This window comes from Aulonocara sp. 'chitande type north' Nkhata Bay, linkage group LG7 (assembly GCF_057382095.1).
Source record: "Aulonocara sp. 'chitande type north' Nkhata Bay isolate Kocher_YH1m ecotype deep benthic linkage group LG7, A_spYH_male_GT1.1, whole genome shotgun sequence".
In the NCBI taxonomy this organism is placed as follows: Eukaryota; Metazoa; Chordata; class Actinopteri; order Cichliformes; family Cichlidae; genus Aulonocara; species Aulonocara sp. 'chitande type north' Nkhata Bay.
The window spans coordinates 53146359-53211885 of NC_141350.1; the positions used below are offsets into that span (position 1 = coordinate 53146359).

Consider the following 65527-nt stretch of genomic DNA (forward strand, 5'->3'; position numbering starts at 1 on the left):
GATTATTTTTCAGTTTTGGGTAACCTTACTCTTTTAACCTCTGGCAGTTCACCACTTAATTTTTCCAACCTATTCACACTATTCATTGGACTTGAACAACTTGAATTGTTTTGAAAATTGCAATTATTAAGACTTTTATTAAGTTTATTAAATATTTTTTTAAGTGCAGCTTATGATGATATGAGTGTCTGCACTGCCATCTGCTGGCTGTGTTGGCTCAATTCACTGACACTGTAGGAGCGAAAACTTCAGACCTACCTGTTGATAATGATGCAGTAATATGTTGTGTGGTATACAGAAAGAGGAGAGGTTTTCTGTAGGTCGTTTCTAAGGATGAAAAATAAATATCAGTGAGATATTAAGTCATGAATCTATTGATTTGTGTCATGATGGGACAGTTCTGACTTTAACTGTTTCCTGACCAAAAGTCTCCTTTTGGTAAAACATTTAGTAACAGACACATGAAAAACCATCAAATTAAATAATTGCTCCATAGCAATAGAGAAAAAACTTTAAGTGGAACTGAAATACCCTAATGTACTGTACATTTATATCACCAAACACTTTGATGTAAATAATTGTAACTAATAATAACTTTGTTTGCAAATTCTGTGCTTAAGTGTCATTTCAAATTATCAAAATAATTTGCTAAACATGTTTGTGGTTTTCAAAGTAACAAAATATAACTTTTTGCTACTTGGATTTTGTGTGATTGTAGTTCAGTTGTATTAATACAGTATGCCAATGAAAAAAATAATTGTAAAATTAGACATGAGGAAAGAATGATACTGAACAAGGCAAATCGTTTTAAAGGTGAAATATAAAGGTAAAATTAAAAGTAGTCAAAAATAGTGCATTGAGCCGTGGAATCCTGAGGGTTAACCCGATAAAGTGTGAAAATTAGGCTTAAATTTTTTGTGAAACATTTGTTCATGACAGTGCAGATTTCTGTGATTTTGTGTTGATTTATATTGTGGCGAGCTCAGAGATGGAGGAGACGGAGGTATCGTTTAGTCTTGCTCCCCGTGAGCTAGCCAGGGAGCACAGCCGTTTATTAACAGTTGGAGAAGAACACACTGCCGCTAGCTAGCTGCTCAGCGCGGCAACAACAACAACACACAGGGCGCCCTCTGACCCCGGAAGGACACACCGTCGCAGCGAGAGGGCGTCACCCGTCACCATACACAAAACATAACTGTACAAACAGCCCTGACCCGCTACATAGCCCCAACCTAAGGGGTCAGTCGTCCCCGACGACCCCATGACCCCACACAAAGTCCTGCAAATGTCCAGGTGCCTTCTTTTGGCGCACCGGCTGGTCACAACCGGCGGCGGAAAAGTCACTCGGGTCAGAACATGGGGTGCCACCATCATCCTCTGCCCCGCCGTCTGCCGGAGCGAGCGGTCGGTACGGTGAGAGCCTGTCCCGGTGCAACACCACCATGCGCCCCGGGCCCTGCATGCGGATACGGTACACCACGTCTGTTAGCCACTCCACGACCTCCGCCGGCCCTTGCCAGTGACTGCAGAGTTTGGGGGACATTCCCCTCTTGCGAACCGGGCAGTACACCCAAACCTTGTCGGCAGGCATGAAAACCCCCCCTCGGCACTTGGTGTCGTAGGCTCTTTTCTGTCGTACTCCGGCGTTGGCCTGGGCCTGGCAGGTGTAGTCATGAACCACCTGCAGCCGCTCCCTCAGCCTCCTGTAGTAGTCCACCATCAATCTCCGGCTCGGGGGGGGGGGGGACCCGAACACCAGATCCACAGGCGTCCGGAGCTCCCGTCCAAACATCAGAGCGGCAGGTGTGCACTGGCTGGACTCCTGCACCGCAGTCCGATACAACCAAAGGACCAGGGGCAGATGTCGGTCCCAATCCTGCTGGTGGTGGCTGGTGAGAATGGCGAGCTGGGTGGCCAGCATGCGGTTGAAGCGCTCAACCAAGCCATCGCTTTGTGGGTGGAGCGGTGTGGTTCTCGTCTTCTCCACCCCCAGTCGCCGGCAGATCTCCCCGAAGACCTTCGATTCGAAGTCACGCCCCTGGTCACAGTGGAGCTCGGCTGGGACCCCAAAACGGGTGAACATCTCCTCCACCAGCTTCTCGGCCGTTGTCGTTGCGCTCTGGTCCGGCACCACGTAGGCCTCTGGCCACTTTGTGGAATAGTCCATAGCTATCAACACATACCGGTTCCCTGACTCTGTGACGGGGAAAGGCCCTAGGACGTCCACTCCCACTCTTTCCATTGGGGCCCCCACCAGGTACTGCTGAAGGGGAGCAGTGGAGCGTTGAGTTGGGCCCTTCTGTGCCGTGCAGGTGTCACAGCAGTGCACATGAAGTTCCACATCCCGTCGACAGCCAGACCAGTAGAACCGTCCCCTGAGGCGGCGGAGAGTTTTGGCGTTCCCATAGTGTCCTGCCCCCACCGAGCCGTGGACCAGCTCAAGCACCTGCGACCGCAGCGACCGAGGCACCAACAGCTGCAGGAGATCTCTGCCCTGACCGGGGGCCCGCCATCTCCGGTACAGGAGGCCGTCGTGGGTCTCCAGATTGTTGTGCTGGGAGTAGTAGGCCTTCACCTCGGGCTCCTGTCCCGACACCCCCGTTGCGCCGCCTCCAGCCAGGCCCCCACCTGAACCAGCGTAGCGTCGGCCTCCTGCTCCCGCTTCAGCTGCTGCGTTGTCAACGGGAGCCACCCCCCTCTGCCGGCTGTGGCCTGAGCAGTAGCCACCCCCAGCACCTCCTGGGCCCGCTCCTCTTGTTGCAGGCAGTAGCGGCACTCGACGGCTTCGCAGGGCCGTCTGGAGAGGGCATCAGCGTTGCCATGCTGTCGACCTGGCCGATGCTGGATCTCGAAGTCATAGCCCTGAAGGACCTCCAGCCATTTCGCGGGGTTGAGCCACAGCCCAGCTCGTCGGATGGCACTCAAGACCTCGCTCAGGTGAGACAGTGCACTGTCGAAGTTGCCACTGTGCACCAACAGGTCATCCAGGTACACAACGCAGCGGCTACGAGGGATATCCACGAGCACCCTCTCCATCAGCCTCTCAAACGTCGCTGGCGCATTGCAGAGCCCAAATGGCATGACCCTGAACTGCCACAGCCCCTGTCCAATGGTGAATGCAGTCTTAGGCCTTGCGTCGGGGGCTAGCTCCACCTGCCAGTAACCGCTGCGTAGGTCGAGGGAGCTGAACCAACTGGAGCCGGTAACGTAATCTAGGGCCTCGTCGATCCGCGGCAGCGGGTACGAGTCCTTCTTGGTGACTGCATTGAGACAGCGAAAGTCCACGCAGAACCTCGGGCTGCCATCCTTCTTCCCCACCAGAACCACGGGTGCCGCCCATGGGCTATTGGACGGCTCGATCACCCCAGCCACAGCCATCTCACGGATCTTCTCCTCCGCTACCTGCCGTTTTGAGAGGGGCAGCCGGTGTGGACGCAGACTGATGGGCTGAGCAGAGCCAGTGTTGATGGTGTGCTGGACCAGACTCGTCTGCCTACAGTCCTTGTCACTGGCGGCAAAGATGTCCACATTCTCGTCCAGGAGGCACCTCAACCGCTGGCGCTGGTCGACGTTGAGGCCTACGCAACTGCGCTGCCAAAGGTCATCGACAGCCTCGATGGTCTCGGTCGAAGGAGGTTTGTCGGGCTGAGAGGCTGAGGCTGAGGTGAGTGGAGATCTGGTGACTGGGGGTGGAGATGACCCAGAGCCACCGGCATCCGAAATCTGCTGACCAGCAGCTGCCTGATGCCTGTCTCGTCTGGTCCCCGCTCCCTGCTTTTGGCCGCGCTGGAGGGCAAAAGTCTCTGCGCCAAGAGTGACAGCTAGCTTCGCAGTGTCGACGCAGGCCCCCCAGCGGCTCAGCAGATCCAGGCCAGTTATGCACTGGTCTTGAATGTCGGCGAGCCAGAAATCGTGCACCAGCTCTAGATCCTTCACTCGGATCCGCAACGGTTTCTTCCCCCGCATAACAGTTTTCTCCCCCGTCACTGTCATCAGCTGGGTGTCCGTGGGCAACCAACCCTTCACCAGTGGCCCAGATGTTTCAGGGAGCACGCCAGGTCGTAGCAGGGAAATGGTAGACCCCGTGTCCACCAGGGCCTGGCACGGCTGGTCCTCAACACAGCAGCTCAGGTAGAGTCCTTTGAGGTGCCCAACTCGGCCCACCACCGTGCATCGTCCTTGGAGGGGGGGGCAGGAAGCTGGAGCGGTGGTCCCCTCGCTACACCGCTCCCTCCTCGTTTCCCTGAGGCTGCGTAGTTCTGGTCTTCGGGGCTGGTGCTGGGCAGTCACGCGCCACGTGGCCAGGCTCATCGCACCGGTAGCAGCGGTCGGTCGACGAGGACGCCTCCGGGGCACCGAGGGTTGCAGCTGGGAAATCTCGGCGACCTCCCCCTCCCCGTCGCAGTCTGCAGCTCTGATTTGGGGGTAGTTTGGGGGGGGCACCTGCTGGTTAGGTCGCGAGGTGAGCACCGGCTCGGCCCTTTCAGCCTCAAGGAGCGCCTCACGGAGGCATGGCCAGGCGGACGTGTTGGCGTAGTCGCTCTGGGAAAAGTCCTCGCAGAAAAGCATGCAGGCTAAGCTCCTCACGGGCTGCTGCTGGAAACTCCGGGTAGCCACGACGAGCATACAGCAACACGTCTGCTGCAAAGGTGCCCAGGCTCTCCCCCGGTCGACGGCTCCGGTTGGTCAGCTGCTCTCTGCTCTGATCAGTGGAGTGCCGCTGCCCGAATCGCCTCTCGAGTGCCGCGGTGAGGGCCTGGAGCTCATGCTGCTCTGCCGGGGCTAGGTCGAGGAGTATCTCCAGTGCATCTCCCTCTAATGCTAGCGCTAGGTGTGTAGCAGTCTCCTCTTCGCTCCAGCCACTATGTCTGGCGGCCAGCCGCACTTGTGAGAGGTAGGGCTCTAGCGGGGTTAGCCCGTTGTATTTCGGCACCTTAACTGGCGTGGTAGGCATAACTGCTCGCGGCTGGGGGCTCGGCGTGCGGGTCGACAGAGGTAGCCCATGAAGCATTGCCCTAGCATCTGTCGCGACGGGCCGCCGCCGCGGTGCGTTCGCGCCGCGTTCGCGCCGCGCTCGTGCCGCGCTCGCGCCATTGGGACCCGTCGGGGGACTTACATGGCCGCTCACATCCTCTCTCTTCAATCGCCAGTTTCCCAAGCGGGAAATGTTCTCCTCGATAGCTTGCTCCAGCCTCTGAATGTCTCTCTCCATTACAGCGAGGGTGAGCTATCCCACTTCTGACACCAATGTGGCGAGCTCAGAGATGGAGGAGACGGAGGTATCGTTTGGTATTGCTCCCCATGAGCTAGCCAGGGAGCACAGCCATTTATTAACAGTTGGAGAAGAACACACTGCCGCTAGCTAGCTGCTCAGCGCGGCAACAACAACAACACACAAGACATCACATATTTGCATAAGTGCTCCGACGTTTTCGGAGATCTGACACCCACTATCTCGAAGCTAACGGGAAGTCGAGACCTACTACAGCCGGGAGGAACACCGCTTTCCCGGCACATCGTGCCTCGACCTCCCAGTCGGCTTCGAGCTGAAAGAAACTGATGAGGGTTAACTGGTATTTGATATAAGTCAGGATTTAAAACCAAACTGGAAGTGGGAGGAGAGAGACATTTATTTTTGTTTTGTTTTGGTGTTTGTTGACTTCGTTTACACATTTTTATATATATATTTTTTTGTATAAAATCTCTGCTTTTCATCAGTCTAAATAATGCATATTATGCATGTGTTTCTCTTGTATTAAACATCTGCTGAAATTCTGGCCTGTTACATAAGGGAAACATAACTGTGTTACTTGTCTATCCCTTTCTTTATTGAGTGAAACAAACCACGAGATCATGACAGATACTGGTAATAATGTAAAACATAAATGTGATGCCCCACTACACATGCAGCTATCACCTGTTTGTTGCTTTTATTCTTAAGATGAATTATTCTTGAATGAAGACATTGATTTGACACAAGTAAAAATATGGTTGATGGTGTGTCAAGAGATTTATTCTAAATGACACTTCTTCAGCTGAGAGTCTAAGAGTGAAGACACACACAGGCGCTGCAGTTTTAACTTGCAAGGGGGTTTCACAGAGCACTCACATCAGAGAGTGGGGCCCTGTGATCAGCGCCCTGTTCTTGCACTTGTCTTTTATTTATACAGAAGGAAAATGAAAACATTTGTTCAGTGGAATGTTGATACGTGAGCATGTGCGTATGTGATTGTGCGTGTGTGCGTGTGTGTGTGTGCGAAGTCAGAACTGCTTGTTCAACTTCCTACTATCGCTGTGGGAAAATTCAGATACAAATATCAGAACACGTTTCATAAAGAACAATCAGTTCTGAGCAATGAAAAGGACAATCAGTTCTAAGCAAGGAAAAGATCATCATGCAGCATTCTATCACAAATAAACTTATTTCATTAAAAGCTTATACTGGCTACTCAGTACAACTTTCCCTTAACATTCCCTCCTGTTGTCAGTATAACTTTTAAGTGAGATATCAGTATGTAACATCTTGTTGTACATTTTCTGTCACATCATCATTAACCACACAAAGTCTTCACATTCCAACAGGTCGGGGTCATCATCATCATCATTTGTCACGGGTATGCATGCAGCTACAGTGAAAACGATTATGCGCTTAATCATGAGTTTTAGACATGGCAGGATACATGTTCCAAAAACACAAAATAAAAGTACTCCAACTCCGATGAGTAAGATAAGATAAGATAGAACTGTATTAATCCTATTAACTGTAAAATTCAGTTTCCAAATAGCACAGCACCGACAGAAGTTACAGAATGTGAGCATAATACTATATATACACATATATAAATACAGAGACATATATAAATAAGAGTATACAAAAGGGATAAATAGAATAAATAAGAATACAAGGGAATTGCAAGTATTTCAAGTATTTCAAGTAGAGCTGGGCGATATAAGATTTTTTCATATCACGATATGCTTTTTTCATTTCAGGCGATAACGATATATATCACGATATAAGCCAAATAACTATATATGTAAGATTTAAATGTGCTGTTGCTCACAAGTAAAATGTGAAATAATCAGCAGCTTGTTTTGATTTAAATATTTATTTCCCATAATAAGTTCAACAGGGCAGATGTACTTAAAATGAGGCTTCAGTTTAGGCAAAAATAAAGCCAAATATTACAAACTACACAAAAGGTAGCCGCTAAAGCATTTAAGTTTCAAAATAGAACAAACAAAGCAGACTACTAAATTGTCAGTTCCACTTAGAAACAAAATATTAATTCTAAAAATAAATCTTTATAATAAATCTAAAGTTTATTTTACAGAAGAAGAGACAAAATTGACTAACTTATATAATATTGCTTTGGAAGCGCCATCTGAGAGAAATGTTTATGTCCAGGGAGTTGGTAACGAGGATCCATTACCTTAATTAGCTGCTTGAATCCTTCATTTTCGACCGTGTTTATTGGTAGCATGTCTTTAGCAAGACAGTAAGCTATGGCATTCGTTATGTTGCAATGTCTCTTAGCTTTTTTGTCATATGGTAAGACGCTGGAGAAAGCCGACTCAATAGACTGTTGCTGCTTCGCAGGGATTCCCCTGGTTGTTTTCGATGACGAATTAGCGCTTTCAGTCAGAGATTGAGCGTGCTCTAGTGGGTGGCACTGCTTCAGGTGATAAAAAAGGTTTGTTGTATTTCCAGACTTTGTGGGAACATGCTTTCGGCACAATTTACAGTGCGCATTACTGTTTTTTGTCAAACTTCAAATAGCCAAAATACCTTCACACTACGGAACTTCTCTGGCCTTTCCTTTTGATAATCTCTCCGGCATTGGAACCGTCATCTGTGTTCTCTTCGGTAACCTGGTCACCCAAGCTCTCGGTTGATTTTTCTCTAGTCGGCACACTCATTTCCTCCATTACCCGGCCGCACGGCGGCTGGCTGCTTCCCAAACAAATACACATGTGCGGCTTGGCACTTGAGCTGTACGTAACAAGTTAGGTGACGTGACGCTGCGGCTGTGATTGGTTCGGCTCTGTGCTACTTAATTTGTATTGGCTTTTCATATTTTTTATAAGAGAGGAAGAGAGAGAGAGATGAGGTCTATCGCAATAGTTTAATTTTTCTATCGAGAAAAAGTTATTTTGCAATACATATCGTTATCATTCTATCGCCCAGCTCTAATTTCAAGCTTTGAAGTCTATTGCACCGTTGGTTATTAACAAAAAGTATTGTACAGTGAAAAGGCAGTAGTAGTCTTTTTAGCACCTGTAGCCAGGAGCCAGTGTAAAGCCAAGAAAACCAGTCACTTGTATCACTTACATAGTCCTGATTTTGGGCCTGCTGGATCCGTCTCAAGGCGTTCAGGGCGCCAGTCATGTTTGATGAGTGTACATTGTCTGGTATGTAAGTGCAGCAGGCATTGTTGAAGAGGACGCAAAGTCCCCTTTTCTCTGCTAGTATCATGTCCAAAGCTACTCGATGTTGCATCACTGCGATCTGTAATGCATTGATTTCCTGATTCTGCTGATCATTGATCTTACACGAAGCGTTCAAGAAGAGTCCAAAGCGGTAGTCCGGAGTTTCGATCCTCGGCATGTTTTTTCTGGTTCCCACCCAGGGGAACAATGTGTGGAGTACTTTCTGTCCGGTAGTCCACAGTTTGAATTCCTTGGGTACGTTGCTTCCCCATATCGGGTCATGTGGTTGAAGTTTAGGGAACGTTGACCTTCTTTTTCGGTGTGCTGTAGAAGTGGTATTTACTGCGGTCATCCTGAAAGTGTGGTCTGACAGGAATATAGGAGCACATGTTCCTGTCCAGCCTGGGGGCAGTATGAAATATGCCCGTTGTCCACATAGCCAGGCCATTCCTTGCACCCAGTACGTGCCGTTAGAAGGTCCACTCATATTCACAGGGGCGCCCTCTCCGTGGCCTGCAGTTTAGACACAGTTTGTCGTGTTTCCAACGGGTGTGTTACCTTTCTCTTGTTGATAACACATGGAGTGGTTCTTCCCTGGGAGTTGGTCCAGAAACACTGGGAAGTGGATGGATGTATTCCAGTTTGTCACGTTGAAATCGATCCAGAAGAGTCGATCACATGTTCCATTACTAAGTCCAACAGCGTGTGGGATTGTGTCGTTGGTGATGATTCGGCTGTGTTGGAATCCAATGCCAGCGAAGCTGGCTGCACACTTTGCTTGAGTGTTGTTCATATATTCACCATATAGTGTGGGGTGTGTTGATGTGCTGGGCATATGAGAACAGACATAACAGTCTGTATTTGCTGATTCTGCCTTGGTCCTATCGTGGATATAACGGTACCAGCCATTGTTCATCCAAGGGTGTATGTGGTCTTGCGTCATGTCTCTCAGGTGGGAGTTGTCGTGCGTCCATCTTTTCTGTCTGCCTCGTGATTCGGCTGTTGTTGGTGTCAGCTGGGGTCCTGTAAGGGTGAGCGTCGTAGTCAAGGTAACTAAGAGGGTCCACCTTCCCATGGTTGCACACAGGTCTGTCACACCATGTCACTTGGCCGCCCTAGAGTTGATCAGCGGCTGGCAGAGGTGGGACCAAGTCATTGTTTTGCAAGTCTCAAGTAAGTCTCAAGTCTTTATCCTCAAGTCTCAAGTCAAGTCTCAAGTAATGTCAGGCAAGTCAGAGTCGAGTCTCAAGTCACTGGTGTAAAAGTCCAAGTAAAGTCACAAGTCTGAAACTTTGAATTTCAAGTCCTTTCGAGTCTTTAAAAAAAACCCCGAAAAAAGCATGTTGCAGTTATATGCCAAATGTAAATATTAGACCATGTAATTTTTAAATCTGTGTTTTTCTCAACACATGACAAAATAGTGAACTTAGAAAATATACACAAATTGTGAAATTGCACCTCTTTAAAATGCAGCTCAATTAAACCTAGCTCCAAGAATAATTTTCACCGACAGTTCTGAGATAAGCTGCATGTTATTCTTGGATGCGCTTGTAGGACCGGCTTTAAAATCGCATGACAAAAATATCATACACATTAAAAAAAACTGCATCACCAACGTAGCCTGGACAACATTTGCTAGTTAGATGAAGTCAGCTATCTCATTGTAGCATATTTATATGCATATTTATAATCATACGGTTCTTGGAGTGAGTGCATACACTCATGAAGTTTAGTAACTTCAGGTCACTGCAACAAGCCCAGGTACAGTTTACCGACGGATGGGTGCAGGACCTTGAAATGCACCGTGTAGAACGAAAGACCATCGTACCTATCATAAGTTTACCAGTCTCACAAATCGTCGTCATAAATACACATTTGTTAACCGTTTATTAATAGGACCTTTGAGCTCAACGGTAATTAATTAGTAGTGGAAATAATTTCTGGTAGCATCACAGAAATGTAGCAGTGACAACAATACTGTATGCTGTAATCGTACTGGGCAATTAGTGATACAAAAAACCTGTTTTATCCTGTGAATAAAAGTATATGTTTTTGTCAATGTACCATAATAACAGAAGCGAAACGCAATATTGTGTCAGGACAATTCACTATTTATGCACAATAAATAAAGGAGCATAGCGCGACAATTTCTGTTCAGCGCCAGACTTGCTTGTAACCTATATCACCAATTATGTTATGAAAATGACGCATTAACTACAACAGCAGACTGACCTTTGTGTAAATGCTTGGAGCAGACTAACCTGTGAGCTGGAGTGTTCTGGGACGTTATATTTGATCTTTGAATGGCTGCAATCCAGGCCATCTGTCGCCTCTTTGTCACTTCGGAAACATGGCTCGAACAATTTCTCTTCAACGACGTAATCCGATAACAAACCCGTCGGCTTCTCGTGGCTGTCATGCGACCGGCTATTGCAGTTAATAATACAACAGCTTCTTGACATTTTTGTGTTTCGTTTTATCGCTGTGTGACTGATTTCAATTGAAAGCCTGCGTGCGCTAGTACCTCTTGCCACGAGTTCCCAGAATCCTTTGCGATTCTACCCGTGAATGACGTCACATTTTCAATCTCTATATAATATGCATGTTAAATTTTATATTTGGGGTAAAATATCAAGTCTTTTCAAGTAAACCGGTTCAAGTCCAATTCAAGTCCCAAGTCATTGGTGTAAAAGTCCAAGTCAAGTCACAAGTCTTAGAACATTTTTTCAAGTCAAGTCTAAAGTCATAAAATTAATGACTCGAGTCTGACTCGAGTCCAAGTCATGTGACTCGAGTCCACACCTCTGGCGGCTGGAGGTTGAAGTGCGAGCAATTCCCTACGGGCGCCCAATCAGCACTTCCCCCTCACCACTGAAGCAACCAAGTGAGGGTGAGACTTTCCTTTACTAGCTGATTTCTGTGAAGAAAGTGGAATCCTCGGGGACCTCAACTTTTTTGCAGTGGCTCTGATGTATCCAGGAGGGTCTCTCCGCTATTTTGCAGGCAGTTGGAGTGGTCAGAAGCACTTGGTATGGACCCTCCCACCGTGGCGAGCTCCAATTTTTCCTTTATTGTTAGTTAAGAAAAGTTAAGTGAGGGTGAAAAAAGAAAAGAAAAAGGATGAAGAAAGCAGGAGAGAAAGAAAAAAATGGAGAGGTGGTAGGAGAGAAAGGGAGAAGAGATGAAAATAAAGGGATATAAAGGAGGAAAGAGACAGAGGAGAGAAAACCCCAACAATCCCCTCTGAGCATGCACTAGGCGACTGTGGTTAGGAAAAACTTCCTTTTAAAAGGAAGAAACCTATTGCAGAACCAGGCTCAGTGAGGGTCATCTGCCATGACTAGTTGGGGGGTAGGGGGGGAAAAAGAAAAGAAAAGAAAAAGGATGAAGAGGAGAGGGGAGAAAGAAAAAACGGGGAGTGATGGAGAGTTAGGGGAGAAAGGGAGAGAAGGGAGGTAGAAAAGAGGTGGATGAAGAGGAGGCTATGCCTTCGTGTAATCAAGTGAGGAAGCAGAAGGGCCCCTCCTCCTCCTGAAAAAGCAGAAGCATTTTTCCTTCTTTTTCAGGCACTGTTCCTGGAGCTCAGTTCTTCTATTGTCATTGCATTTTCCTCCTCAAGTTTCTTGCATTTTTCCTCTAGTTCTTGTAATTTTGCTTGTTCTTCTTCACTCTTTTCTTTCAGATCTTTAGATTTTGCCTCCTGTATTAGCATGAATATCTGTATTCCGGTGTTATACTTTGTCGATTTCTGCTCTGGATTTCCTCATGCGTAAAGTGCAGGTCATTGCGTGTTTTCTCCAGTTCTTGCTCTTGCACCTGCATTTCATTGTCTTTGCGCATCAAGTTGTTATTAAGTTCTGTTTTTCCTGAGAATTTCATTTTTTTTGCACTTTAAGTTGTTATTAAGTGTCTCGAGCTCTGTGTTCTTTTTCAGCATTTCATTGTTTTTGTATTTTAGGTTCTGATTAAGTTTCTTAAGCTCAGTGTTTTTCCTAAGCATTTTATTGTTTTTGCACTTTAAATTCTTATTAATTTCCTCGAGTTCTGTGTTTTCCCTGAGCATTTTCTTGTTTTTGTATTTTACGTTGTTATTATTTCCTCGAGTTCTGTGTTTTCCTTGAGCATTTTCTTGTTAATATATTTTAAGTTGTTATGAAGTTCCTCAAACTCTGTGCTCTTTCTCAGAATTTCATTGTTTTTGTATTTTAAGTTCTTATTAATTTCCTCGAGTTCTGTGTTTTTCCTGAGCATTTTCTTGTTTTTGTATTATAAGATGTTATTAAGTTCCTCAAGCACTGTGCTCTTTTTTAGGATTTCACTGTATTTGTAGTTTAAGTTCTTATTCTGTCCCTCGAGCTCTGTGTTCTTTCTCAGGATTTCATCATTTTTGTATTTTAAGATGTTATTAAGTTCCTCAAGCTCTGAGTTCTTGCTTAGCATTTCATTGAAAATGTACTGCATGCCTGAGCATTGTTTTATCAGTTTTTCCCTTTCTCCTTCTAGTTCCATGATTTTCTCCTTCATTTCATTATAACATGCGTGTAGTTGTAGATTTTTCCTTTCTAAGTCTTGGAGAATAAGTTGTGTCTTTTTGTGCATTTTTTCCTGTTGCTGTTTCTCTTGAAGAAACTCTTTGTTTTTCTCCAGGGCTTCATCAAGTTTTACTTGAAGCTGCAGATTCTTGTTCTCAGTGTCTCTGAGATTCCCATAGAGCTCCTGATTAATAGCTTTCTCTCACCCTCTCTCTCTCTCGCACTTTTTTGCGCTTCACTCCGCATGCGAGCCTTGTGCTTTGCGCTGGGAGGAGGGGGGAGGGGCGGTAGTTAGTAGTTACACTCGCAGTAGCGGGAGGAAGAGAGAGAGAGGAAGAGAGCCAGGGACAACAACGTCACATTAGAAAGGTATAGTAATCATCCACAACTATTTTTAGTTGCGGATGATAAAGGATTCAGAAAGTTTATTCATGCAGGCCCATATGACAGAGAATGTGCATCTTCTTTTTGTTTTCATATTTTTATTTATATTTAATTGTGTTGTGGTTTGCAGTGTTTTGTGTTGTTTCACTTTAAATTTGTTTAAAAGGAAAAAGCTGAAAATGTAAATAGTTAAAAGTTGAAATGTAAATAGTTGGTTTTTGTATTATATGATTTATTTATGACTTTTTATGTGGAGTGAATAAATAAAAATATATTTACGGTGGCCCCTAGAGACAGACAAAGCACGTACAAACTCCAAAACATGTAAAAACTCCAAAACACGTACAAAACACAACAGAAGTGTTCCAGGATGCTCGGCGCAGTGTTGAGCTTTTGTTACCCAGTGGCTACACAAGCCAGGCAGTACCAACGACCAGATTTGATGTGTGGTAGTAACAGGTAAATGAACATTTTTTTAAAAATTATTTCAGCATCAGAATCAGAAACTTTATTGTCATTGTCACGAGAACAACGAAATTAAGAATGGTCCCCGATCATTGCATCATCCCTAGCAACATCAAAATACAAACAAAACAACAAAATTCAATAAATAAAATAGATAGAATACTTAAAATACTAATAAGATGTAACAGTAAAACATTCACATACATTCCCACACACATGCTTCAGACCGTGCATAGATTAACACAAGAGTGGCGTGATGGACATTTTTTTGTAGTATTCAGATGTGTTATTGCAGTTGGATAACAACTGTGTTTGAGTCTATTAGTCCTTGCTCTGATTGCCCTGTACCGTCTGCCTGAGGGCAACAGTTCGAACAGGGAGTGGCCAGGATGTGAGGTGTCTTTTATGATGTTTTGGGCCTTTTTAGAGGCAGACATATATACACTTTTATTTATTTGAATATATATAGAATAGAATAGAATAGAATAGAATAGCCTTTATTGTCATTGTACAGAGTACAACGAAATTGGAGTGCCACTCCCTTGGTGCAAGATAAACAATAAATATAAATGTAAAATATAAAAAGTACAATAAAATAATCGCAAGTACTCAAACAATAGTAAGTAAGATATATACAGGATAGCAGCATTAATATAATGACAGTATGAATAGCAGCATAATATAATGGCAGTGACGGTATGGTATAGTTAAGCAGGTTCAATTGTTTTTGTGCTTATTTACTACGGTGATAGCTCTGGGAAAGAAGCTATCCCTGAATCTGTTTGTCCTGGTTTTATGTGACCTGTACCGTCGGCCTGACGGTAATAGTTCAAACAGTTGGTTGCTGGGGTGAGAGTGGTCCTTGATGATATTGCCAGCTCTGCTGAGGTACCGAGAGTTTGCAGTGACCTCCAGGCTGGGCAGAGAGCAGCCAGTGAGCTTCTGGGCTGTGTTGATGACCCTCTGCAGTTCTTTCCTGTCCGCAGCTGAGCACCCTGCATACCATGTTGTTATGCTGTACGTTAGGATGCTCTCTATGGTGGCTCTGTAAAATGTCACCAGCAGCCTCTCCTCCAGGTTGTTCCTCCTGAGCACTCTCAGAAAGTGGAGACGCTGCTGGGCCTTTTTTACCACCGCCGTGGTATTTGCAGTCCAGGAGAGGTCATCAGAGATCTGCACGCCCAGAAACCTCATGGAGCGTACCCTCTCCACACAGTTCCCGTGAATGTAAAGTGGGGCCGGGTCTGCTCTGCCCTTCCTGAAGTCCAAGATAAGTTCTTTAGTTTTCGTGGTGTTCAGTTGGAGGTTGTTAACTGAACACCACTCAGTCAGTCTGTTGACCTCATCTCTGTAGTCCGACTCATCCCCCCTTGAGATGAGTCCAACCACTGTGGTGTCATCCGCGAACTTTATGATGGTGTTTGAGAGATGGGTAGGGGAGCAGTCGGATGTGTAGAGCGTAAACAGGAGGGGACTCAAAACACATCCTTGTGGAGACCCGGTGCTGAGTGTGATGGTGCTGGACCGGTGGGGGCCGAGTCTGACAGACTGTGGTCTATTTGTCAGGAAGTCCTTGATCCAGAGGCAGATGGGGGTGGAGAGTCCCAGGTGAGACAGTTTCTGGACCAGGATCTCCGGGATGATATGATTGAATGCTGAGCTGAAGTCCAGAAAGAGCATTCTCACATAGCTTCCTCGGTGCTCCAGGTAACTCAGCGCAATATGGAGCGCTATGGTGATGGCGTCCTCGGTGGATCGATTTGTCCTGTAGGCAAATTGGTGGGGGTCCAGAGTGGGAGGCAGACCGGCCCTGATGTGCTGACAGACCAGTCTCTCAAAGCACTTCATCACTACAGGCGTAAGTGCAACAGGCCTGTAGTCATTTGGGCTGACCACAGCTGTCTTCTTGGCGATGGGGATGATGGTGGAGGTTTTGAGGCAGGGCGGGACGTTTGGGTGTTTGATGACAAGGAAAGGTTGAAGATTTTAGTGAAGACTCCGGTCAGTTCGTCAGCACATGCTCTGAGAATATGAGTGCTTGTGTATAAATACACAAACAATACAAATATGCTTTCAACTGTGTAATTTAAGTGATCTAGGTAGCTCTGTTTTGGAAGTTCAGTTCATGCTAGAAATGTGTTTTGGAGTTTGTAAGTGCTTTGTCTCTAGGGGCCACCGTATATATTTATATATAAACATTTATAAATAAAACCACCGTTTTTTTTTTTTTACATTAGTAATTCCTTTTGTGCATAATTTTATATTGTTGTTAATAGTAAATTAATTAAAGCAACAAAACAACCTGAAGAGCCATTTGGGAGCCGAAAGAGCCAGCTCTTTTTAGTGAGCCGAGCCGAAAGAGGCGGTTCTCTAAAAAGAGCCGGAAATCCCATCACTAATTAAGACTCGACTGTACACCGTGTTCGTGTTTTCCTCCGAAACAGTAAGTTCCGTTGGAGCAGGCTTTCAACGCTCAGGCTTTCTCTGTCTCTCGCTAGCAAAGTTGACCCAGACAACAAAGTAAAGCTAGTTTTCAGCTACGAGCCCGACACGAACCCGACGTATTAGCCAGAGGTCCCTTTACTACGGTTCGGAGCCACGGACCTTCAGTAATAGTAATAAATCATATTCATGTAGTTGTAAACATCATGATAATATATTAAATAATCCAAAGTATTCAGAATACGTTACTCTCATTGAGTAACGTAACGGAATACGTTACAAAATACATTTTGGGGCATGTATTCTGTGGAATACATTTTAAAAGTAACCTTCCCAACACTGGTTGAGAACACGCTCTTTACATAGCTTTGGTTCCTCCTTTCAAGGACTTGAAGTGCCTCCCCAAAGAGTGACAGAGAGAGAGAGTGGATAAATGTTTACAGAGTGTTTTGTTAACATGAATGTTCAAGATGTTCAATAAACATATTAAGTGCCTAAATTTTCCCTTTTTTCTCGATTGTTTGCTCATGCAAAATGAAATGCGATTAATATAGAATAAAAATGGATGATATCTAATCGTGATTAATCAAAATTAATCCACAGTAACCCTGTGATGAATCTGATTATATTTTTTTAATTGTTTGACAGCACTAGTATATATAATATATTAGTATATACTTACCTGTTAATATAGGTTTTTTAAACAGTTGTACTTCACAGGAGATAACCTATGCTAAAAGACTGAAGAAAACTATTCAAATTCTCTTTGAATTTAAGCATACATTCTTTGTGTTTATTCTGCATTTACTTCATTATATTGCATAAATTTCAGTTACATGCTTAAATATAAAGTTGAAAAAATGTAATTACAACCGGGCTACTGATCAAGTAATTGCGATTAATCACAATTAATTACAGAAAATTGTGCAATTAATTATCTATTGACAGTACTAATATGCATTTGTTTTTTATATAATGTTTAATAGGATATTGTAACCCAGGACAATATGATTTGGTGTGAATTGTATTTTATGCAATTGGGAATTGTATTCACATGAGTGTGAGTAGTTGTAATTTCATTACTGTGGTTCTTTTTTTCCATTGTCAAATTTGCTCATGGCAGCCAAATAATTTAACGTGGGCAACTAATCGTCACTGTTGTTACTAGTCACCCCAGAAAGCAAACAAAAATTTAATATACGTTAAATCAGAGTTATACTGTTATGGAGTTATGTAAGGATGACACGAGAACTTATCACATTTTCCTCCAACTTTAATCTGAGCTTCACTCAACTGGTTTCACAAGGTGCCAAAACATCTCCTAGAACCCAGAAACATTACTCCTCCCACTTTTCTTCTTGCTGGGTGTATGTGGAGTCCCCTGATGGTCTGCCACGCTGTCAACTTAATTTTCATTGAATTCTGACCACTTTTGCACCCTCAGTTAATATTAAAACAATGTGAAAGTAACTACTAAAGACCAAGAGGACATAAGTGGAAATTCAACCGATGTTAAACAAAACAAATTACTTAAAATACTTCAGATTAATGTATTTTACTTATCTAATATTACAATTAATGATGTAATGGTGTTGATTAAAACATTTTAACAGTTCTATTAAAGACTAGGCTCTAACATATAAGCAGCAAAAGACAACATCAGGCTATTTAATTTATGAAATCAAGATTAGTTTACAATCATTTTGGTAAATTCACTCCTGCACTGAATGATGTACTTCTCTGGTCTGGATCATCCTAACTGTGAGCTACTTATAGTTAAAGGAGAACTCACAGACTGTTACTGCTTCAATTTGCCGAGTTGCCTCATCTACAAAAGAAACCAAAACCAAAAAGTGACTGAAGGACATGAAAAAGTTAAGGAAAGGGCATAATTTGGTCAGATTTTAAATTTTCCACCTAAGACATGTCTCTCTGTTTCACTAACTCATCCTAGCTAATATAATCCGCCTGAAGTATCAGTTACGTTAGCAATCTAACTTCAGTTAATGACATTTTTGATGTGTCTAATAATGACCATGGTGACAGTCATACATCTACAATATATGTCAATGTATTGCATGTTCAGCAATATGTACAGATGGGGTGTACCACTGTGCGAGGGGTGCAATGGAACAGTCTAACTGATAATAGCTTTTATTTACCGGTTAACTAGAACGCCACAACTTTTCAACTAAATCACACTGTTATACACATACACTGTCAGATTTCATCAGTATTTTAACATTGATCCAACATTTATATAGCACTGAGATTTCAATCTTGACTATAATGATAATGTGGATGAAAACTCTGCATCAGTTTAATGTCATCTTACTATCTGGGGCATTTTATCTACCTCACATCTATACCAATTTAGAATCACCAGATCTCCCCTGTGCTTTGAACCTCAGTGTGTATTTAGTGCAACAGAGAGCTTGGATAACCTCCAGCTCTATTGCAAATTGCAAAATCATGCCACCTTTCCTAAGCAGTGGTTCCACTGCACATTCAGACTGCCAGTTTCCACCGTGTCCACCTTGCTTTACCCGTCCAAATGGATGAACTCATAACCACTGCTACATTATCAAGTGGAGTTATACCGTACACATTTAGTACGGTACCGTACTAAAGATATCACTAAAAGACCTTTAATCTCTTCACTGTTTACCCTCTTTAACTTGGAAAGTCATATATTGTATTTCTGACAATAAATTGTACTGTTAAAAAATTCAACTGTGAACATGTGAGCCATTATATAGATACAGTGGGGCAAAAAAGTATTTAGTCAGCCACCGATTGTGCAAGTTCCCCCACCTAAAATGATGACAGAGGTCAGTAATTTGCACCAGAGGTACACTTCAACTGTGAGAGACAGAATGTGAAAAAAAAATCCATGAATCCACATGGTAGGATTTGTAAAGAATTTATTCGTAAATTAGGGTGGAAAATAAGTATTTGGTCACCTCAAACAAGGAAAATCTCTGGCTCTCACAGACCTGTAACGTCTTCTGTAAGAAGCTTTTCTGTCCCCCACTCGTTACCTGTATGAATGGCACCTGTTTGAACTCATCATCTGTATAAAAGACACCTGTCCACAGCCTCAAACAGTCAGACTCCAAACTCCGCCATGGCCAAGACCAAAGAGCTTTCGAAGGACACCAGGAAAAGTATTGTAGACCTGCACCAGACTGGGAAGAGTGAATCTACAATAGGCAAGCAGCTTGGTGTGAAAAAATCAACTGTGGGAGCAATCATCAGAAAATGGAAGACATACAAGACCACTGATAATCTCCCTCGATCTGGGGCTCCACGCAAGATCTCATCCCGTGGGGTCAAAATGATCATGAGAACGGTGAGCAAAGATCCCAGAACCACACGGGGGGACCTGGTGAATGACCTGCAGAGAGCTGGGACCAAAGTAACAAAGGTCACCATCAGTAACACACTACAACGGCAGGGAATCAAATCCCGCAGTGCCAGACGTGTTCCGCTGCTGAAGCCAGTGCATGTCCAGGCCCGTCTGAAGTTTGCCAGAGAGCACATGGATGATACAGCAGAGGATTGGGAGAATGTCATGTGGTCAGATGAAACCAAAGTAGAACTTTTTGGTATAAACTCAACTTGTCGTGTTTGGAGGAAGAAGAATACTGAGTTGCATCCCAAGAACACCATACCTACTGTGAAGCATGGGGGTGGAAACATCATGCTATGGGGCTGTTTTTCTGCCAAGGGGACAGGACGACTGATCCGTGTTAAGGACAGAATGAATGGGGCCATGTATCGTGAGATTTCGAGCCAAAACCTCCTTCCATCAGTGAGAACTTTGAAGATGAAACGAGGCTGGGTCTTCCAACATGACAATGATCCAAAACACATCGCCCGGTCAACAAAGGATTGGCTCCGTAAGAAGCATTTGAAAGTCCTGGAGTGGCCTAGCCAGTCTCCAGACCTCAACCCCATAGAAAATCTGTGGCGGGAGTTGAAAGTCCGTGTTGCTCGGCGACAGCCCCAAAACATCACTGCTCTCGAGAAGATCTGCATGGAGGAATGGGCCAAAATACCAGCTACTGTGTGTGCAAACCTGGTAAAGACCTATAGTAAACGTTTGACCTCTGTTATTGCCAACAAAGGTTATGTTAGTATTGAGTTGTATTTTTGTTATTGACCAAATACTTATTTTCCACCCTGATTTACGAATAAATTCTTTACAAATCCTACCATGTGGATTCATGGATTTTTTTTTTTCACATTCTGTCTCTCACAGTTGAAGTGTACCTCTGGTGCAAATTACTGACCTCTGTCATCATTTTAGGTGGGGGAACTTGCACAATCGGTGGCTGACTAAATACTTTTTTGCCCCACTGTATAAGTGTGCAGATGTCTATACATGCATCTTTTACAGTGAAAGAGTGAGCCTGTGGTTTCTGTTTGAATATTTCACCCATGACCAGTGTGTTTGCTTAAACTCCAGTTTAAACACCATCATACCCTACCAGTGAAAAAGCAAACATTACCAACTTGTAAACACAGTTAAGTCATTTAATTTGTGGGTAATATAAAGTCGACATTAAAAAAAAAAAAACAATTAAAAAACAAAAAAACATGCTGATCAAAATATTCCATTAATCTTTTTATCACAGTTTTGTTTTCATAAGACTACACATTACATTTTATTCACTGCTTACACAAAGTGCAAATTAGACAGCCTTGCTACTGCCTCTAGTGCCAAGTTTAAAGTCCTTGCTTAGGATATTAAATTAGGATTAATGACCGATTGATCCTAATCTTCCAAATCATGTCAAGCAGAGCTCTTGGACGTCGCTGAAACTTCACGATCATCGCTACGGACAGTGTCAGATTATAGCTGAGGACTGGATTATCACTGCTAATCCAATTACACATGGTGTGCTGTAATCGGCTGTGAAACTACTGTAAGTAAGGATGACCATTTGGAGACTGAATAAAAAATTGTGAACATGCACTCGTACCAAATAAATAAATAGGAAAGCTGTGGCTGTACCTAGAAATTATTTCCAAGTTTAAACGCCTACTGGCATAATAATTGATGTGTGGTTTGTAACGCCCAAATCTCTGTCGATACTTGACTATCTCTAGTGACATCGGACCATTTAGTGGTCAAGCAACCGGAAATAGAAAAACTCACAACCGATGACGATTTGACTCCACCTCATGATACCATTTAGCAACAGATGAGCAGCGCTTCATGTTCATTTTGTCGGGCCAGAGTGAAGCACAGCTGCTGCCGTGGTTTCCTGTACTTCACTGTGTAAATGTTTGTCGGGGTTGCGGTCCGTCCCTCCGTCCCTTGCACCGTAGCTGGCTGAAACCGTTAGCGGCTTCCTCATCCAGAAACACCCCGCGTGAGTCAGTGCTGCTGCTAGTTTCTGCGGCGGTTTCGCTATGGATGTGCTGTGGATGATACCGCTGCTGCTGCTCATGATTATTCCGCTCCTGATGTGCACCAGCAGCACGTTTGTTTTTTATTTCAAAAAGTTCTTTTACGTGGCCTGGATGATGGTCTTGGCCCTCATCGGTATACCTCTGTGCATACTAAAGAGCGGAGGCAGAGACATTGAAAACATGAGGTGAGTTTTGCAGAAATGTCGCTCGCGGCGCCGTCTGACAGCTAGCCCTCGCTAGCTCGTTAGCTGGCTAGCAACCGTGGTTGTTTATATTGAAGCATTTGGGTTTTTACTCTCAGCAAAAACAATAATGGCCTCATTGTTGCGAGGAGTTAAGTTGGCGTTACAGCAATGTGGCGCAGGAGGTGTTTCCTGCCAAACTGTGTGAAATTTGAAATAAATAAATAAGCAGAAAATGAAGAAATCCCTAATGCAGTTTTCTTTATCATTCGTATGCTACTATTAGCTCGCTTGGCACATTGGCAGTAGCGGCGTGTGGACATTAGCTAAAAATCAGGGCGCTAATGTGACGTTGCGTTCATGCTGGGTTAATGTTTGGTAAATCTTAACGCCAGAAAAGCAATAATATCTTTAGATGACGGATATTTTCAATGTATTTTCTGCAGGCACTTTCTTAGAATCCCAACCCATACAAGTATCCACTAACTTGTGCCCTCTGAACGTGTAATCCAGCACTGTATCCGCTCAATTTGTCCTGTCTCTTTAAATCTGTGTGTGTGTGTGTGTGTGTGTGTGTGTGTGTATAAAGGAGTGACTCATTTATTGAATCCATAGTTACTAGTAGTGCTGATTTAACTTTATATTTCTGTCTTATTCCACCTCATTTCATTTCTGTATTTTATGTATATAAGTTTAGATTAGTTATTTATAGTTGGTTTACACAGCGTTGTGTATGTATGTGTAATGTGTATATATAGACACGTGTGTGTGTGTGTGTGTGTGTGTGTGTGTGTGTGTGTGTGTGTGTGTGTGTGTGAGATTTACATTGCTGTGCTTGAGAGCCACCATCTACCGGAACCAAATTCCTTGTATGTGTGTGCACATATATTTGGCCAATAAACACGATTCTGATTATCTGCCTCAGTTTACATCTGTGTTGGGGGCAGAATGTTAAACATTTTACACCTGACACCAAAATCAGTCACCAAAACTGATCCTTACTGTAGGAATGTAACGCATCTTCAGTGTTGGTGTTCACGTTGTAGGGGGTGTTGTTGTGTGGTTGGTTAAATCTAGTCAGTGGTGATGGCTTGCTGCACACAAATGACTGCATTTCAGTAATTACCCTGAAGAGACAGATGCCAGATGGCACTTTCCCCTGATTGGAGCTGGGTTACTGAATAGTTATGAGACCCATCCTCAATGCAACCTCACTTGGCCCTGAACTGCTGACAGCAGCAATGTCGGTTACAACAGTAGACCTTACTGCCTCAGTGCTCCAGGAATAACAATGTCACAGTCATGTTAGCTGTGCCAGTGGTGTCATGTTGCACCAGTGTACCGTTCTATCAGTGCAGAGGTTATCTGGACCGGTTGTCTGTGACAAAGTGACCGAACTGAGGTCAGACCTTAGATGAATGAATAGACTTTTTGGATGGATATTTTACACGGCAGACAGGACTGGAAGAGAGAGCATTGTAATTCAGAGGGTTCTGTCACCTAAATTTACTGTTACACCAAAGCCTGAAGACTTGCTTTCCAGTCACTTTACCTCTGAATTAAACCTGTAGGCCACAGCAGGTATCCCTGAGTTCGCTCACTCAATAACATCTGTAAAGCATCAAGTTACAGCTTGTTGTGCTTTCATTTCTTGAAACACATCCATTAATTTACGTTTAATTGAAACTGTTTTATCCGTCACTTATGTGAATGGCTACTTCTGGGTATGGGTTAGTTATTAGGTAGGATCTCATGACAACAGATAAAGGACGGGTTTAGTTTTCTCACTCACAATTGCATGAGCTCATGTTCTGTGCTGTGTAATGGTGTCGAACATCAGTGGGAGATTAGTGGCCCTGTCTTTTTCGTAAAGGAGTAATATTGCCACTCAACTTACTGTATTGAAAACAACCAGTTTTTTTTTGTTTGTTTTTTTTGCCATAGTATTTCTGATGGAAGTAATTGTTAGCTCTGTCACCCTGAGACTGTGATTAGATGCCTGTCCTTTGGACAACCTACTGACCTTAAACTTGTGAGTAAACTCAATAAGATTGGCAGTTTTACATTTTGGCAAAACAGGTCAGGCTGACCTTTGGAGTGGCCACATTGCATATGATTTGTCCTCTTGTTCAAATTTGATTACACTCTCAGGGTTGCAGATAATGAAGTGAACCAAAGTAAATGCTTAGTGGACTGATCATAAAATATAATTCAACAGCGGTCACTCATTACCCTTGAACATAGTTGCTGCAACACTATATCGTTGCATAACCTGTGGCTTTTACTTCAGACCGAATGTGTTATCACTGCACCACTATGTTGTAAGATAACCAAAAGACTACTCTAGTTTAAAGGTTAACAACATTTTTCCTGTAGATTACCAGTCAAGCGCAAGTGGAAACAAAGTCTACTACAGTCATCAGAAGATAGTGCTGAGAAATAGCGTACCACCACTTACTACTTTATATTTTGCTTATAAGGAGCCGGACTGTGTTGCATTTTTATTTAGAAGTGGTTGAGTAATGGTTCTGCCTGAAGGTTGCTTAAAACATAAAAAAGGGCACCTGTTATGTCCACACATTATAACTTATCAAAGAACCAATTTTAAATTGTTCAAATGGTGAAGAACGATTGTCTAAGAGAGTTTAGGCTATGTTGAAGAATAAAGCTGGTCATACCAAATATTAACTTTGCAGCTTGTTAGAATTGCGCAAACTCAGTTTGTTTTTTTTTTACTCTTTATGTTGTAGTTGCATGTATGCTTGCACATTTCAGTAAATACAGTACTTATGTCCTATATTTCCTACCAAAATCTAAAGACATGAATTGTGGTTCAAGACTTTTTTTTTTTTTTTTTTTTTTTTTTTTTGCTGTATTTTAGTAAGAAACTAGGTCCAGTGTATATTTGAAAAAAGAATAATCTGGTAGTTCTTTTTTTTATTTTTTTTTATTTAATTTTTAAAGTGTAGAGTAGAATCACTATAAAATTCTTAAAAGACTGCATGTGAGGCCTTTGTCAGCAGAAAAGGGTGTGAAATTTATAAAAAAAAAAAAAATACAGTTAAAAGTATAAAAAATTTTGCCCTTCATATTTTCCAAAGCCCTCTAGCAAACCGAACTGGAGTCTTTGCTGGACCAATTCTAGGTCCTGAGCCTTATGTTTGACACTCCTGCTTTCGAGTTGGCAGTATTGAGTTGGGATGTGCCTAAATCCTTAAAGCTGCTCCTTCATGGCACATTATTAGCATTAGTGGTGTAGTTTTAATGAGTATGTGTGGCATCAGATGCACGTTATGGCTGAAACTTGCTCAAAGATGGTTTTAAGTAGTTAGGTAGATGTTTTAGTCCATCGACACATTTTGTGTACAGTCATGAAACTGAGCTTAAATGAAAGCAGAGTTGAAGGTGAGTTTGGTTCCTGTAATAGCTGGTTTAGCAAGAAAACTACCCCATGTTACAAGAAGGATAGTTTGTTGTTTTTGTGACAGCAAACAGAGGGAATATGATTCAGGGATGAGCAAGGTCTCTTTTGTAAGTATTATGTATAGTATTATGTATAGCCTCTTCCTGAGGCCGGATTGGTAGTGCCTCTGCTCTTTTTCGGAGAAATTTCATTCAGATTATTGACAGAAGCCAGTTTTAGTGTGTCACACAGCTAGTTTGCTATCCAAAATTAGTGGTACAGTTTAGCATGGAGAATGTTATGGGAGTATGATTGTTCAGCTGCAAATGTAAAGTAGCATTTGCATGATGTGTGAACTCTGCCTGAGCACATCATGGTTGTTAAGAATCACACTGAAAGTTTTCCAAGCCAAGGGGCACCTTGGATTTGTCTTAACAGAGGTCAGAGCTGTTATCATGTTTGTGTCTATAAAGGTTAAGCTTTACAAGTCCCAATAGATCTCATCTGGTGGATCAGACAGTTTCAGGCTTTTAATAGTTGCAAGGGGGAAAGAAAAGCTTTAAAAAAATGGTTTTGTTAGATCATCAAATCACATTTATAAACAAGCACATGCTGACTAACAACCAGCTACAGTAATCACGTCATTATTGAACTTGAGTAATCATGCACAGTGCAGCCCAAAAAAAACCTTGTTTCTGTTGAATTTTTTTTCTTCTTCTTCCCTTTTTTCCTTGTCCATTGCCTCATTGCATCAGCGAACCTCAGGTCACGAATGCCCTGACAGTAGGGCTGCACGATTTTGCATAAAATGAGAATCACGATTTTTTTTTTTGGCTTAGAATTGAGGTCACGATTCTCTCACTATTTTCTTTTCCAATCCATCCATCTTCATCCGCTTTATCCGGGGCCGGGTCGCGGGGGCAGCAGCCTAAGCAAAGAGGCCCAGACCTCCCTCTCCCCAGCCACCTCCTCCAGCTTATCCGCGGGAATACCAAGGCGTTCCCAGGCCAGCCGAGAGATATAATCTCTCCAGCGTGTCCTGGGTCTGCCCCGGGGCCTCCTCCCGGTGGGACATGCCTGGAACACCTCACCCAGGAGGCGCCCAGGGGGCATCCTTGTCAGATGCCCGAACCACCTCAGCTGGCTCCTTTCGATGTGGAGCAGCAGCTGCTCTACTCTGAGCCCCTCCCGGATGGCCGAACTTCTCACCCTATCTCTAAGGGAGAGGCCAGCCACCCTTCGGAGGAAGCTCATTTCTGCCGCTTGTATCCGCGATCTCGTTCTTTCGGTCACTACCCACCGCTCGTGGCCATAGGTGAGGGTAGGGACGTAGATTGACCGGTAAATTGAGAGCTTCGCTTCTTTTCCAATATAAATATTTATTGCACTTATTAACTGCACATTAACTTCGCAACAGTTGAAACTGAACATAAAAACAATAAATAATCATAAAAACAACAAATGTCTCACGTTTTGTTGTTGCCGCAAAATGTTGTACTGCTTGAAATTCCGTCTCCACCGTTGCTCGACGCTGCGAGTATAGAGCAGGTAGTGCAACAATAGAAAAATAGTTGCGGGACGGCACTGTGTAGCGTTGGTCTAGGGTGTTGATCATTTTCCTAAATCCCTGGTTTTGCACAGTGTTGATGGGAGCCATATCTTTGGTCAGGTGATAAGTAATAGCCTCCAAAATTTCTTTGTGCCTGCGGGAGTTCGACGGGTATAGGGAAGCGCTGTATAAGGTTCCCGTTATTGATGTTTGGGTGGTTGACCGGGACGGATTTTCTCCTGTCACTTTTTCGTCATCTCTGACGTGCTCTCCGTTGTTTTTTTCCCTGCTAATTTTAGCATCACACAGCACAGCTTCTGTATCACGTGGTATAAGGCTCCGCCCTTGTCATTTGTTGAACAGGAAGAGTGAGCGCTTGTTTTCATGCAGATTACGTCCCGGATAAAAATGCGGTACAGTCGTCGTTTTTTTTTTTTTTTGTTTTTTTTAAAATCGTTGTCATTTGGAAATGAGATCGCACAGAAGTATGAATCGAGATCGCGATTTTCTAACGATTAATCGTGCAGCCCTACCTGACAGTTTCTAGTAAAATTTCCTTGTAACATGTTTTTTTTCTTTTAACCCTAACTGCAAACAGATTACTTTTTTGTGATACTTGGAGAGCGCTCCCATGGAAGCCTATAGTTTTGTGAGTTATTGTAAGGTCAAAAGACGGCTGCTTTTGTTGTTGTCAGCAGACTAGCTCTGATAAACGAACTCTTCACTACCTGCCTATCAGAGTAAGACAGATAGTGACTATCTTGCAACGAGATAAAAAAATTAAATGTTCAGATAAATAAAAATGTGCATCTACTTTGACTAATCACAGCCTGTGTGTTCTTTTATGTAATGTTTGTCTTGAGGCAGGTGGATGAACATTGCTTTGTCAATGGTTACTGGAGCGTTATACTTGGTGAAAGTAATTATTTCCCCAACCAGGAAAAAAAACAATGCATAAAGGGGTGTTGAACATGATTAATTTAGCCTATGTGTTTAAAGATAGTTGTGATTATATTGCCTGACACATTCCGCTTTTGTTTCTACCTTTCACAGGGCTTTGGTTAGTAATATGCAATACACTGGCATCATAAGTAACCAGTACATACTCACTGTATTTAACCTTTTTCTCTCTTTTAGGATCATCCGTTTCATGGTTCGACACGTCAAGTATTTGCTGGGTCTTCGATTTGAAGTGAGCGGTTGGGAGCATCTGCAGACCGAGGGTCCCTATGTCGTCATCTCGAACCACCAGAGCTCCCTGGATGTTTTGGGTGAGTCTTTTAGTGCTTCTCTGAAGACGGACGTTTTTGATATTGATTTAAATGCTTTCAAATACAGTCATACAATCAATTTCTTTTGGCATTTTAGCAAAAAATATAATTGGTGAAGCAGATAGAAAGGGCATGTGGATAAAGAGAAGGGTGTGCAGTAAAGGTCCAGCTGGCTGGGAATTGCTGGGATCCTGCTTGGGGCATTTGCACCCATGCAGGATGTCTTTACTGCTCTGTCACCAGGTAGGCCTGTTTGATGACACACTTAAAGGTTATTTGAAACACATTCAACTCTCTACTTATAAATGGTCATAAACATCAGATTGAAACGTGTTGAAAGTTTAGCAGTGACAGCGTGTCTCATCTGTTTCTCACTATACACCGACTTTTAATCTGAGAGGAAGAATGAAGCAAGGCAGTCATGCGGACGGCAGATTTGTCTCAGCTGTAGTTTTTGTGCTTTTAAGCCCTACAGACTCAAGAAAACAAACCAAGAGTAGGAAAAAGAGAGAATCCTCACCAGGGAAGAGTTGTTTTACAGTGAGTCCAGTTCATCCTGAGCAACTTGATACCAGATATGATGCATGCGGTCCTGAACATTTTAGTTGGAGGAGCAGCATTCCTCTGCAGTAGATGCATGAGTCCCAGATGGAAGAATTGTACCGTTAAGTAGGGCTGGGCGATATATCGAGTTTTTTAAAAATATCGATATATTTTCATACGAGATATAAGATGTGACAATATCGTTTATATCGATATAGTCTATGTTACGTTATAATTATACTTGTGGAGCCGCAGGTTTGCCTCTCTTTCGTCCACTTTTGTCTCTACGCAACGTTACTCGGCCTCGCCTCTCCTGCACTGAACACAACTCCCCCTCCCCCATAGCTTCACCTGCAGGCAATGACAAGATGAAAGCGGAAAATCTCCGTTAGCGAGTTACCGTGCGTGGGGCTGGATGGCGTCAACGTGTTAGCGAGCTAACCGCGCTAACGAGCTAACCGCGCTAACGACATGCAGCCCAGAGGGGCTGCACGGCCTAAAATCCTTTCCTTTTCTCAAAAATCGACAGTGCGCCTTATGTATGAATTCTGGTTGTGCTTACTGACCGCGAACCGATTTTATGTGGTACACAGCGCTCAGCAATCTGTCAAAAAATGTTTTAATATGACTTTGCTAAGCTATGGAGCTGCACCGCTTGATGGATTGTCAGAGGATTACGGCTACCGGGGAGGAGCCTCGCGGAGTGATACGTACTGTGTGTGTATAAGGACCACAAATGGCACCTGTTCAGAGAGGTGGTGCAGCTGTGAAATCTGTCTCTTTGTTATTATGCTCAGCGTCTATTAGTTTACATTTTGACTGCACAATTGTGAGCTTTTTGTTATGCACAAAAACAACATTGTTTTCTTTTATTTATGGACCATGATTATTTAATATATGCTGATAATTTATTTTTGAGTAATATCTACGCTGTATGTAAATAAAAGTGCCCGTGTGACATCTGGGACACAGTGTGACTAAGAACTCTCTTTTTGTTCTTAACTTATGGCTTTAAAAAGAAAAATCGAGATATATATCTTATATCGCCATCCAGCTAAAAAATATCGAGATATGAATTTTGGGTCATATCGCCCAGCCCTACCGTTAAGCTCCAACCATGGGAATTTTTGAATCCCACCTTAATATACGGTACATGTGACAAATCTCTACCTCATGACCTAAAGTAGGAAAGGAAAAGCTGATATTGAGCCTCGTCGACTGATGGCTAATTTAATGTCTGCTCCAATCACACAGGCCGAGAGACCAATCAGGGACCCAATAGGGCTAAAAATGTATTTACCTACTGGCTTTAGGAAGGCGCTTTTGTGTCTTGGTGAAATTGAACACAAAGAGGTTTAGGATTACTGTGATTGCGCTGGTCACTAGCAGATTACTCTCGTCACCTGTACATTTTGTAAGATGGATGATGCCAACTTGTCTGCAAACAGTTGCCAACTATTCACCAAGCAGTTAAGAAAATTTGAATTGTAAACACAAACTGAAAATAGGAAAATGTTGTGCTTTTGGAAATGTGTTCAGTGGCCCAACTTTACTTTGGAGGCATTTTGCAGCTCCAGTTTATTGCTCTTCTTCAAGTTTTACTACCAGTCTGTGGTTAGTTCCCCGGTATCTACAGACAAGTTGGCTTCTTCATGCAAACCGCTGGCAAAACCACAAAATATGCATATTAAATAATACAAGAACGAATCTTGAATATCAGAAGAGTTCATGTCACCTGTATTCTGGTCAGCATGTAGTGATAGCTAAACTCAAGCCTGTGTGAAAGCACAAAAGCAACCAGCTAACTGGTACAGATGTTTGCAGTTGGCTCAGTTCCTGCACATGTAGTACCAGATGCAACTTGTTTTTGTGTCAAACTTTATCCTTGGTCTCTCCTTTTGAAAGTCATATACTACTATCTAGAGCAGGGCGATATGGCCAAAAATATTTATCACGATATATATTTGAAAATTTGCGATAACGATATAACCGACGATATAATTGATGCGAGACAAAATACAACTCCACAACATTACTAGCGCAAAAAGACAACCTTCCATTTATTTTCACTTCAACAAGAAGCTGGTTTTTATCTACATTAAAGCTTTATAAAAATGTAACCGTGCAAATGCAAATTCCTTGCTGAAAGTTTAACCAAAAGGCATTTCCAGTAGAAATGGGCTGACATATCCTGAGCATAACCATGTATAATATCCACTGAAGTTAAAAAGAGGTGCTTTGCAACATTAAACTGCAGTGTGCAGTACGTATTTTTCGGACCATAAGGTGCACGGGATTATAAGGCACATTAAGCGAAACAAAGCAGTCAGATAAATCAAACTTTATTAAACTCATTCTTCTTGCTTCCTCCACTTCTGTACCATTGATTCATTAATGTTGAATTCTCTGGCAACAGCTGCTCTATTCCCATGTTGTTGCAGTATATTAATGACTAACCTCGTATTGTGGATGGATTATCTCAGTTGTTCTCCTGACTGAAGTTTGGTCCGTTTACAGCATCCTGCCATGCGATTGCATTTGTCTCCAACTATCAGGAACTTTAACGTTAACTTTTATAAGTGGAAAAGTGTTAGTGTTCGTCCTCCAGCTTCACTGTTTATGTTATGCTAACATAGCTGTGTCGCTAGCGATCACGTAGCACATCATTATATACCAGCTAGCCCAACTTCAGTAACCCTACAAACGTCACTGCTGTTTAGTTTCCTGTCTTCATTTATGTTGGAAGTGATAGCAGAGCTGTACGTTTGAATTTTTTCAGAAATCTCTCAGTCAGAACATGCTATATCATGCTTACGTAACTAGCGAAACTAGCGAGCTAACTTCCGCTAGCTTCCTGCTAACTTCTAACTCCGTTAAATGTAATCAATTTTGTTTTCATGGATGCCTGGAAGTTAAACTTCATAGTTACACCTGGTAAAGCAGCAATGCTGATCGTTTTATTAAAGATGAAATAATTTAGATAGTTTTTAACTCTCAGTGATGCTGTAGTGTTCGTTTCACCTGAATCTTACTGAGTTTAGGACCCAGATTACTCCCAGATTTAAGAGCATCTTAGTCCGACAAATACGACAATAACAACGGCCGCTTGCATGTTCTGCAAAAAAAATGTGCTTTGTCGTGTATCTGACGGACAAACACCAAACCAGTTCCACATCACTGAAGTTGCACCATTTTTACAAACCAATTCTGGTTCATCTGTTTCACTCAACAATCGGCCATGTGCGTATGAAAACAAAGGCACTGCGCATGCGCGTTTTACTCCCATTCTATCGCGATATTTCATTTTCCTATCGTTGCCTAACATTATACCGGTATTACCGGGAACGGTATAATATGGCCCAGCCCTACTACTATCATTATTCTATGTCACAATGGTTATACATAACAATTCCTTTTTTTCTGGATCTAAGTAGCTACTATTTCTGAGCCGTACTCCAATTTTAACGCTTGTTCCTTTGTATGCAAACAGGAACTGGGGAATATGTAAATAATGACAGCTACATTGTGGGTTATGCCATGCGAAAACACTTTGTGATCAGACTGCAAGATTGTCTGCGGCAGCCGTGATGGAGCCAGACTGTGATCTGGTCTCATCCTGTCACAGTTTAGTTCTTCTCAGCCAGCAAACAGTGGAGCAAGACTTTAGCTGTGCCACCATCTACAGCTTTATAGCTCAGTTCATTAAGGGAAAGTCTGCACAGGCTACTCACAACTTATTGGAACCGAATGTTAAGGCCTTCCAGGTGTATCTCACTTTACACTCCCACCTACTTAAGCAACGGTCACCTTTTCTGGTTTGTCAGACAGGCAGTAGGCATGTTAAAACTAGGCCAATTGTTAGATTACTGCATTCCAGCTTTGTGTTGGTACACAGTGCTTGTCAGAACAGAACAGTTTTCACAACCTCTGTTGATACAGGATCACATGCTGTTTGCTTCTCAGCAAGCTGAATAATACAAAACCTGGTGAAGAAACAAAGCACGGGCACAGAAAGAACCTGTTACATTGGTATGGGTTTTTAAACATTCTTTACATACTGATCACTTACTGTATGAATGAAATGTAGGCCTCGCAGAACCCTGTCTGAGCTACACACTGGTCGGAAACAAAAGCATGTTGTAGAAAGGCTTCGATTCCTCTTTTATTTATTTTCTTCAGCTTGTATTGTTGATAGTTGAGATGTCTTTTAACAGTATCTCATTCTTCCCTGTTCTAAACCTGAGTGTTGAGGGACTGTTTCTCTCCATCAGTGTGTGGGGGAGAGGGTTTTTCAGCACCGGTGAGTGATGAGGGCAGGCTCAAGGCCAGGGTAGTGATAGCAGGAGGAGAGCTAGGCGTCTAATTAGCACTGACAAAACTCAGCATGCGGTTTGTTTGGCGTCCAAGTTGCCATGCCGACTGCTTCACCCCAGCCATTAGGAGATGCTGATCCTAGAGCAGATGTTATATTAGTTTCTTCACCTTTCTGAGCTGCTTTTTCAGCTTGGTTTAAATGCATCTGCTCACCTGCTGTTTTCAGAGTAACATCTTATAAAGAGATAAGACAAAGAGGCCAAAGCATGGATGTTTTCATCTGGTCACTGATCCTTCTCTGAATGAGCTCCAGTCAAAAGGCAGAAACATGTGATTTCAGTTTGGGTGTTATCCCCTTCTAAGAAAGCGCCACTTCAGACATGTAGCGGTGCTACAAATATCCCATTCTGACCACTTATCAGGGTTCATATCCAGCTCTTCGTGGAGGTGGACTCTCTGCTTTGAGAGGGCGTATTTTTAAAGTCTCTATGGTATAAGTGCATTGCATTTGGGGTATTATTTAATGACTGAAAGGAAGACAATTTATTATAGTACAAGTTCTTATTGACTCTCTGTAACTTGTCATATTAGCAAACTTTGAAGCTACAAAGCAGTTGCTCGTAGAAAGCTGTGCGCTTAACTGCAATGTCTTTAACTTTTATTTTAATTTATTATTTTTATATTTTAGTTTTAAAAGTAGTTTTTGTGAAAACTGTCACCACAAGGTGTCACCGTTTCACTAGGTTGTAGTATAGCATTACATTTTTATTTTTTTATGGACATTTGAAATATGTTTAATTTTGAGAAACTGCAGTCTCTGTGCTCTTCTAGCTGCCAAAATAAGTCGGGTGCGTGTGATAGAATCATGAACTCTTTACAAGTATTGAGCTAACATCTGGTATATCTCATTTTGGACACAGCAGATTGGACTTACTGCACCATCTTGCGGTTCAAAGTGGTATTACATGGAAGTACAGCCAAGCCCTGTTTGTACTACAGTTGTCTCTCATACACTGCACAAAGACATCTTGGAAATGGAAATGATGAGCTGTTGTTTCTTTGCCAAAACCAAAAAACCCCACTATGTACATACAGTAGCTGTGATGGTTCTAAAAGTTTCATGATCCTGACGGTTAAGTCTCGTTTTGTCTCTCAGGCTTGATGGAGATCCTACCAGACCGCTGCACCACAATTGCTAAGAAGGAGCTGATCTATGCCGGTACAGTGGGCCTCATTTGCTGGCTGGGCGGGATCGTCTTCATCAACCGCAAGAAGACGAGCGATGCCAAAAGCGTGATGGCTGATGCCGCCAAAACCATGTTGGACGACCAGGTAACCTGCCTCCAGTTAACACAAGAAACATCTTCATCTCAAGGTTCTGTTGTAGTCTTTGTTAGAGAATGTGAGCTGGTTAAATCAACCTTGTCTTATGACTTTCACAGATTCGTCTGTGGGTATTTCCAGAGGGAACCCGTAACCAAAATGGCGACCTGCTGCCCTTCAAAAAGGGTGCTTTCCATCTGGCAGTGCAGGCACAAGTAGGTTTATTTATTTGCTTTAAAGATCTTAAATCTTACCTTGTACGTAGAGTGAAGGAGCGTTAGAGCTCTTCTAGCTTTTTGCTTCATCCATACATGTAAACATCCTGTTTATTCTCTTTACTCTGTCAGGCTGTGATGATTCTGTTGGTATTTCAGGAAGCTTCTGCCAGCTTAGGGTTCCCAATAGTGAGGGGGCCGATTCCAGACATGTGGGGGAGCTAGCAGACTTATGTGGGGCAAGACTAAATTATGAAATCATAATTTAGTAGAGAGCACAGCTTGCAGCCAGGTCATTTTCTATGATATTTTTTCGGCATTGTGTTTGACACAATGCTAGTGCGCTCTCACAAAGTGATTGGTGGGACAGCAGCAGACATGACCTCCAGTTCAGAATGGCTGCAGCTCAGCTGTGCAAATTTATGAGCTTTATCTCTGCGTGCATGCAGGTGGGAGGTCTCTGTTCTCCAGTTAATTCATATTTTCATAGCAACACTCGGGGTCAGAAAGGTGGGATAAATTACACATACGCAAAAAGAAAAACACTCTCGAATGAGACCTAGCCATGAAGCTACAACGGTGTGTGCATGTGTGAACCCAGATTTTGTAACTTGCAGCTGAAGATCGATATCAGTCGGGTTCAGATATGCACCAGAGTCTGCAAAAATAAAGCCCTGCTGCTCCTCGTTAGAAAACACATTAATATTTTGGTAAGAGGTTCTTACGCTTTAGAGCGCTTGCTAACGCATTCTCCAAACAGTGTTTAGTGGATGTTAACAAAAGCACTTTGTTTGCATTTGAAGTGCCGGAGTAACTCCATTTGAAATGTGTTGAATACAGTCTGTTTCATCTTTCCCTGATGGCTTTTTTCTTCTTCTTTTTTACACACTTGAGACTGTTTCTCTCTCTGCATTTGCTTCTGCTGAGTTAGGCCAGCCTTTTCATTCGTACCCGGCCGGCCAGATTGAGTGGAAACAGGACAGCCCCCAGGGGGAGCCGCGTTTGGCTCAGTCAGCCCCGCTGAAGGGCCACTCGGGGCCTTGAGACAGAGCAACTCGGCCTCTATTAGCGGGAGTGGAGGAGATGGAGAATGCTTGTGTCATGCTGAGTTTGTGTGTGTTTGAAGAAATGTGCTGCTGGTTTAATCAGGCATTTCGGCCTTTTTTTGATTGGTTTAGAAAGCATTTCCTTTTAGGGCTTCTTTTCTGTCTCTTTTCTTATTTTTGCCTTCGTTTTTTTTTTTTGGTTTTTTTTTTTTCTTCCAGGTACCCATCATACCTGTCGTTTTCTCCTCCTACAGCAACTTCTACCTACGGAAAGAAAAGCAGTTCAAATCAGGTAACTGTCCTCAACTTTTTAATTTGTGTTGGGTCAAATGACAATAACATTAAAACAACAGCTTGATGTTCCCCGAGACTCCTGACTCTAAAGTTTTTTGGGGTTTTTTTGCCCCTGCAGGAATCATCAGATTGAAGATCCTTCCAAAGATTGAGACAAAGGGGATGACTTCAGACGATGTGGCATCCCTGTCTGACAAATCCTTTGACCTGATGCGCGCTGCCTTCCTGGACATCTCTGACTCCATAACCCGGAGCAACGGGCCCGTAAGGCACTGAACATTGATCTTCCACCCGCCCTCTGTTTTTTCAGCCCCATGTCTGAGATCCACCCCTCCCCAAGGCCCCCCCACTCTCCGCCCCAGGTTGTCCCACCGCCTTCAGGAAACAATGTGACACAAGTCTTTTTGTGACGAAAGCTCTTCATGTCTAGTTGACGCCTGGTCCGGTCCACCTCTGGCCTGAGCACACAGCACAGTCAGTCCTGACCCTCACTGTCGCAGCAGCAGCTGCTCTGCACTTTGTGAGCGGAGTGACGGACGGCGAGCCGAACAGTCTGGGTGTGTGTTGTTCATGCATGCCTTTTGGATGGCTCTGTCCACCTTTCATCCTTGCTTTGGAAATCTCAGCTTTCTTATTGTCTTACTTTATTGCTGTTTTCTACTTTTCTTTGGTTTTTTATCTTCACCTGCTTTTGTTCGTTTTGCCTTCTGTTCAGCAGATAAACTTTGCGGGGTGGTTTTTTTTTTCCTGATCATAAATGTCAGTGGATATTTATGTTTTCCTCTCATGCTGCCTTGGTTTTAGTTCTCTTCGGATGCTTAAACAGACATACACAAAATCAAAGTACCCCATCTCATTTCTTCGCTTTTAGTTCTTTTCTGTTTCTCCCCTTTATGCATTCCAGTCTTTTGCCCAAAGACAAAAATGAGTGCGGGTCTCCACAAAGTGCGGAGCGTGTGGAAGGAAAGGACACCCACGACTTTCTATAGCTCTGTCGCTCTAGATTGAACTCTGTATCCACATTGGCTCATCAACCCAATGACCAATAGCTCCATGACACGCTTCATGATGTCAGAAGGCAAGGAATGCAAGATACCGTGTATAACAACAGCACCCATCTGTACTGGATTTATGGACTTCAGTGAACTGATCAGTTCTCAGTGTCGTATGTTGGTGTATCCCTGTACATTCTTCCAGTTTGTCTCTCTCTCCAAAAATGAATTGAAGCAACCGGTCTGCAGCAAGTGTCCTCCAGCAGTGCTCTAAACTCAAACTCTAATTTCACACTCTTGCTTTGTTGTTGTTGTTTTGTTTTTTCAGGATCACCTTTATGCTCCTACTCATATACAAAGTGTCAAAAGAAGTGAATTCTTTAAGTGCAATGTCCAACTGTTTCAACGTTACTACTGTTCCAAAGTGCGAGCTACCTGCTGTGCCATGACAAAGATGTTTTGGGAGGTTTCCAATGTGCGTGGGGTGGTTTATTTTTGTTTGTTTGTTTGGGTTGTTGTTGTTTGTTGTTTGTTTTTGTTTTTTTGTTTTTGTTTTTTAATTACTATCTCCTTACGGTCTACTTAACTGGTGACCCCTGAAATTATTTAAGGCAGTTCTTGCCATAAACAGGGGGAGGAAACCTATGAGATGATTTAGATCTCTAGTATTTGTTCATTTATTAGGATTAAATCAAGGAATCCCAAAGTACTAACAAACTCAAGGATCTAATGACTGAAGATGTGTTATGTTGATTGGGTGTGATGGGAAGCCTGTTTTTTAAATCCTATGAGAATAAGTTATTATATTTAGTTATGATGTTCTGATTATTTAACCTCACTGGAAACTATTAGATTATTTAAACAGGAAAAAGTGCAAAAATTTGGCCTGAATTTTGATTGTTGGCATCATTGGGTGAGTTTTGGTTAAAATGGATTTGTTGTATGATTTGTACTGAAAATGTCTTCGGACCACTGACTGAACCGCTTTCGTTTACACCCAGGTCTTAGTTTCACTTCGCTCAGAGTGCAGCCACAAAAATTATTAATTCTGCCCATCAAACACAATCTGAGAATGTACCACAGCATTCAGGACAGTTGTTTGTTACTAATTGCAATTTTTGAAAAAAATGACTTTTGCTTTCTTTATTAAAACTGTGACGTTGCTTTGCATGTACTTGGCATCAAATGTAGGTGACTTATTGGGTTGAGCACAAGGCATTAGGCTTAGTCTAACCTTGTTGTGCGCACTGACCTCCTGAGGAGCTCATGTGAATGGATTTATGGATACTTTGGTAGTATGCCCTGCTACGTGCGTTGCTGTTCGTAGTTGAGTGCACTTAGTGAGCCCTGCTTTGGTGACATGTGAGAGTCTGATTTCAGACAAGTTCCTAATCCAGTTTGGATCATAAGCCCTTACTATTAATCAATACTAATAACTCACCAACCTGTTCTCTATTATTATTCCTATTATTTTATGATTATTATAATTTTTTGTTATTTTTCTTTTTTCTATTTTTTTTTTTTTTTTGGATGGGGGGGGCTGTCTAAGACCAGTTTATACCTTTGCAGCAGGTGTTTCGAATGTTCAAAAAGCACTCTACCAAATCGGTTTCTTTCCAAAAACAATCTATACCATATACATTTATTTAGTGGAGTGTGCTATCCATTTATTCCCTGTTCATTGTGTGTGTGTGTGTGTGTTGGGGGTGTTTTGTACAACAGATTGTGATTTGTTAGCTTTGGCTAACAGGCTCTGCAACAGTCCTGCCTGTTTAATTCCCCCCCCCCCCCCCCCCTTTTTTTTTTTTTTTTAAATTTATATATATATATAAAATCTTTTGTCTCCTCCCCCCCCCCCCCCCCCCCCCCCCCCCCAATAGGGCCGTTGTTTACAAACTAATATGTAAGATATTGGAAAATATTCAAAGTATTCTTAAAGCACTTTTCATGCCGAGTTCTCGTGGGCAAAAAAAGTTTGTTTTCACCAAAGCTATTAATGTGTAATTTAGATGGATATGAGAAACAGAGCTGACATCCTGCAGAGCCGTGTGTGTGTGTGCGTGCGCGCGTGTGGCCCTTTATTGTATGTGTGTACATATGCACACATGGTATAGATGCCCATTATAAGTATCTGGTTAATATTTAATGTAGTGTTCTTGATTTCACATATTCTGGGTAAATGTGAATGCCTTGCATAACATTAAGTAAATAAATTCTTTTTGTTTTTTCTTAATTGGTCGTGTACTGAAATGCCTGTCTTGCCCTCCTCTGGGACTCATTTTAAAATCAACAGTGGAAAAGGTACTTACTGTATGAGACTCGGCAGTAATGGCTTTAATCTGAGGCACGACAGAACTTAGTTTGTTCCAGCTGTTTCTAGAAGTTCTCAAAGTTCACCGCACACCATCAGACCAGATCCACACATAAGCTTCGTACAGTTGCAGCAAACTACACTCAGACTTAAAGTTGGGGCATAACGACCTGGAGGTACTTTGTTTCTATTTTCACTTTCTGCTACTTCATATTAATATTCCACATTAACTCTGTGACATTTGACTGCGTGTTTGCAGACATGTTGCACTGTGAAGCACAAAAAGTGTTCTGAGACCTAAAACCTTTTAATTTCATGGAGCAAAAAGGGGGGAAAAGACATTGCATTGATGTACTTTTAGGGAATTATGAATTTTCTAGAATGATTTCTGATTCTAAAGCAATGATCCCATTTATCTACAGAAAACAATCATTGTACAAAACTGTATCTATGTAAAGCATCATTTCTCATAATGTGGACTGTAGATATATATATTTTTTCCAAATCCCATTTTTCCTGGTGTGCTTTTACTGGAAGTATCTGAATACTTTTACCACTGATTGCAGTATTTCCTGTACACACATGAGGTCAGCAGGTTTGTAATTGCACTCTTCCATCAGCATTGTAGACAAGCTCACATATCTGCACACATTAATCAGTAAGTCGTGTTTTTGATTAGGAAGTTTTATTACAAAATGTTACAAAACTAGTTATAAATGTCTATTGGAGCACTGAGACAGACCTACAAGTAATCATAATTTAAATACATAAATACAGATGCCCCAGGTCACTTTGGGACAAAGCTGCACTGGTGAAAAACAAACTAAGTAGCAAGTTTGACCTCTGACTCTAACAGGGGAGTTTAATTGAGACGTTCCTGGGGTGGTGTAATAGTGAAACTGCCCCCTACCACAGGTACTGTTAGAAAATCAACAACGTGACAGTGATTCAATGAGAAAAGTAAATGAATCTGTCAGGAATAGTAAAAATCTCAAATGATTTCCGAGGCGATTACATCACGGCATAACGAGGACCGAGGCACTTTCTGACATCTGCAATCTCTTTGCTGCAAATGCCAGCAGTCTTGGCACGTCCAGTCTGGCAGGTTTGCGTGGACGGTAACTTTACTGGAACAATGGTGGCCCTGTTCAGAGGCTAATTCTCCTGACATGAACCTGCAGGGAAGAAGATGAAAAGACTTACCACAAGTATGTTTATAACTGTGGATTTTGAAATATGATTGAAAACACTGGGCGCTATCCGACAGGATTTCCATTAAAAGAACGATACTTTTAAAAAAAATAGAACTGTATTCCTGGCTCGGGAGACCTTTTCAAAGAATAGAAAAGAGGTTGGTTTCAAATGCTTTTATTTAAGTGTTTGGATTCCCGAAGTAGCTATTATTAAAATGCAATCAATCTAAATTTGGTTAAGTTTGTTTATATAATTAAACATTTACACTAATGTTGATGAATATATTCTGGTTAAAAACAAGTTAAATTTGATAGAAGACTTGGTTGTCTTCATCTTGTATGCCATTTATTCTTCATCTACTTTAAAATACCAGCATGACGGTGCAGGTTGTTAAGCCGAATGGGATGTGGGCTCGTGTGGCTGCACAGTAGCAAGAAAGTGTTTTTTAGTGAGCACAGCAGAGACTGGAGTGTTTAAATAAAAAGCGGCATGTCTGCTGCACGGCTAACGCTGTTTCAGCAGCTCTTCAACAGAACACCATTCTCCAAAAATCCCTTATTGTCTTTTACATCCCGTCTCCCTCCCAACAGCCCAAACCAGCTGTGGCAGACAGCTGCTCCTTGCTGCTCCTGGTTCTGTTGGAGGTTTCTTCCTGTTAAAAGCGAGGTTTTCCTTCCCACTTTTTCCATGTGCTTGCTCATGGGAGGTTTTCTCTGTATCATTGATACGTTTTTACCTTTTAGTGACTGTTGTTGTGATTCAGTGATATATATACTAAAACTGAATTTAACCCCTGGTTACTCCTTTAGAGCCACTGTTTGTATTTTTTTATGATAGTTGGATAGACTGCAGTTCCGTATAACCAATACACAACTTGTGATTAATTATAACATTTCTGCAACGTAGTTTGTCTAACATAGCTGTCCATGAGCTTCAGCTGTGCCTAATTAGGTTAAACTTTAAGAGCAAATGTGTCATTTTTAGCTTGTACAGTTTACTGTATTACATCATAATCAAAGCTTATTACATTAGAGGCACAAGATTGTATTATATTGATGGATTGGATTGTGAATTTTATTACATTTGAGATTTTGTGTGGCCTCTTGTCTTTAATTTGACTTTTTTTGTTACAGATCCTACTTTCCCAGGAAACCAAGTTCCCATGGAGTTCAACAAAATACTGGCTTTTAACTTATGAACAATAAAAAGGGTCAGTCTGTGTAGTCACTCACATGTGCCAAGGCGTTCCTCCAGAAAGCCGATCTGCTCGCTGAGGGAGTCGATGCGATCTAGCTGCTGGAAAGAGTGGGATAGCAAGGTGGTTTTCTCCGACATGCCCTCATCCAATGACAGTGGGAAGAAGCTGCTGAAGGGCGTCAGCACCAACTGCAGCTTCTTAACAGAGAGATGAGAGGAAGTTAGGAAAAAGAGAAAAATGTTCCACATGAGGACCATTACACATCGTTATTTTATATATTCATCCATTTGCTCTTTATAATTGTTTAACATGAGAAGGATTTTAGTAAACTCGTGCAAGTTTTAAAAAGCCACTGTGCAGGCCTGGCATATCTAAAAATCTTTGGTTGGGGGATTAAAGAGCAGCTAAGACGTCAGATCACACACAAGGCTCAGAGGTTTTCCTGGTGAGCCAGACTGGGAGGTATCAGAGTAGGTGGCTTTTATATGGTTGAACATGTGTTCTTGAGTTTTCCTGTGTACCTTTTCCAGGAGCTCAACTCGGTTCCTCAGGCTCTGTACCTCCTCTGTCACATTCTCCACCAAGCCAAACTTTCCATCTATAGAAAACCACACAAATGCAGACATACACATCAGAGTGTGGTGACTTCAGTCTGAATCTGTAGAAACAAACTGATGAGGAGCAGAACAGAGAGAGGGGTAAGGGCATGGATGTGATGATGCGTGAGAATGATGCAGAGTATATATTGCATTGGATTCCTTGGAGCATCTAGGAAGCCCCCTTCAGTCCCTCCTCGAATGATTCATGACCACTGCAATGTCTCCAAAGTATAAACCAGGAAGAAGACGGCAGGGCTGCTGAGAGAGAGGGGGAATGCAGGGCACAGAGGGGGGAATGGCCCAAAAAGCCAGTAGATAAGCTCAAAGACAGATCATGAGAAACATACAGGCAAATATTCATTCCTCCTGTGATTTGACTGTGAGGAAAAGCCTGGTTGTCTCCACTCGAAGGGGAATGTGTCTGCTGCAGGCCTTCGATCTGTGCCAGATGTGGCCCATTACTGAGACAAGAATAAGTTGAGAAACAGGGTGATGAAGAGGTGGAGGTTCAGGAGAAGAAAGGGGAGGGGGAGCTGGCGATGGCCCCCAGCAGACGGGGTTGATGTGGCTGGAATGAGAACACAAGTGTTGGCCAAGAACAGGGTGAAAAGAATGCAGGCGAGAGGGGGGGTAAAGACTGCAGCATAGAAATGTAGTCCAACACCCCTGGCATAATATCACTCTGATATGTGCATATGAACACAAATAACAGAAAACTGTCTCAGGAAAGACATCTTACAAAAACATTGCAATAATTATTTTTGCCTCTGACACAGAACACATTGCTTTCTTAAAGTACAAAAATTTGTCATATTGGCTTTTTATTTCCCTTTCCTCTGAGTGTTTTTCTGTCCTTTTCGCAGACTCAGCAATGCTTCCACTGATCTATCACCCCGAGTCACGGAGACGAGCACTTTCCTTTGAACAGAGAAAACTCGCTCAGTGTGAAACTCGATAAACAGAAGGGAGTCTGGAGCAGAGCCTGAGAAATTTGGCAATCTCACACACTTTACAGAGAAATATTTCTTTTTCTGCAAGTACAGGAGACACTCTCTCCTTTTGGATTTTAACAATGTGGTGACTCACAAAAAAAATCCCCCAAGTTTGAAAGCTCAGGATGAGGTACGTCTTCTTTAAACTTTCATGTTACATAAATTTCTGAGAGAGCAGATAATGTTGACACAGAATTGGAGTTAAAAGGAACATCCTCGGGTCAACGACCACATTTCTAGACATGGAGAGGGAGGGGGGGGTTTGTATTTTTCTGTTGTTGCTAAGATACAGTAAGCACACACAGGGAAAAATGACTTTTTCTTGGTAGGAGATAACATTTAAACTTTTTTTAAGAGAGCTAATGGAGTGTGTGGGATAAAAATATGTCTGTATTAGCACGGGAGCTCTATTAGAGGCAGATGTTTGCTTTGCTCACAGGACTCATAGGAGTCATTATCAAAGCCCAATCGGTCCCAGTCTCGCCGCACGGGGCCAGACCGCAAGACATCTGTCTGGAGTCGGCACCAGTCGCAGTGCATTATTACTCACGGTACGAGTTGAGAGTGGCATAGCGCGTACCAAAAGTAATAATGGACCGCGAAGCTGGCCATGTTCCTCTCTTCTGTCCAGACACTTTGCTGCTGCGTAACACAAAATTAGACACACTCCTATCCTGGTCATTTACCTGCATCAGTGTGATGACTCACACCCACTGTTGCCTGGCTGCTCTGTGATGAGGAGGTAGGAGTGGCAGGAGGAGGAGATGGAGGAGGAAGGCTTTGACAGGAACGGCCGTCTCCAGCAAGGGCGAAGCCCTCTCTGCATGCACATCGATAGCTGCCAGCTGTGTTCACGCACTGCTGGGCGCACCGCTGCCGCTCACTGCACTCATCCACATCTGACAGGCAAGAAAGACCACTGTGAATATACACGCAGACACCCGAGAGTGGCTTTGCAGGTAAATGGTATGAGCACATGTACCTGTTTGGCACTGGTGTCCCGTCCAGCCTAATGGACAAGCACACTGGTTGGGTCTTAAACAGGTACCGCCATTCAAACAGGGTTGTCCGCACACAGCTGTGAAAGACATTTATGAAGCGATCATTTGGTTAAGAGATCACTCTTGTATATGGATCCATGGTATCACAGTTAGCAAGGGTTGGTTTATGCTAGCCTGGCTTTCTAACATTTTAATTGTTGTCAAATTTAATGTAGTTTGTTTTAATCTGTACAAGTGACCTGTCTAAGTTCTAGGAAATATGCAGTTTCACTTTCTCACTGAGATGAAACAGATGTTCTTGCTGAGACAGAGACAAAAAGATCGACATCAAAATAATAAATCAAAGCAAATTAATACAAACAATAAAAAATACACCACCTCAGAACTTCAGAAAAAAAACAGTTAACTCATTCACTGCCATTGACGTCTATAGACGTCAATTACGTTTTTCAATGGGAGGGGCCAGAATACAACCTCGGGCAGCTTGTCAGTGAATTTTATTTTTTCATATATTTGTAAATAAATTGTTTTGATAAAACATAACCTTTCTCAGTGTTATTTCTGTTTTATAGAAGTGAAAAACTATTTTATATGTTAGAGGTGTCACAAAGCAAGAAATATTAGTGTCAAAGGCACTTTTCTGCTTGAAATGTATTTTTCACAAAAAGCTCGTTTTCTCCCTTTTTTTTGGTCAAAACAGGCATTTTTGGTGGAACCCACCTCTCTTCTACAGCTGATTACTAAAGAATGGAAAATGGTAGAAACAAGCTTTTTTTTTTTTGGATGAAAGAAGAGAGTCTGTTCTTCATTTTGGTAGGTTCAGCGTTTATATGATCATAACACACAGTTTTCTGTGGCTCTTCAAAAATGAGTAAAATTCTCAAAAACCCTGGCAGTGGGGAGTTACCTGATTTGAAAATGGCTGGCAGTGAATGAGTTAATATTGTACAAAAAAAATGTAGCTGCATTCCATCTGCAGAGAGCTTGCTAGCAAGCTATCTGCTCCACTCTGCATTTGTGTTGGTAACTGCAACTTTTTAACATACAGAATGACTTCCCATATGATTTGCTATTATTTAAATTCAATAAAATGCTCTAAAAGGCAAAAACAGCATAAACACAGAGCATAAACACAGAGCTTAAATGCAGAGATGAAGCCTAGCAGGCAGCCATGACAGTTGTCACTAAAAGTTGCCACACCCCAAATAATGCAAACTTTAAGCCTTACCAACCTTACACTTCTAATAGAGTAAGAAATCAGTTACAAATAGTGTAGCGGGATGTAAATACGCTTATTTCTGCTCTAAATGTGAACATTTAAATTTGGGTATCTATGTGGAGTTTTAAAAGCAAGCCTAAAGTGGACATTTGAGGAACTGCAGTTTTGTCACTTGTATTTTTTATAAGACTGGAGCTTGGACAGGGCCTTTGACTTCCTGGAATTTCTGCTGATCCAGTTTTTTTTTTTAAACTGGGCTAATATAGCTCTTTCCTCATTATTCTAATTATTATGCTACATTAAGCTAGCTGTAGCCTACAGCTTCATATTACATTTAAACATATAAAGGTGGGATCGAGCTCTTTATCTAACTCTCAGCAAGAAAACAAATTGGCATTTTTCTAAACTCTCTATTAAGAGTTGATGCTACACAGGGAAAGAAAATGAGGTAAACAACCCTGAAACTCATCACATCCCACTGAAATACCTTGGTTGCAGTTGTGAGAGTAAAATCTCCTCCAGCCCGGGCAGCAATCTGGGTAGAAATGCAAAGGAGAAGCTGCTCTGTTCACCTGTCGGTATGCCACCAAGTACGTAGTCCTGCGGAGACGAAGTACAGACACCCACAGCGTTTAGGCATTTCTAATTATTCATGCTGTCATCACTCTCATCTGTAAGTGTGTGTGTCTGTGCGTGTGGGGTTCAGCCTGTGAGGCCTTTTCCAGGATCTGTCACACAGCAGGAATGCTGATGAGAGGATGGTAATTTGGTGGAATACTGAACCACGGACCACTGACTTCCAAGAGTGTGTCAGAGATGAGAGAGGGGCTGGAGATCGTATCGAAAATCAGAGCTTTTGCTGCAGCCTGCTGAGAGCTTGGTATGTTTAGCTTGCAGGGGGTGATGAACCGAAAGCTAAAGGAACCCGTTTGGGATGTGCTTTCTTAAAACAAAACAAGGAACTATTTTCTAGGGCTGTAATCGTCTACATAATGAGCACACAAGTTACAAATACTTTAAAGTGAAGCTCCATTTTGGTGGCAAGAGGAGTTAAAGAGAAAAAAATGGGGAGAATGTAGGGGTGGGTTGGGGGGGGGGGGGGTCAGAGCTAGAAAAAGGGAGAGAGAGAAGTATGGAGGGAGATAGAGTCCAAAATAAACACGACCAGTCTCTGTGGGCAAGCAGTTCATTTCCCGATATTTAGATTCTACCCAAATATGTGCCACCATGACCCAGTTCTGTGAAAAATGCACATGTATGTGTATATGTGTGTTTGTGTGAAGTCAAGATCCATTTATGATTGTATTCCTAACCCTTTCCCTTCCTAAACATGTCAAGCACTGTTTACTCCTTAATAAACTAAACATCTTCAGATAAAGGCTGACTCTCGATGTAAACTGACCGTGCAGTTCGGCTGGTTTTTCTCCCCCAAAAAGCTGTAGATGTCTGATTTAGTTGTTGTGTCTTTGTGCTGATTCAGTGTATGGAGGGCTGAGAGAGTTTGTCTCACTTGTATGTGCTGCAGAGGCGATGCCCCTGACACAGGGTGAGGTAGGGCTTGTGCACTGGCTGGACGAACGACTCTGTCGTAGTGACAACACTGTGACGGAGGTCTCTGCCGCACACCCTTCTCCTGTGAAAGGCAGACGTGAGATTTGATGTTAAAAACTGACCAGAAGTGCACATTTGTAGGCGCTCCAGCTGCACCGGAAGCTGAGCTGGTTTTTAAATGGAGACATTTTTACAGCTTTTAAGTCATTCCAGACCCAAGTTCAAACAGTTTGAGATATTTAAGCCCTAAGTGGTCCCCAATTCACATGAAAAATTCCAGATTGGAGTCTAATTGCTCCTGAATGACCTATGTAATCACTCCTGAATGTATCCGAGTTAAGAGCTGATCTTCGACCTCCAAGTTGCCACTTGACCTTTCATTCACCTTTCAGTTAATTTTGGCCTATGTACAAATCAACTGAAAAGGACAAAATGAGCCTGCCCATACTGATGTGCATCTAAGAGTTGGAACAGAGACTGAGGTCATTTGACCAACCTGTATACATTCACATTGGCTGAGAATGTCACAGTATGAATGACAGCTAAAGGGGAGATCTGCAGCTGAAATCAGGACAGAGCTACTGACTAAATGACAGGCCATTACAAACACATGAAGAGTATTAAGTGAGCTATTACCCGTGGTGAGCGAAGAACTGGGGAGTGGCCATCACATGAAGGATGAAGAGGGAGGAGGAAAGGAGCAGTATTTGGTACATCGTCTTCCTCTTTCCCACGTTCCCTCGCTGGGTCTCTTGGACTCTTCTCCGTGCCAGTCGGAGGGAAGAGGAGAGGAGGATGAAGAAGGGGTGACGGGGGGAAGGGTGTGGATTGAATCCAAAGTCTCCTCACGCTGAATATCTATGTGTTTCCTTCAAGGAGGACCACTCCAGCTACCTATAAGGAGAGGGCATGGGGAGAGGATGTGTTAAAGCAATAAAACGGAACAAAAAATTATGCGAACAAGGGGATAAATAAAGAAACTTAAATGGAATACAGTTCATTCTTTTGCAGCCACAGAGCAAATCCTACTTCCTTTGAAGCCATGGACCACTAGAGGGAAGGACTCTGGTGTCAGTGTCAGCTGTGTCATGTCTGCATTAGCAGATTTCTACAGGCGACCACACCAGAGCCTCTGCACTCCTTTTCAAAAAAGGATTAGCACCCATTAAATCTGTGTAGAAAATGTTAATGGGTCTGGAGAAGCTCTGTCACTTATGATTAGTGGGGTCGCTGAGGACAGGTAAAGGGGAAGCCTGAGAAACAGCAGATTACTGAACCCGGAAGTCATTAAGTAGCAAATAAAAAAAACTAGCTGAAACTGGAAAGTGGTCACATTTGTACGGCAGGGAGCAGCTTGAGCTGAGCAGTATGGGTCTGGGCAAAAGAGACACGCGATTGTGTCAAATAAAAATGGGAGACTTTACATCTGGAAACATCTCAATTAAAAAATGGATCGTTTATAGCTCTTTTCAGTTTTTACTTTCAACTTTTAACATCCCTGATTTGTATTTTATATCACAAATAAAGTTGTTGCTGTTGGGTTTTTTCTCAGTGAATGCTTCTAAAAGTTATTCAACAGGGTGCAATGAGAAAACAGCAATAAAGACCTAACATGTATCTAAAGAGTTCATTTGCTCCCACTGTACATTTGGATTTCTGCGCTAACCCTAAATGTCCAGTTGACATTCCCAACGACACAGAAAAGCCTTCTGGAAAGATATTGGAGATCTCGCTGCTAGGCAGATGTTTGAATGCATCCAATAAGAACATAGAGGGGCATCGATGACCTGCACCTGCCCTGCCTCTGAGGTCACAGGGTAAAAGACAAAAAAGCCAGAGCACTCTCATTTCACAGATATGTTCATCCACCCTCACACCATTAAAAAGAAAGACTGAGCCACCCATTCCCAAGTAGGACTGTCAGAGTGCATGACAGTCAGCTTGGACCCGCTCCTGCCCTAATGTAAGCCTACAGGCATGTTTTAACACAGCCGATACTAAACCCCTGGGAAATCTCTCAGAGCACATTAAATCCATCCAGGCGGTATCACCAGTTTTCAGGACCGAAGCCTGCTGGAGAGTCCTCAGTTATCCTGGAGGTGACACTAAGCCACGGATGACAGTTTGCATGTCTCTCTGATCTCTGGCTGGCTTTGTGCCTGAAGACGTGACATGCACTTCTAAAGCCCTGCATTCATTCACAAATCACTTCAGAGAGCAGGACGCTGTGCAGCAGGTAGCCACTTTCAAGATGATATGTGTTAACGATTCAGCATCATTACACTGGCAGGGGAAGATCGCCACAGGGGGAAACACTTGTCCAAAAAGTTAATGTCGGTTAGGACATTGGAGTTTTATCAGCTTTATTTTAAAGTCTTTTGGGTGTCAGGAAGTACATCAGGAACACCAGAGACTTAATCCGTGTTTGTATATGCACATGCAAATGTTTCAAAGCATAATCAATCCTGGCCTACTGACACATTAAAAAGCAATCGGACCATTTTTAGATTCACCGCGAGAGGGCGCTGTTTTACAGGCACTGTATATAAAGTCTAAGAGACCCTCTCTCCTCCGCGCTATTCTCACGCACACAGAGTCACGTTAAACGCATGGTTTCACGAGAGAATCGGAAATAAATACAAAGAAAAACCAAAGAGTCCTACATCAAAGAACAAGCGGGCATGCCGGACACACCATTAAACACGAGCCAAACTCCGGGGCGCCCGCATGGATACATAAGAATAATGACAAACCGTGCAATAAACTATCAGCTCCTCTAAGATGACTCCCGCAAAACAATTAAAAAAATTAAAAAGCACACACACTTGTACACTGCTGGTAGTAGAGAAACAGCCGGAGGTCTGATAAAAGTTAGTTTCCTTATATTCCGCCAAGTGAGGGGAGAGTCCAGTGATAAAACTCCGCCAGTACTCAGGTTTGTCCTAGAGCTCGGACTGTCAGAGAGCATGGGGGGCGATGGTAGGACCTCCTCCCACTCCTCCAGCTGGGTGTCCCGCAGCTCACTCTTGCCTTCACTGGGGGTGGGGGGTGGGGGGGTTCACTCGTGTGTGACATCAGTAGGTAGACTACTCAGCTTTTTCATTCATAAACTATCGACTGCCGACTGGTTGGTAAAGAGACCCGAGAGAGGCACGCTGCCCCTCCCTTCAAGCAATTTACCCATCACAAGGAGGCAGATTTTGGGTGCTGGGATCACTCCTCCTGCTCTGTCTCACACACACATACGTCCACTGCTTTTGTGAAACGATACATTTGTTGGAATAAATATTTTTTCTTTGTTTTGCACAAAGCAAGAATCACGCTGTTTCCTATTCCGCAAACAGCTCATTGCAGGGACAAAATAATCCAATCCTTTAATTAACTGCTAAAGCTGAAAAAATAAAATAGTCCAAGGAAATCTATATCAACAATACTTATAAATCATGTAACCTATTATTGAGACTTTAAACATTACAACCCTGTTATGTGAAAACAAATGGCTACCACCCCCCTACCCAACCAATGGAAATGAGCTCAGAAAGTCACCACACTGATGAAAAACAGCGTATTTTTTCATCCAGGTCATAAAGTGTTGGACCTGGTCTATCTACCAGATTACTCTTTTAATGTATGTAAGTTGTACAGGCCCGTGATTCGGTATTTGCATGTACTCTGGTGATTTTAAACGAAAAAACCCCACCAATTTGAAGTTTTACTCTATACGATAGTTAAGCACACACGGTGCAATAACACATATAATTATGTGATCCTACAGATCCGCAAAATACACTACTCTCTTGTGATTTGCGGCACTTTTAACCCTGTATAGATTTTTATCAACAACATGGATAATTTTGCTAAGCAACTCTTCTCAGTACAGCTAGCCAATGCTGAATTTGAATTAGGTTGTTTTATCTAGCTAGCCTTACGAATTTCCCTTCTTTGAAGCGCACCTGTGAGTGAGCTGAAAAGTAACGAGCCCACTGTTTGTAGTATGTGAAAACTATCATTAACTTTGAAACACGGGTTAATGCAGTGTCCTACCTGCAGGAATGTGACCTTTGAAATAGGCACAAATCTTACCCTTGCAGTATGAGGTCGTCAGGTGCGTGTGCGCGCGCAGGCTGAGCGGCGGCCATGAGCACGCGCCGCTGGACCGGCGGGTAACGAGACATTTCCATGGTGCCAGTTTCTTTTAAGAGCTTCTAGCGTTGGTGCATCGAATTAAAAAACCCTCGCTCTTCATTCGAGGTGCTCCCTCTGAGTCGACTGGCGGCAAATGAAATGTCTTTGGGCGTATTTCACTTGCTTTTTATGCAAAGCTTCCTGTGGAACGCAGGAATTGGATGGACAATCCCAAACCGGAATTCCTGTGAGTGTTTGCCGCTGATAAAACCCCCTCTCATGCACAAACACTCTCCATCCTGCTCAAACCGCTTGGCGAATCTGATTTTGAAGCATTTTTTTCTCCCCCACCACCACGTCCATTGTGACATTTTTAGTTTTTTTTTTTACGGCAAGTGCCTCCAGTCTTCTCACCTCACGGCCTCCTGCTGCCTATGCAAATATAGAGAACAGTGAAGCTCGCACTAGGCCCAGTGCAACAGCACTTACTACTATTCCATTAGAGGGTAGAGTCGAGTTTACAACTGTTTAAGGTCACTGCCAGATCAAATCTGTGAAATTGCAGCTTGTTACATGATAAGTAAGTAGATTCTTTTCCCTGCTTGCATGCATCCATTGTAGATCAGTGCAGTGCAGTGGGACAAATGGTAGCCTGTAACTCATTGTCAGACCACTATTATTATATTAAGAAAAAAAAGAGACTTTCCTGATCACCTCCCTTATATGTCTCACTCCCACCTCCACAGTAATGACCAACAGTTTGATAAACTGCAAACCCCAAACTTCTCCTGACATTTTCCAGATGCATGAATTCACTTTAGAATTCCCATCTTTAGAATTCCTTCCTTGTGATTCACTTTTTGAATCCTTGTTTGTTTGCCTGACGTGTGAGAACTCATTCGTTTGTTGGGTTAAATCGCCGCACTCAGTCTTGTAAAGCTCCTGGAGCGTGTTGGATGTGTTCCTGCCTGTGTTCATAGGAATCTCATTTGAACCAAAGTGCATTTCGGTGGCTGCAGCTGACATTGTATCAGCAACAGGCTCCTCAACCTTCTCATTTAAACTGAGTTTAACTTTGACAAATCCGATGAGAAGGATTTAGTGTGCAGAGCTGCTCTGCTGCACATGCATTTATGTGTGCGTGCACACTCAGACAACTTCAGTGTGTGCATTTAGGGTGAGCTTTAAGTGGCAGAAACCGGAACTTTCCTTCTGCACTAATGATAAATGCCTTGATTTTTAAAAAATATGTATTTGTGTTCTGGCTTGTTTCTCTTTGTTATGCAATGGGGATGTTTGGCCCTTTTTTAAGTGTTTGTTCAAGAGCTTATATTGACTAAATCAGACCCTCCCAGCATACAAAGAACTATTTTCTCCGATAACAAAGAGCCTACGTGCTGAGGCACCATGGGAACCTTTGACTTTGGGGTCGCAGGTGAGCATGCACCTTCAGCTCTGATTGCTCAGAGGGGGCGCATTAGAATAAGATGCAAAAATCAGCGTGGGCTTGTTTGTCAGCGCATTAGCCTGTGTGTGTTTGTATATTAAGGCTTGTGTAACAAAGTGGGAGGGTGCCTCTTTTTTCCTTTCTTTTTTTTAAGGAACTTTCATTCTTTGAAATCAAGACTTGGCTGACAAAAGCAAAATCATGTAGCTACTGTTCCAGATTTGTCCCAGAGAAGATGTGGGGGGAGGGGGGGGGGATGAAAAAAAGAAGCAAAGCAGCACTTCCTCTTCAAAAGGAAACAGGAAAAGGCTGGGGGAGTGAGATTCTGGAGCCTGCTCCCTTGGAACAATAAAAATCTCACTTTGACAGGAAACGGATCTGCGTCAAAGAAGGCCTGACAGATTTTACTAAAGGGCAGTAGCAGTGACCCTGGATGGGGCATGAACAAGAGGGCAGCTGTTCCCCGACAATAACTCATTTAACTCAATAACTTATTACTTGCATTTTGAAAACACAGATTCCAAATCAGTGCTGAGGAGAAAGCTGCGTTAGTATGAATGCAGAGAATGGGGAGTAATGGGCAAACTTTTACAAGAATACACGGCTAATACATGCACATCAGATACTTCTTAAAAAGGGAGTCAAGGAAAATCTAAATTATTAAAAGAGCAGCGAGTTGTTGCTCCCAGCAAGCCTGCTAGTCTGTTAGGCCATTCGCAAAAGCATGCAGACCTTTTAGAGAAACGTAAGTGTGGAGACGATTCCTTTTCCTACCAAGTGTTAAATTCAAGTTTTACTTCAAGTTTTTTTTAAAGCTTGCGTCATCCTTAATCAGTGTCGTGTGCCAGTGGAGCAACATAATCAACATAAAAGCCACTTTTAGGGTGAGATCTAACATTTTAGAAAAGGGACGCCAAAGTAGTGACTGATTGTGTTTTAGGTTTTACTGTTAAATAGTCAGTATGACAGTATGTAGATGCAGTAGTTTCACATAGTTTCTCTATTTCCAATCTCTGTGTTAATATAACCTTGGAATTTACAGAGGAGTTGCGAAGTATTTGATTTTGCCAAAGCCCTGCTGATTCATTCTGCTGAACAAGACTAGAGGTGCAGCCAGTGTCTCTGCTCTGATTTCCATGCTGAGCAGCCAAGCAGGACATCCTGTTGTCCAAGTCCTGCCACTAGTACCATCACTCCCCTGTCACCCCCAAAGCCAAAGCATGCAATCCTCCAAAACCATCGTGTTAATGACTTCATGTTGGTGGTCTCAGTGCTTCCTCTGTTCCGGAGCCAGACTATATCACACTATAGTTTGAGACTGATTGTGAACTCTTACAGACCCAACAAAACTATAAAATATCTCGTGAAAAATTTGTCTTATTTAGTTCTAACAAGTTTCAGGAAAATATTGATCGAGTGTTAGTCCTTCTTAACGACTCTATTTACTCTGTGAGATCTCCCAAAAAAAATTCATGAAAAATTTGCAAACTTCCATATGGTTCCTTAAAAATCACTTCCTAAAATATGGCATATTCTGGTATTTGTCCACTGAAAAACACATTTGGTACACTATTCTACTGAAATAAGTTAATTAGGTTGTCACTTTAAAAAAAACTCTAAAGAAAAAGGTTTCACTGTCGTGCTTTAGAAATGAGATCTGGGAACCGCTTTATTTAATTTCTGAAACAGGGCATAGGCCTGTAGAGTATTGTCTACATTTGTTCATTTATTTTATTCATTTGTTTATCCTCTGATCTCTTCTTTTTCCATCACCCCCAACTTGTTGTTGCAGTTACTTGCCTCTCCCTGTTAAAAGAGACTTTTTAATTGCCACTGTTGCTAAGTGCTTGCTCACAGGGGGTTATCTAATAATTCTCTCAATTATTATACGGTCTTGACATTACAATGTATGGCAATTGTTGTTGTGATGTGGTGCTATATAAATAAAGCTGAACTGAATTGAATTGGTGTGTTTTCAACAAAAAGACCACTATTTGTTAGATCAGCCACAAGAAGATCTCTTCATCTTGCCCTGTTTTGCAGAAAAGGTGTCAAATAATACTGTTATTCTGTAAGGGTTGCTTTCATGTTTCTTTTCTGGCCTGATTGATATACCCCCTTTTATGGCCTCTTTTTCATAGAGTAATTTTTTGCTCCTCCTGCCAGCTCTCTGTGTCAGTCTGTCAACAGTGTGGACTTTAAGCACATTCCCCAGAAACACACGTGAGTCTGATTGGTTTATTTACCGTAGTAATCACATTCTCCTGCTCTGAGGATATTCTGAACAGTGGCCATGTTAGTTGTGGCTTAAAGTCGATCCAACATTTGTTCTTGTTGTGTGTTAAGTGTGGGTGCTGTCATTGCTTAGCCGCACAAATCCTAAAATATTTTCTCCATTCATCCAGCATGATTTAATGTTAGTTCACACACAGATATTTATTGCCTAGGTGAGGTGTCACAGCGAGGAGTGATGTTTTATGAAGAGAAATGCTAATATGTCCTGGATATGAGATCCACGATACCATTGCCAGCTCTAATGATGTATTTGGTGTTTTACTGATGGGTTTTTTTCCGCTATTCTTAGATTTACCTTCTGTTTTGTTTTTTCAAACTTTTGCAGAAATAGGAGCGTTAGGAGCGCTTTTTATTTTCTCTTTGGATGAATAGGCATGATCTTTACAGAATATTACATTAAAATAGTAATTTCTTTCCAAAGAGTGCTGCTCATAAAGATTTCTAAAGAGTACATTTTCCTGGCTAGAGGACAAGATGAGATTGCTTAAGTCTTTAGGATTCCTCTACATGACTTTAAAGTCTTGAATGGCATTCTACCTAATTCATGCTGCTTGTGTACAAATATTTTACTGAGAAAAGAGCAAACTAGATATTTTGGCAGGATTTTGACGTGCTTATAGTTTCATCATCAGATAATGCTTACTACCTTAGCTATCTTTGTCTTCTTGTTAGGACAAACAGAAATGTTGTAATTGAGAAATTTTAGGCCAGCACCAAAAAGGGGCAGAGGCAACAAGACTAGAAAAGGTGTGTAAAGATATATAGCAACTAATAGGCCTAAAAAAAGATGTGTGGAGACATGGTTCAACAGTAAATAGCATTTTTCAACATTATCAATGGTCCAATAAATTCAAAGTGTCAGAAAAGACCCTCAAATCAAGGCTGAAACCCAATAATTAATGGCTGTGATCGTCAGGCACCAAAGTGCATTACAACAGGCACTAAAGGAGGACAGGGACATGTCTGAAAACTGCTGTCAGTGAACAGGGTTTGTTGCTACATCCATAAATCCAAGTTGCCTTTTTTAAGAATGACCATGCTGTTTAAGTAAAACTCTACACCACATTATTTTAAATTCTCCAAAGACTTACAAAGAGTTGTTAAGTATAGAACACAGTGGTAACAATTTAGATCCACATCTAAATGTTTTTGAAATAACTGTTGGTGTTATATACAAATGAGCCTTTTTTAAAATTACAGTTTTGAGTTTGGATATTTGATACATTTCAAGTTTACAATTTTCAATATTATAGACTTAAAACTGTCTTCATAATAATTGTATTCAGTTTTTAAATTTTACACTAACATGGTCAGGGTTGTAGCTTAGAGCAAGTGTTCAGGCCAGATTATAGATGCACTAAATAAAAGGGTATGAAAGCTCCACTTGGGTCAAGAACAATTCTACTAGTTGGCTACCTGTTTATTGTTCCGCTGTAAAAATTGGGGCAAAATTTAATTGAACTTTTGCCATCAACGGTGAGCTCTGCTCTGAAAGTTAGAGGCTCAACATAATCGATTCCCTTCTTGCAGTAACCAAAGAAGCCAAGTCAGTCAATTCTATAGATTTTGATGCCAGTCTGGAGCCGCTTTGATGACAGCCACAAGGATTTTGTCTGCACTGCTGAGTGGAGGGATATTGCACCAAAAAGGCTGAGTGACATCAGGCTGGAGCAGAGGGGGGGATTCTGCTCAGCCAGGCAGCCATCTGTTCCTGCGCTGAGACAAAGTCCACGGTTCATTAAAGGCAAGACCACCAACATGTTGGCGGTTTCTTCCTAAGATGTGCTACACAATCTCTTGCTTACTTTCAACAAGTTAGCAACATGCTAATGTCATGTATATAATAATATGTCATGCATATTTGAATTAAGGTTAAGTAAACCGATGATTCTGTCGATACGTTCCCATCAGCGCTTCCCAGTGTTTACTACAGATTAGCAAAATCTCAGTGGTAAATGTTTTACCAACTGCACTTCTTTTGTAACTTTTGCAAACAAAAGTCCAAAAAATCATGGTGCACTTAAAAAGAAAGCGACGCACTCCTTTTAGGCACTTTCCTTTCAGCAGGCCACAGACGTTTTTTTTTTTTTTTTTTTTTGGGAGGGGGTTGGAGCGGGGGTTGGTTTGCTTTTTTTTTTAGCTGGTGCAGACAAAACACAGTATCAGTGTGAGTTAAAACTCAACTGTTGTCAGTGAAGCAGAATGACTTCTTGCACTGATGAGAGTTTTATGAGAATCCACCTCGGAGACCCCCGCCGTGCTCTTTCTGTCAGGTTACAACTTGATTCTGATTGATGTGAACTGAGCATTAAAGTGGACCACCACAGCTTATGAGGGAGAGTGCAGTCTTGCAGTGCAGTTCTGTAATGACATACAGTGCTGTCTGAAATATTGTATTTACAGAGCCATCAGCAAACCACAGAGGGAATACCAGCTGAATGCTGTTGCTTTCTCCTAAAGTCTTAATGATAGGTTCATTAAAAAGGTATCTTGCTCTCTAACTAAGCACAGATGGCTGACAAGCAGTTATGGCATATCAAACAGGGGAGATTTATGTCAAACCGCAGCTGAACCTCGGAAACTCTGCACAACAGTCTCAACATTACATCTATTTGAGCTCTTGCCTGCCTCTGTTTTTACACAAGATCTAAAGCTGCACTGTCCCTGACATTGATTTAGGATAAATGTGACCATTCACAGCATCTATGGAGGGCAAACCAAGGCAAATTTAAACTGACAGTTCGCTCAGCATTGTTTTAAACATACCTGTTTAAATTATATCGCCACCAACTGGAAACATAGTCTTTGGTTTCCCTCTAACAGTGCCAATCAAAATTCACTGAAAAAGAAAGATTATCAAATAGAGCGACCTCTCCAAATGAGACAAATTGGCCTCTCTTTGATGGGGCTTACAGCTACTGTACACAGGCTTTATGAGACAAAGTACTCTCATAACTTTGTCAAAGACATTAGCAGCAGAGCACTAATGTGCCCACAAAAGTGTGTGTGGTATTGCACCGTCCCAAAAATGTCTCAAATGCAATAGCACTGATGGCACCAAGGAGCTGATGATGGCATTAGGAAATAAATGGAGGCAAGGAAGGGTAGTAAAAGAAGGGAAAGTGTGTGTCTGCCACGAAACGATTTTAGCACAAACCCTTTATCCATTTGCCAAAAGCAGTGTGGTGCACAACACACCCATGTTTATTCTTCACAGTGTCACAATAGCTCAAATTGTTTGACATTTTGGGAAATGCTCATTACATATGCACTCACTATGAAGCGAGAACTAGCTGCGGGTTAGCTTATGTTAATATAACTATGTCTGGAGGTAAAAAACTGGTCAATATAGAATGTTTAAACACACTAATTGTTATGTTTAATGAAAGCAGCTCACCATCTTTGAGCTAAAGCTTCATGTTTCCTCATCTGACTCTTGGCAGGAGAGTGAATTTGCAAAATGTCAAACTGTTCCTATATATGGGATGAAATAAGTGACAGTCTGCTTAACAATGTTTCTTTATTTTTCACTTTTGCATGTGTGCAGTTCAGAAGATTGTAGATTGTTTTCACATCAAGCTTTTAGATGTCGAACTAAACCAAAGTCACTGAATTACGCAAGCCTGCAACGGTTGCCAACAGCCCAAAAGGGTGAGAATTCAGGCTCACATCTGTGAAGGCTCGTCAGACTGGCAGTGGAAAAGGTTTGCTGTGTTTCAGCCCAAATCCCTCTGCTGCTGACTGCAGTTTCCTAGAGAGTCATTAGTGGGACTGAAGCCTTTCTCGAGAAAAATGGTGGATTTCCGCATGTCTGTGAGCAGAGAATGAGGCATAACTTGAGATGTCCCAGGAGAGATATACCCACTTACAAATAAAAGCCTGTAGACACGCTGTTGGTGAGCACAGCATGACTTACATCCTGTCTTCACCAACACAATGGAAGTGCCAGGTGTCTGAAGATGTGGAAACCCACTGAGCCAGTCATCTTATTTGGGAATGTTAACAAGTATTTGAGTCGCACATTTTAAGCATCAAGTTGCGAACAGTGTGTAGCACAGATGAGCAGAGATGCACACACACACACACACACACACACACACACACACACACAAATACACACAGACTTCCTTTTAGGGGTCAGTGTTTATGTCAGTGTGCTGGGACTGCAGGGCTTGGTATGTCTGGAAACAAGGACAGACCTGCTACAGGATGTGAAGCGGGTGTGGTGCTCAAGTTTTTCTCAGTCTCCCACAGACCTTGGGACACATACAGGACGCGTACGACACACACGCACACAAAACCAGCTACGCGTGATTGGCTTGATTCGCTCCGACAAGAGAAAATAGACATAAAAAGCAATCTTGTGGGAGCCTTCGACTAAAAACTCCTTCATTCACAAACACAACCCACAAATAGTCCCCACAGTGCTTTCCCATCTTACTTATGCAGAGGTTAATGAACTTGTTTTGAATTCCTTCACCTACTTGACAGGAACTACATTCCGAGCCTTGAAAATAGCGGCTGAAACAAAGAGAGGAAGTGATGTGAGAGCACTTCCTATCGACTCCCTTCTGAATTTATCTCAGTCCTGCAGACTCGCCTCCCACTTGGCCCCACCCTAAAAAAGGTTAAGACAAAAAAAAAAAAAAGCATACAGATATCTGAGCACCTCAGCACGGTTCACCCCGCCATTTGAGATCCAGCAAAACAAAATCTTCCAATTGTTCCCGGTCTTTGATCCCCCTGGTCCCGAGCCTTCACTCATTCTTTCAGTCAAGGTCAGTCTGGTTGGGATTATCCACCCCGGCTGGCCCAGACTTAATGTTTTTTAGTCAATTCCCTTAACTTAAAATAAATGTAGATGTATTGGCGGTGAAATGAGCAGGATACATCTGTAACAAGCGTTAGGGTGTATTTTGCGCTTGATTCAATATAAACCTGCTGTGAACTCTGACCTCTGATTCATGTGGCATTCTGCCTCGGGGCCTGTGGCAGAAAGAAAATATCCTTGAGTGCAGAAGGTGGGTGTCTCGTTCGGGTTCCCTGCTCAAAAAGTCTGCACTTTTGCCTTGAATGTTTATTCTGTCACGATTCATTTGGATGTGACAAATGGTCACCGTGTAATCCACTTCTTTTTTCATAAATATGCAAAACCCATAATTTACAATTTTCCTGCACTGTACAGGTACGTATGACTGACTCGAGAGCATATTTGCCACGAGATAAATGTCTAAACGTGGCTTTAATAAGCACACAGCTAGAGTTCAATTTCATAAAAAATCATTAAGCAGGGCTATACGGTAGCATGAGGCTTTTAATGTTGATGTAATGGTTCTGTAGGCAACATTAGAGAAGGGAATTAGGGGTGAGAGACAGGAAGCGTCATTTAGTTACTGGCTCAATCTGCAGAAACAGATCTTCCGGTCAGCGGGCGCTTCCCTGTGTTAACACTACAACAATATATGAGTCACATTGCAGGCTGATAGATGAGGAGATGAACAGGAGGGAAGGGTGGACTGCAACGGAGATAAAAGCCTAACAAAACCGTGCAGTAGTAGAAGTAGAAATCTATTGTGTGCAAGACAGATAGACAAAGAGGGTGGTCGGTTTGGCCAGCAGCATTAAAATGGGTAAGCTGGCTGTTCAGCTAACAGTGAAAATGGTGTAAAATGAATACCTTCTGTTGTGATTTGTGCGAGAGGAAAGCTCTGCGCTTAGGGTTTTGCGTCAAGATGAGGTTTAGTGTCAAGGCCGCCAGAGAGTGAAAGATGAATTACATACACAGCACTCCGTCTTCAATTCACCGTGGATATGCCGTGACCCTGTTACCAGTTGAGTTTTTTTTAAAGTAACTCAAGAAAAATAAATCTAGTCTTGCCTCGACTATACTTGGTCAGTATTAAGTTGCATTCAGGGACACAAAACAAGCCCGATCACTTGATTTCCTGCAACCTGCTGATGCTGATATTCTTTCTCTCAACCTCATCTCCACTCTCAGTCACTGGCACCATCTGCAGCATTTCCCAGCATGTAATATAGACATATTATTTAACAAAACAAAAAACAAAAACCCCCACATGTAGTAATGAAAAATCTAATAAAGTGTTGAAATCCCATACAGGGAAAATCCCCTCGGTTCTGTCATGTTTGCACACAGGCACACACGCTAATACGGGTTCACGTTTCTCTCTGTCTGTATGAATGCGTGTTGGACTTTCTGAGTAGAAGTAAGATTTAAAGACTGCTAAATATAATGACGACCCATGCCCCCCTCCCCCAAATCTTGCTCCTAGCCAAAGGAAAAATCTGAGGTTCCCACCTTTAACAATCCTCTGCAGGCCCATCTGTCTTTCTTAAGAGCCTGTCAGTCAGTGCTGTGGGATTTATCAGGTTGATAAATGGACCAGCTCTCACATGGAAAGGCGCCATCCGAGGCTACCGGTCATAAAGTGGCTTAACGTGATTTTGGATGTCACCATCAAACAGCTGCTTGTCTCCAAATTTGTTCACACTACTGCCTTAAAAAATTGATATTTGTTTGGTTTTCAATCCAAACTGGTTTTAATTGACCAGACAAGTTGTGCAGTCTGACAAATTCTGTATTTGAATTACCAATAACAATAAAGAAGGAACTGCTGGCTTCCCTGAGATTTTTATTTTTTCTGGGGCAGTGAACACATCGCTTTTCTGCCACACATGGCCAACGAAGATCTGGGTTAAAATTCAGTCTGCTTTTGTTCACAGACATTGCTTTTGTAAGGTTTAACAAAACCTGGATAAGACTGGGAAGAGGGGAAAAGGTCTGCACACTGCGTGGCTCCAGTTTATCTAAACATCCTTTAAAGGCAATGGGATCTTCTTCGGGCATATCTGACGACTGCAACAAAGACAAATTGTGTGTAGACCTTTTCCCCGCTTTGTAACTGCTATTTTCGGTCTTAAACCCAAACCTTTTTATGTGGATACACACAATATTTTGCTCTTTTTCAAAGGTTTGTGGTTCTGAAACTTGAAGTTGCTGTTTACCTGTTAAAGCAGAAGCTACAACCACAATTGCTTTGCTGCATATTTAAAACACATTATCAGTTAACATCTCACAGATGTGTTCACTCAAAATTTTGTGACTTGCCAGATGTGTTTGGATAAGGTTGAGCCGTTGTCTCTATATGAAGTGAATCCTTTGCACAAAAACATTCCTTTCTTCTGTGTATGCAGAATTTTTGTTTTTCCATGGATGGGGTGTGGGTGGCAGCACATCACTGCAGTGACCAGGGGCAAACAAACACACACTTGTACACATGGTGTCTGGCTATTGATCATCAGCCTGACTACTAGCAGCTCTTATCAGCGTGTTGGCCCGGCTTGGTCGGCTGTCTGCACTGGCTCACTTTCTCAGTTCAATCAGCTCTCTGTGTTTATCAGTTTGCGTGTGCATACTCTGTGTGTGGGAGAGTAAAGGAGGAGTCGAAGAGCAAAGGAGGGAGAGTAAGTAAATGAGTAGCGAGGTATAAAGGTTGCAGATGGCTTCAGCAACCTTTCGCTCTCCGTCTTTGTCGGGACACTTGAAGCAATGAAGTGTTATCTCACAGCTGAACTGCCTATTGAAGCTCCAAGTGTCCTTTCAAGGCTTTTAGCAGGAGAATAATGAACTATGTGTGTGGAGGTGCATCTGTTTCCTCTCTAGTTTTCCTACTTCATTTAATGCTTTTTTAAAATTGTTTTTTGTTATATCTTTCAAATACATGTTACACATTACTTTAAAAAAAACTACATATATATATGAATTTGTAATTAGAATTTAAATCGACAAAATTCTAAAGTATTTTATATTTAATCAGTCACATAATGTTATAATTTTTCATTTGCATTTTGCTATTTTATTTGTATTTTTTATTTTTGCTAGCTCAGCCAGAGTTAAGCTGAAGACATCTTGGTTGGTGGTGTAAGATTAGCACATCAGGCCTCAGACGGTTACAGATTAACTGACTAAGGCAGCACTGATATAGTATGCAAACACTTACCTTTTAGCCCTTCTGGTAAACAAAGAGCAATATTTGTTTGGGGTTTTGTTTCTGGATGATCCTTCATGCTTTTGTGGGGCTCCGCTATCTCTCATGGGATATAGCTTCTCTTTAGCAGCTAATTGCGCTTTTATGTTCACCAGCTCCTCACTACATCTGTCTAGCGGTAGTGAGGCCAAAGAGCTACCTGCTAAATGAAAAGAGCATTGATACGAGTTGTGAAAGGAACAAAAACAGGAAAGAAGCCTATAGGAAATCACAGCCTGGTGATAACGCTGCAAGGACACTTTTTACAGGTTTAGGTTTATCAACACCAGTGTTGGGCAAGTTACTTTGAAAAGGTAATTAATTATAGTTACTAGTTACTTCTTCAAAAAAGTAACTGAGTTAGTAACTGAGTTACAATATTTTAAAAGTAATTAATTACTTGATAAGTAACTATTGTGTTACTTAAAAAAAAAAACGTTTAACCCTCTGGGGTCCAGGATATAATTGGCCATTTTTAACTACTTTGGATTTTCCCTCCACATTTTCCCTTTAAAAACTATTTACTTTGCCTTGTTTGGTTTCATCCTTTTCAGCACAACCTCACGTGTCTGAATTTATAGTTATGTTTTCATTTTGACATACTGTATTAACACAATTGATCTAAAATCAGAGTAGAAAAAAGTTATATTTTTTACTGTAGCAACCACAAACATGTTTAATGAATCATATTTCATACTTGTAACGCCGTTATTCCCATCACTGATCAACACTCACTGCAAATGCTCTATATTTAGCATTTAGGTAAACGCCAACAAGCTAACAGGCTCTTCAGCTAACACGCTAACAGACTGATATTTATGATGCTACTTTAGCTGCTGAAAGATATAGCAGGCATTTTGCCTCATCACAGAAATAGCACAGTCGTAACATGTATTGGATAACTACTGATATGAAACTCAGTCATCCTTAAGGTTATTCATTACACCTGAGCCTGTACTGACGTGGCAAGTCAATACAACTGCATAAAGCCCAAGTGTTGCTGATTATAATAGGCATAAACCAAAGTCTGGAAGTTAATCTCTATCATTAAGGATAGAGTTTAAAATTTTTAAAGGCTCAGTAAATATATTCCAGTACAGTCTGGATGTTAATGAAGCACAAGTGTTAGTGAAACAGACATCAAATTTTGTTAATTTGTTTTCATAGACAGGATTTGTGTTTTCTATTTTCAAGAAGACACAAAAAGGTTGCAGCACAGTTTTGTAGCAATCTGTCAAGTAGATTTTTAATTTAAAGCAAGACTGTAAACCTTCCAGTGGCACTGAAGGAAGAGTCAGGAGCTCAGATCAGTTTGATTTATGATCTGGGCAAAATCTCACGATATACCACCCAGTAGCTGTATGTATATTTCAGCCTGCATCAAAGCTGTAGAATCACTGACTTGTCAGCCTAACAGTGTCATCACCAGAGACATGCCACCAGCATAAGTAACATAAAAATATTTCTGATGCTTCAAATATGTTTCCCACTGATGATAAACTTGAACATGGAAAAGGCTTCTTTGGTTAGGTGTACTCGCCAGTTCCCTTCTGTCGTAGCTTGTATAGAACAGCTGATGGAACAGGTGGGTGTAAAAACTAACCTCTTGCTTGTTTGTTTCTCACCACCACCCACCGTTGCTGCCTCAGTTCATTTATTTTCACTTTCCTCGTTTCATCCCTCACCTGCTCCGTGTGTGACAAGTTGTTTGCGAGCTTGTTTTACAGCTGGGAGTCACACATGGCAGCGATAGATTTCACTACTATTTCTGATCCGGTAGGACTTTGATGTTATTCAGTAGTACTGCAAGTTCTTACGTAAACAAGTGGAGATGACACACTCTGTATTGTGAGGAGATCGGTTGTGTACAGATTCTGCTCCGGCCGTTGTTGGACACCTGTTTGAATAGTGTGATCCAACAATTCAGTCTGTGTTTGTTTAGCTATTAGACCTGAAGGACGCTGACTCATTTACACACCAAAGCAAGCATAACTGAATAGACCAGTTACTCTGAAGGTGAAAACAGTCTTTTTGTTCTCAGCTGCCCTCTTGAAGCTCTGAGTTGTTAAGTTTGTATATATGAGCCTAAAGCTCCCAGAAGACTAGATTCATTAAAAGCAAATACATTTATCTGCTTTATCGTTCCTTGTCACATACTGTAGCGCTGAAACTTGCCATTGTTTATGTTTTATATGCTTCCAATGTCGTTCCTTGTGTTTTTCTAAGATGGTTATAGCGAAATGATTTATTCGGGCATTTAAAAAATAACAGCACCACCGTTCAGCTCCAGTGCTTCTGCAGATGTTAATGGAGTGAATTGATTGAACCCAGTTTTTAGAGCTGTGTACATCCTGGGATTCAAAGTGAGTAATTTTCTTCCTGTGTGTGATTTTTTTTTTTAAATGAAGGTATGTAATGACCCTTAAATTGAGTTAGAAAGTTACATTTATTTCTTTCATTCTTAGTTTTGTTTCTCGTTGGTTTTCTCTTTGGTCGTTCCCATACACAGTTTACAGGTTTGTTTTAAAACGGTACTAAATTGATGCATGTAGCTCTCCATTCAACCAAGTATGTTTACATTTTTATCAGCTTATTAGTTCCTGGCAGGTTATCGGGCTCGTTTTCTACATTTGGTCTGTTGTAATCAGCTCCACTGATTACATCTATCCACAGAGGACCTTTCAACATGACACGGCCACATGTTTTTCACTATACTACACTTTACAAAATAAGATAAACAAACA

At 42.2% G+C, this 65527-nt stretch overlaps 2 protein-coding genes and 1 pseudogene across 5 annotated transcripts; 1 reads left to right on the forward strand and 2 right to left on the reverse strand.

The window, feature by feature from the left end:
• Positions 1-8720: 8720 nt before the first annotated feature.
• Positions 8721-9502, reverse strand: LOC147326210 (uncharacterized; annotated as a pseudogene).
• An 11921-nt stretch (positions 9503-21423) lies between these two features.
• On the forward strand, positions 21424-37977 carry agpat2 (1-acylglycerol-3-phosphate O-acyltransferase 2 (lysophosphatidic acid acyltransferase, beta)). Of its 2 annotated transcripts, none has more exons than XM_086301285.1 (6): positions 21424-21856; positions 27943-28076; positions 34090-34265; positions 34376-34471; positions 35737-35809; positions 35930-37977. In XM_086301285.1, exons 1-6 carry the CDS (start codon positions 21672-21674, stop codon positions 36085-36087), a joined length of 822 nt encoding a protein of 273 aa, XP_086157411.1. In that variant the 5' UTR covers positions 21424-21671; the 3' UTR covers positions 36088-37977. The 2 variants fall into 2 exon arrangements, with proteins under 2 accessions (XP_086157411.1, XP_086157412.1); XM_086301286.1 differs by having other exon boundaries at positions 35772-35809.
• Positions 37978-39747: 1770 nt separating this feature from the next.
• Positions 39748-51137, reverse strand: egfl7 (EGF-like-domain, multiple 7). 3 transcript variants are annotated; one of them, XM_086301287.1, is made up of 9 exons: positions 50952-51137; positions 47505-47762; positions 46828-46950; positions 45805-45917; positions 44080-44175; positions 43784-43996; positions 42028-42104; positions 41541-41703; positions 39750-40289 (listed from the first exon to the last, which is right to left on the reverse strand). In XM_086301287.1, the coding sequence occupies exons 2-9, from the start codon at positions 47582-47584 to the stop codon at positions 40270-40272; spliced, it is 885 nt and encodes a 294-aa protein (XP_086157413.1). In that variant the 5' UTR covers positions 47585-47762; positions 50952-51137; the 3' UTR covers positions 39750-40269. The 3 variants fall into 3 exon arrangements, with proteins under 3 accessions (XP_086157415.1, XP_086157413.1, XP_086157414.1); XM_086301288.1 differs by lacking the exon at positions 50952-51137 and adding an exon at positions 49694-49805; XM_086301289.1 differs by lacking the exon at positions 46828-46950 and having other exon boundaries at positions 39748-40289.
• Positions 51138-65527: the final 14390 nt, after the last annotated feature.

Excerpts from the sequence above, each read along its gene's own strand:
- agpat2 (XM_086301285.1), top strand. The coding sequence starts at position 21,672 with ATGGATGTGCTGTGGATGATACCGCTGCTGCTGCTCATGATTATTCCG. Across the intron at positions 28,077-34,089 it reads GAGCTCCCTGGATGTTTTGG|GCTTGATGGAGATCCTACCA; the intron begins GTGAGTCTTTTA and ends TTTGTCTCTCAG. Across the intron at positions 34,266-34,375 it reads AAACCATGTTGGACGACCAG|ATTCGTCTGTGGGTATTTCC; the intron begins GTAACCTGCCTC and ends TGACTTTCACAG.
- egfl7 (XM_086301287.1), bottom strand. The coding sequence starts at position 47,584 with ATGTACCAAATACTGCTCCTTTCCTCCTCCCTCTTCATCCTTCATGTG. Across the intron at positions 42,105-43,783 it reads GAGTCATCACACTGATGCAG|ATGGAAAGTTTGGCTTGGTG; the intron begins GTAAATGACCAG and ends GGTTTTCTATAG. Across the intron at positions 41,704-42,027 it reads GAGTTGAGCTCCTGGAAAAG|AAGCTGCAGTTGGTGCTGAC; the intron begins GTACACAGGAAA and ends CTCTCTGTTAAG.